Genomic DNA, 61,602 nt, shown 5'->3' with positions numbered 1-61,602 from the left:
GCTAATAATGCCTTATTCATTAGACGTAATTTAATGTATTTATTATGTAGAAAAAGCTTTCCTTGTTAGTCTAGGTTAAATTCCCTGGTTATTTTCTCCTACTATTCTACATTTCTCTTTCTGAGCAGTAACCACAATCCTGATGCTATGTGGTACATTTCATAAATTTTATTACTGACATAGATATGTCCACATAGTGTAAAATTAAAAGTTCTAAACATTCTACCTCTATTCTTTGCATCCCTGCTCTCTGGTTCTCTTCCTTAGAGGTAACAGTTGTAACCTGCTTAAATTCTTTAGCACCTCTTTTGAGACTTATTTTATTTCTTAGCATAACTGGCTCCTCTGTAACACCTGCTGTAGCCTTTAGCATATCAGAAGCCATTTTTGCCTCCAAGTGTCCATTTTGATTGAGTCTCTGATTTAAATTCTCAAACTTTGTATACTTTGTTAACTGGACACTCAATGAAGACCCCTAGCTGCGAAACCAATCAAATTATAAAGGTCAGTTAGAACTGCTTTGTCTAGCTAGTCAAAACGATGTAATGTTGTTTCCTACACCTGGTTCCATTTTTGTTACCTGGTTGTTAACTAGTTGCGGTTCGTTTCCTACACCTGGTTACAGTTTTGTTACCTAGTTGATACCTGGTTCCGGTTTTTTTGTATTAAACAAACAAATAAAAAAAAACCTGCCTTAGGAGCAGCCCAATGTCATAGTCTGGCTCCCGAGTCCAGATTATGGCCCTGATCGGTTCGTTTCCGTTTAGCGTTCAATAAACCATTGACTCGAGCCTAGTGTCTGAGTGGTCAGTGAGCGTCTGTTCCCGAACCCGTAACAGTAACCACTTTTAGTTTTCTGAACATTCTTCCAGGAAGGGTTTCCAAATAAAGAATTGTGTACATATTATTTTTGCTTTCTTTTTTATTAACATAGATACTATATACATTTTTGCACGTTGTAAATTATCTGTTAATAGTGTACCTTGGCAATTCTCTCATCACGTAAATAGTTGCTTTTTTTCATATGCCATATAATATGAGCTTCTTATAATTTATTTTATTACTACTGTTGGGTATTTAGGTTGTTTTTCGGCTTTGGTTTATTCCAAACAATGACACATTGGATTCCTTTATATGTAAAGCTATGTCTCATGTCTACACGTAGAGAATAAACTCCTATAATGAGACAATTGGGTTAAAGGTTATGTGTATTTTAAATTGTGTAGTTGTTGCTAAGCTGCTCTTATTGGAAGCTTGCCCAATTCCTTCCACTGGTGATGAAGAAGGAATGTTTTTCTCGCAAATATGTCAGTGAAAATTTCTGTTGTCAATGTACGAGGTAGACAAATCTCTTGGAAGCCTCAGTTTGCATTATTTTTCTTCCTGGCAGTTTTATTTTCGTATGTTTAGGAGTTACCGGTATTTCTTGAGTGGACTGTGTCTTCACACACTTGGCCTCGTTAGCTGATATCTAACCCTCACGCTACACTCTAAAATCGCCCCGCCCGATGCAGGATATCTACTCTCCCGCCGAGCGCTCCCTCGCCCACACCTTCCGAGCCCTGCCAGCTGCTGCCGAGACTCCCGGAACCCTCCGACTTCTCTGCCTTCCCCTGGGCAACCAATTCCTTCCTGGCTGAAGTTCCTCCTCCTGCCTTCCCTGGCTACGACTTCCGGGTCAGCCGGTCGTCCGGGAAACAGTCGGCTTCCGGTCGCGCAGCGGTGGGCGGAGCCAAGATGGCTGAGGAGAGACTTAGGATGGTAAGCGCCCAGGTTCTCAGCGGGGTCGCGGTCGGCTGGGGGGAGCGGCGGGGCCGGGCGGGGCGGCGGGGCCGTCCGCGGAGGCCCCGGGAGAGGCGGCGCGGCCGGGTCCCGCTACCCGCTTGCCCGGGCGTCCTGGGCGAGTGGGAACCTGTGCAGCGCTTCGTGTGTTTTGGGACTGCTCTTCCCGGCAGAAGAGAGCTTTCTTGGATAGAGCTGTTTTTTCCTATTCCGTAGAATTTTCTCTTGTGGGGAGGGAGGGGTTGGTGCTGCACCTTCGCTGGACAGGTTTTGATAACTCATGGATTAGAAATAGGATGAAGCCTGGGATCTTTCAGAGCCCCTGCCCTCTCACTGCGGCGTGTTTTTTCCAGTTGCGTTAGGTTTTGGAAAAGTGCTGCTTCGAGTTTAGCTGGCTTAAATTCAGCGCTTTTCGCCCACAGAACGGCCTCCGTGAACTCGGGCTGACCCAGTAGTGGTGGACCGTCTGCACATGCATCTCCCGTGCCCTTGCTGTTTGTGACGGCCTGCCGTGTACACAGTATTTGCTGGCTTCGGGTTTGCCACAGTCCTCGAGCCTTAATCTCCCGAATGCGGGGAATACAGGAGTGCCTCATCACTCCCAGCTAAAACTTTTAATTGGCTTATAATAATTGTGTGTGTATGAGGTACAGTGTACTGTGTATAATGGTCAAATCAGAGTAATTATAGTATTTTTTTTTGAGGTTTGAACCTTTAAGCTCCTCCTCCCTAGTTCTTTGTAGACTATAAATTCTTGCAAATAGCCTCGACATAAGCATTTTCTCATGTCTATTGTAACTTGGTTCCTTTTATTGAACCTCTCTCCCTCTTCCTCTTTTTCCTCTCCTAACTTTTAGTGGCCTCGTGTGTGTGTGTGTGTGTAACCCTGGTTGTCCTAGAAGTAGCTCTGTGGACTTAGTAGACCAGGCTGGTCTCCACCTCACAGAGATCTGCCTCAGGAGTACTGGGATTAAAGGCATGTGCCACCCCTGAGAGATCAGCTTTTGAGCATTCGCATACGAACAAGAATATTTCTTGGCTTTCTCTGCCAGGCATATCCTACTTAGCATATTTTTTTCCACATTGCTGCAGATTAGACTTCATTCTTTTTCATGACTAAATGAGATGTGCAAACTATAGTTTATTTACCCCCTCGTTTATCATGGGCACTTCCATTGACACTGTGAAGAGTGCTGCAATAGAAAAGCACAGCATGTCTTTGCTACAGTGATTGTGTTTTCCTTAGGTGTATTTAGTAGTAGCAAAGCTGGATCATAGGGTCTTTTCATATAGCCCAGGCTAGCATCAAACTTGCATCCTCTTGCCTCAGCACTAAGGTGCTGACTTTTGGGTATATGCCACTGGGCAAGGCCTGATTATTCTACTTTAGTTTTTGCACAGTAGTGGTTTTTTTTTGTTTGTTTGTTTGTTTGTTTTTGTTTTTGCTTTTTGAGACGGGGTTTCTGTCTGTAGCCTTGGCTGTTCTGGATTCACTTTGTAGACCAGCATGGCTCAAACTCACAGAGATCTACCTGCCTTTGACTCCCTGAGTGCTGGGATTATAGCCATGCACCACCACGCCCAGCTCAGTAGTTGTTTTTTGAGGACTATGTTCATAATTGAATCTAATTTATATATAAACCTTGTCCCTTATTTTACTGTTGTGTTTCAAACCCTGCCCTGCACTAATAGAGTGGTTTTGGTTTTTTTACATTGTCTTTTGAAAACCACCATGGAAAGCTTAGACAGTAAGCTAGTTGCCTCTGGCTGACAGTTTTATAATGCAGTGTTGTCTGTTGTAGGGCTCCCACTGCCAATTTATTTGCATAGTAACGACAGAAGTCTAATCAGAAAACTCAACACAGAGAAGAAAGCTCAAATCATAAGCTAAAAATTAAAATAGCATGATTGCTGCTTCTAGGTTTACGGTGTTGGCACCATTGTTTTGGGGTATCTACTAGAGAAGACTGCTTGGACACCCGTTTAAACCAATACAAAATCTTTTTATAAGCTGGGGGCAGTGGGCGACTACACTGAGTGTCAGGATCCCAGTGTCACCCTGAGCCTTTATCTGGATGAGCTTTTAAGCACAACAACTATTCTGGGTCGACATGCCAGAGGCAGAGAAGTCAAAAGCAAGGTTATTACCTTTAAAGGCTTTTCCAGAGCTGTGGGCTTTGGCAGATCATGCCTTTGTTTTCCTTTTGGCAGGTGGTGCTATGTGCTGGGTTTTATGGCTTGAATGGGACTTCCATCAAGTACATGTGTGTATAGAGTGCAGTGCACTTGTGCTGCTTGTGCTGCAGCATGCACATAGAGGTTTGATGACAACTTTCAGGAACCACTTCTTTTCCTCTACTGTGTGTTTCAGGGATTGACTCGGTGTCTTTTCTTACACGGCCGAGTTCTTTGGACTCGAGTTCTTTGGCCCTACAATGGACAGCTGAGCCTTAGTTGTGGGTCTTATGTCTAAAGTGTTTGCTATCGCCGATACAGCCTCTGTAAGATCTTGTCTCATAACACTACTTTCAGAGACTGCAATGTTTTCTCTAGTACATCAGCGGTCTGGAGACATCTGCATACACATATGTAGTCACCCTTTATCAAGGAAGCTGCCACCCCATTTTCTGAGTATTTTCCCCAAGGACACTTCAGTTTTAGATGGCAAGCCTTGATGGGATGTCATAGCACCCGCCGCAGAGCCACGCAACTGCCACTACAGTAAGGAGGCACACTAGGGAAAGACAGCCATGCAGGCCTAGTCCTCCTCCATCCTCAGATCAGCCTCTAACGTGCCTCGTCATCCACATATTAGAGATGCAGTGACTCATCCCTACTCATCGTTCTGTTGGTTCCCATTTAGGTACCAGTTACGTTGTCGACTTTTTGGGGGGAGGATTTGAACATTTGTTACCCTAGGTAAATAACAAGAGAAATTATTTCCCCGGACTCGTTTGGTGAATTGGTAAGTTTGTGTAGGGTTACTTGTGGGAGCATAGGTGACCTACGGCAGCTACATCACTGAAAAGCCTACCCTAGCATTGGTGATTGCTTCTCAACTCTGCATTCATGAACAGCTTTCAGGGAGTCCCACCATACTGTCTTCCCAGCAAGTATTTACTACTCTCATGACCTTGTGTCTGTGAATCGTGAAAGGTTTGAGCTTCACGAGAACAGTAAGTTTCTTGAGCTCCTTGAATCTTACTAGCCTCCCTCCTCCTTCCAGGAGGAAGTGGCCACATAGTGTAGCACTACTGTAAACTGTTTTATTTGGGGTTTCTTCAGCCTCTATCTCTTTTCCAGTCCCCTAATCCTAGGTAGGAGAGAAAGTTAGGAGGGAAAGGGGAGATAGGTCTCTTTAGACTTAGTTCTGGCTGGTTAGGGTCTTTAGGTCCTTTGGGGCAATATCAGTCTCAGTCGTCAGGATATCCAGCAGCAGCCTTCTTCCTTCTCTGACCATCTCCTCAAAGCCTCTCCTCCCCCGTCTCTCTGAGCATCCTTCAAAATGTTTCTCTCTCTTGGGCATCCTCTACAGAGCCTCTCTGGCATTTATACCTTCCTAGAGTCCTCAGAGTTTCACTAACTACAGCTGACCAAGACCATGGTACTCTCCAAGCCACATGGACAAACTAAGGCAGTCCCATATCCCACAGTTGGGATTAAAACAAAAACATAACATAACTGAGTTTTTAAAGAAACCACTACCTACACTACAACATAGCATATTCCTTTCATGAATACTGAAGACATTTTAGAGTGCAGACTTATTTCTGCATGCTGTAGGGGTCATCAGAATCTTTACTCCCCACTGACATCTGCCTGTTTATTGTTTTTAGTTTTGTACTTCTGTCTTGGCAATTCCACAAGCTACACTTTTTCTTTGTATACCAAGATGCTGAGAATACTTACCCACTTTTACCAATTCATTTGCTCATTTCCCTCCTTTCCTCCTTTTTTGTTTCCTAATGTAATTTTTTTTAGAGATTTATATGAACTGAAATCTGAGTCATCTGCACTTGCCTTTTGTTATTTTTATAACTCATTGTTTTGGTGCTGGGAATTAAACTCGGGTCTCATACACACTAGGCATATGCTGTGCCATTGCATCTCACCCCAGCCTTTAGACTTTCCTGTGCTAGGGCTGGGTCTCAGTAGGGATTATATTTTATAATTATAATTATAATATATATATATTATAGCTTGTTATTGCTGTTACATTACTCTTTTATTGTTGATATTGTTTCATTTTAATTTTTTTTACAAAAGTTTACGTGTATGGATGTTTTATCTTATTATGTGTAAGTATACCATTTGCATGCCTAATGCCCACAGAAGCCAAAAGAAGGCACCGAATCCACCGGAACTGGAACTACAGACTTGTGAGCCACCAAATGGGTGCTGGGAATTGACCCTCGGTCCTCTATAAGAATTATAGGTGCTCTTAACAGCTGAGTCGTGTTCAGGTCCCGCTGTTTTGCCTTTTGGTTAGCCTCAAACTGGAGATCATCCTTTCTCAGCTTCCTCAGAGATGGGATTATAGGCATGCATCACTGTGCTTAGCTTGGTACCCTTCCTTGTGATGTATCTGAGTGTGGAGTTTCTTTTGCCAGTTATGGAGGTGCATGCCTACTGGTAGTATATGTTGAAGAGGCAGAAGTTGGAGGATCATGAGTTTTAGGCTAGCCTGGGCTATACCTTTTAAACTTTTTTTTTTTTTATTTTTTGCACCTGGAGTGATAGCTCAGTGGTTAAGCTCATTTGTTGTTCTTAGAGAGGATCCAGGTGCCATTTTCAGCACCCACATGAGGGCTCACAACCATCTATGAGTAATTCCAAGGGGTCCAATGCCTCTTCTGACATCTGTAGGCACCAGACACACATTTAGGCGCACATACATGCAGGAAAAACATTCATACACATAGAATAATCAGTCTCTTAAAAAATTTCTTTTTATTCCAAAAACAACTGCAGCCAGTATTTTTCCCTTCATCAAGGCATATAAATCATTTTGCTGTTCTTACTTTTGTTTTGAGACAGAGTTTCATTGTATAACACTGTCCTATAAATGAGGCTAGTCTCCAACTCTGATAGCCTCCTTGCTCTGTCTTCCTGAGTGCTGAGATTAAAGGTGTGTGCTGCTGCAACTGGCCATATCATCTACCAGGAAATGGTATATGATGTATACAATGAGGGAGTGATAAAAGAAAAATCCATTTAAGGATTTTCTAATAAGTTACAGTGTAAGTTAGTACACTATTTTCGTGTCTAGCATCTTCCTCAATTACTCTCTAGCTTATTTATTTTATTTTTTATTTTTGGTTTTTGGTTTTTTGACACACTTTCTCTGTGTGACAGCTCTAACTGTCTAGCTGTAGATAAGTCTGGCATGGAGATCTACCTGCCTCTGCCATGCTCCTGGGATTAAAGGCATGAGCTACCATACCCAGCCTTTAAGACAGGGTCTCTCCCTGCACCTGGAGCTATCGATTTGGCTGGGTTGGTGGACGGGGAGCTCCAGGGTCCGCTTGTCTCTATTTCCCCAGTGCTTAGATTACACACATGCTGCTGTCCTCAGAAGCATGAGCGCCAGCAGAGGGCGCCAGATCTCAGTATAGATGGCTGTGAGCCACCGTGTGGCTGACGGGAATTGCTCTGAGGACCTCTGGAAGGGCAGCCAGTGCTCTTAACCTCTGAGCCATCTCTCCAGCCCCTGTACTTAGCTTTTGCTTGGTTACTGGCCATGGGAACTTGGGTCGTCTTGTTGTGCCAGAGGCATTTTACTGCCTGAGGTGTCTACCTTCATTTTGTCAAACAGAGGTCATGGCTGTTGATATGGCCTAGCAGATAAAAGGGTTTGCTACCAAGCCTGGCGAGAGTTGGGTCTTGGAAGCCACATCAGAGAAGGGAAGAAAAGACTCTTGAAGATGTCCCTCTACACATGCGCGCACACACAAACTCTCTCTCTCACAATGTAAAGAAAAAAATCAAACATTTTCTGGTTTGACTGCGGAGAAGTAGAGCATTTAATATACTTTATGAGGTATTTAACACTTTAGTGTATTAATATGAGTGTATGTTGTACATTGCAATGTTGGTACAGTATAAAGCATAATACATACATTTATGTTGCATGCATGTATATGCATGTAATATGTATTATCCACTGAGCAAGTTGTCTAGCTAAAGAACTGTGTGGTGTGTCAGTCATTCAGCGCACCTCTTTATATGTGTCTTTGTTTAATGAATTGAGTACATGACTGCTTCGTTACTGATCATTCTTGTATGTGAACGTGCTTTCAATTAACAGTACATGGGGCTGCTTTAACACAGGTGACCTCTTTCATTTCAGAAAACTCAGGTTCCTGCATCCATTGAGTCTCAAAAACCCAGGCCAAGAAAAGGTTTGTGCGCAATTTCAATTTCATTTATATATATGTTTCCTTGTCTCATACATACCGGAGCTTTGTAAAGTGTGTTAGGAAAAGCAATAATGGTGCTGTGGTATTTGTTACCGCATAATAACCAGGTGATTGGTAGGGTTAGTATATGCTGTGATTGTCATTCTAGTATTTTAGCCTTCCTGTAGAGTCATACTGTATGGATCAGTTGACTCCTGGTCTAGAAGAAGACTATATATCAACCAAGAATTCGTCCAAGGGCCAGCAAGATGCCTTAGTGGGCTAAGGCACTTGTTGCTGAGCCTGATGATCCAAATTCAATTCCTAGGACATGGTCAAAGGAGAGAACCAACTTCTCCAAGTTGTCCTATGACTTCTACGTGTGTGCTGTGGTACACATGGAAAGCCACAAAATAAATAAATACAATTGAGTAAACAAGATATTCACATAAATTTCCAAATTCCATAAAGAATTTAATGTGCTGTTGTAATTGCTTATGGTTGGCTTAGATATGAGGACAGATTGTGTTCTTTGTTTTGTTCAAATATGCTTTCTAGCTCCAGAGTTTCCGATTGTGGAAAAACAGAACTGGCTGATCCATCTTCACTATATTCGGAAGGATTATGAAGCGTGCAAGGTGAGAGAGACTGCAGCGATAGAGGGAAGGAGGGACAGACCGGGTAGACACTAGCAGTGTCTGTAGCACCGTGTGGCAGTTGATACCGTGAATTTGCACCCTCCACCTTCCTGCTTTAGACTTCATTAATCTAAATAATAGTTTATCTGTCAACCTTGGCTTTAATTTTGTTTCTTCAAAGTGTGTTTCTATATAGCAAATAGCACCATGTTTCTTCCCACTTATTTTCAGGATTTTTCTCACTACACTTAAACCCTTTAGTATGACATTCGGTCCTCATCTCTCCAACCCTCTTGTTTACCTCAGCATCTTCCACCCTTTGCCAACACACAGTTGGAAGCTTTTTACTTTGGGAAGCTTTCCTTAATTCTCTGATGTAGAACCAGATGCTGCCTTTTCAGTGAAAGTACCTACGCCCAGCCCATCACAGTATAGAGCCCGTGTGGTTTGCTCTAGGAGAACCCCTAGTGTCTGTAGTGGCGCTTGGAGATCTTCCCATGTTGTTCTGGCTTGTCTAGTTAGCTCTCAAACAGGAGCTGAGAACATTTTCTCTGCTGTGGACCAGACAGTAGTTTATTTTTTTGAGATAGGTTCTCACTCTTTATCTCTGGCTGGCCCAACTCTGAGACATCTAACTGCATCTAACTGTGTCCTCTCTGCCTGGCCAAGACAGTGGTTTAGACTTTAGGATCACTGTAGCCATTTTCTCATACTTGTCTTCAGTGTTCTGTTTTTGTTTGAACAGGGTTTCATGGAGCCCAGGTTAGCCCCAGACTCACTAGGTAGTAGGGAATGACGTTGGTTTTCTGATCTTCTTGTCTCTACCTCTTGAGTGCTGGAATTATAGGCTCATACCACAATGCATGGTTTGTTTTTTTAAATAATGAAAAATATAAAACTTACGCAGGGTGTGGTGACACACGCCTATAATCCCAGCACTTGGGTGGCAGAGGCAGGCGGATTTCTGTGAGTTCAAGACCAGTCTAGAAAGCGAGTCCAGGACAGCCCAGGCTATACAGAGAAACCTTGTCTCAAAAAATTAAAATTTATGAATATGGGTGTTTGCCTCCATGTATGTCTGTGCACCACATGCAAGCAGTGCTCTAGGAGGCCAGAAGAGGGCATCACATTCTCTTGGACTGGAGTTACAGAAAATTGTGAGCTGCCATGTGGGTGCTGATAACCAAACCCTTATCTTTTGGAAGAGCAGGTTGTTGTTGAGACAGGGTTTCTCTGTAATCCTGGCTGTCCTAGAACTAGCCCTGTAGACAGGCTGGCTTCGAACTCACAGAGATATGCCTGCCTTTGCCTTCTGAGTGCTGGGATTAAAGGCCTGTGCCACCATTCCCATTTAGTATTCTAAATGAGAGATGTACATACAGAAATACCCTGAGAGCCCTTAGAGCCCTTAGATTGCTAACCTCATTAGTAACAACTCATAAGTAATCTCAAGAGTTGAGATGAAAACAAAAATCTTAAAGAAACTACCGTATTAGTCACTATCAGTGTCCTAGGTATGCCCCTTGCCTGTTTCTGCTGTTTTCTTGGTAACACTTAACCAACACCTAACTTAGGCGTTCTCTTTTAGGCTGTGATAAAAGAACAGCTTCAGGAGACTCAGGGCTTATGTGAATATGCTATCTATGTCCAAGGTAAGATATATGGTTTCTTTCCCTACTGCAAAAATATGTTTAACCTAGATCTTGGAAAACCAACCAACCAAACAACTTAGGGAATACTTAAGTTTAAATAATGTCTCACAAAAATCTTGTTCACTGTCCTATGAAATTTGAACACAGCTCTGTTTGTGTGTTGCACACATACCTGGAGACCGGTGCTTGACATTGGGTGAACATATTTTTTAATATATTTTAAATTATTATTTAACATGTATGAGTGTTTTGCATGCATGTATGTCTGTGTACCGTGTGCCTGCCTGGTGCCTGTGGAGGCCAGTAGAGCAGTGCATACCCTGGAACTGGAGTATAGACAGTTGTGAGTTGATCTATGGATACTGAGAACTGAACCCCAGTCTCCTTGCAAGAGCAGCAAATGCCGTTAACAAATTGAGCTATTTCCAGCCCTTCAAATCATTATTATTATTATTATTGTTTCTCAAGACAGGGGTTCTCTGTTCTCTGTGTGTCCTTGGCTGTTGTGGACTCACTTTATAGACCCCGCTGGCTTCGAACTCACAGAGATCTACCTGCCTCTGCCTCCCCAAGTGTTGGGATTACAAGCATGCACTACCGCGCCCAGCAACAAAATATTATTCTTATGAAGAATTTCTGTGATCTGCAAACGACCAGTTATCTAGGTATAGATGCTAGGGCCATATAGGTAGGTCTAAGTTAGCTTATTACAGGTTTTCCCTTACTAACATTTTGCTTGCTACCCATTTGGTGGTGGTGACTGAATGGATTAAAGAGTTATCCAGAGGCTTTCTCTGATCTTATCTCCTCCGGTTTTTCTGATGCCATCCTCTACTTCCAAAAATATGGCTTATTTTTTTATTTTATTTTTTTTGTATTTTCTATTACTTGGCAGCACTGATTTTCCGCCTGGAAGGAAATATCCAAGAATCCCTAGAACTCTTTCAGACGTGTGCTGTTCTCAGCCCTCAGTGTGCTGATAATCTCAAGCAGGTGGCCAGATCTTTGTGAGTACTGGAGCATTTATAGAAGACCACATAAAATGCTTTCTCTTGAAGTGCATTTTGGGGAAAGCCTGTTGCTGGCAGCCAGATGTCTGATAAGTAGGACAGTGAGTAATAAGTGCAGTGGGCTTCATCTTGAAGAGCATGGATGAATCTGGAAGTCAGCTAGTGTTAAGGAACTCAGGACCTTCTAGTTGGATGAGAACACTGTTTATCACAGTGTACTATACTGTAACTCATCTATAATCATATGGGTAACTCATAGCCTATTGCTCTGTTAGTATTTGGAATATTTGACATACAATAAGCTTGTGGTATTTTGTGTGAATGGCCTGTGCATCCCTAAACGGAGACACTTCTAAAGTCTTCATAGACTTTTTCATAGTCTAGTGTTCTCCATGTTCTAGCGCCATCTCCATGTTCCTCCCTACATTGTAGCACTTTCATATAAAACCCAGTTCTCTCTCTCTCTCTCTCTCTCTCTATTTTTTTTCCTCTCTCTCTTCCTTTAAATTCATGATCAAGGAAAGAAACTTAGATTCAGGAGGAAAAAGAATATGCAGTTATTGGATGATGTTGATAAATGATGGCAGCTCATGCTTAATGGCTTATCACTTGAAAGAATGCCTTTAAAATTGGCATGTGACGAGACTGAGGCCGTAGAACAGCTGCTGACGCAAGCCCTGCTCAAGAACTCCTGCTTGGGGTGCACTGGTGTCCTTGCCTTTCCCACACAGCCAGCTCAACTTTTTAATAAAAAGCTTCTATAATTTGTTTTTTAAGAGACAGGGTTTCTCTGTGTAGCCTTGGCTGTCTTGGATTCACTTTATAGACCAGGCTGGCCTCGAACTCACAGAGATTCGCCTGCTTCTACCTCCCTGAGTGCTGGGATTGCAGGCATGCGCCACCACACCCGGCTTGGTTCTATAATTTTTAGCTCTGTGGAATCTGATACAATGTGAACTTGTAGAGTTCTTACAGAAGTGTAGGTTAGCTGGGTATGGCAGTGCACACCTGTAATCCTAGGACTTGGAGGTGAAGGCGTGAGGATTAGAAGTTCAAGGTCATCCTTTGTGACACAAAGGAGGCCAGCCTGAGTTACGTGAGAATCTGTCTCAAACACAAACCAAAAATGATGAAATTTGAAGTCATAATTGTAGAAAATGTATTTTCACAGATTTCTCCTGGGAAAACATAAAGCCGCCACTGAAGTATATAATGAAGCAGCTAAACTTAACCAGAAAGATTGGGTAAGTAAGAAAAGTACTTTCTTATCAAATGGCTTTTTTTTTTTTTTTTTTTTTTGACAAGGTATCATTATGTGTGTAGCCCCCTGGCTGGCCTCAGATTCATTAAGTAGAGCAGGCTGGCCTCAAACTCCGAGAGATCCACCTGCCTTTGCCTCCATAGTGCTGCGATTTTAAAGGTGTGCTCAAGCACTGCCAGCGCTTGGGCTAGAATTCTCAAACTTTTTGATTCTGTTTTGAGCATGGCATTTCTCCATAACTTTGCAAATCTTGTTGTGTAGTTTCCAGCTGTTACTGTTGCTTTTAGTTTTTCACTGGTCTGATTCTTTCTGTGATCATCCCATCACTGCCAAGAGCTTTAGGAGTTGGGTTGCTCCACCTTTGGAATTTGAAAGCATCCGCAGTACATGTTTCCAATGTACTTTGCGTGTTTTTCTCTAACTGCCTGACAGTCTGTCAGCTGTTTCTTTTGCCTTTCTTTGGGTCATGAAAACTTGAAGCAGCTTTTTGATTATTTTCCCTCTCTTCTTAATATATATTCATTGTATAAAACAATGAGTTTCACTGTGAAATTTTCATAGTTTGGTCATAGTCACTTTCCCTATCTCTCTATTTCTGTCATGTATTTATGTAAATTGGGGATTATATGATTATACAGAAGCAGACTAAATGTCATCACAAATTAAGGGTTGGGAGCTGGAGATATGGTTCAGCAGTTAAGAGCACTGGCTGCTCTTTCAGAGGACTAGGGTTCAATTCCCAGCACCCACATGGCAGCTCACAACTGTCTGTACCTCCAGTTCCAGAGGATCCGACACTCTCCCACAGACATACATGCAGGCAAAAGACCAGTGTACATAAAATAAATTAAGGGTTTTCCCCCCATGCAAACCTACATCACTGGTTTTGACTTGCATTTGGTGGTACTAGAATTTCAGGGCGGAGACTTACTCATGGTTAGTTTAATGGTGACTGCTACAGCTCAGAAATGTTTCATTCTTAGATATGGAACTCAAACAAAGCAGAGCAAGCCCCAACAGAGCCTGTGCTGTGTCTCCTCAGCCACAGCCTCTGAAAGGAAGGCTTGAAAGCACCATTGAAATCTGCAACTAAAGTAGAATGCTGTTATAAAGGGAAACAGGAATGGGCCTCTGGTGGATGAGCAGCTGTGTTTGCTACACTTGCTCTCAGACACAGCAGCTCTGTGGCTTTTTAACCTGCTTCTCATTTTCTATTATTTTATTTATATCCAAGGACATTTGCTCAGTCTTATTTCCCAGACCATTATTTTTGCTTTTAGCTATATATATTCTGGTGGCCTATTCATTCCCTTAATAGGAGTACCTGTATTCTGATTTCTAAGTACGTCTCTCTCTCCTCTTTATTAATTAATTAATTAATTTGTTGTTGGTGTTACTTAGTTGCTTGTTTGAGACAGGGTCTCCCTATGTAGCTCTGTCTGTCCTGGAACTCACTCTGTAGACCAGATTGGCCTCAAATCCAGAGATCCGCCTGCCTCTGCCTCCTGAGTGCTGGATTAAAGGCATGCACCAACATGCCTAGCTTTTTTTTCTTTTTCCCTTCTCTCGTAGTACCTTCTCTGTGTCTCAGTCTTGAAGTTTTGTATATTTCCACAATTACCTTCCTCTTCCTGCTCTCTCTCTCTCTCTCTCTTTTTATACATTGGCTGATTTTTGTAGAGACCTTCCTATGTCAGAGAGAAGTACATTTATTATAGTAGCAAGATAACATGACTTCCCTTAGAGTCCTTAGGGCAGTATTTCTTAAAAGTTTAATAACATTTTATTTGTTGTGGTTGATAGGGTGTGTAGGGTGGGGATGAGTTTCTTCTCTCCCTCCACCATGTGGTCTCAGGGACTGGACTCAGGTCATTGGACTTGGCCACAAGGAACTTGACCTGAGCTATCTTGCCAGCATTATCATTTTTAAAGTATAGTTTAGTCTCAGTTAGTTTTTTCCTTCTGGTGTGAAGGTTATTAACTTTAAAGTTTTTTTAAATCTTGTCTTCTTATTTTGTATCTGTGCTGTGTGTATTTGCATATATGTGAGGACACACATGTTTTGGTCAGGGTTTCTATTGCTATGAAGAGACACCATGATTACGGCAACTCTCCTAGAAAAAAAAAGCATTTAATTAGGGCGAGCTTACAGTTTCAGAGATTTAGTCCATTATCATCGTGGTAACAAGCATGGTGTCATACAAGCAGACACAGTGCTGGAGAAGGAGCGGAGAGTTCTACATCTTGATATGTAGGCAGCAGAAGGAGACTGTGCCACACTGGGCATAACTTGAGCATCTGAGACCTCAAAGCCCAGCCTTAGGGGCTGGAGAGCTGGCTCAGAGGTTAAGAGCACTGGCTGTTCTTCCAGAGATCCTGAGTTCAATTTCCAGCAACCACGCAACCACATGGTGGCTCTCAACCATCTATAATGCGATCTGGTGCCCTACTGTGGCACGTAGGCACATATACAGGCAAAGTACTGTATACACAATAAATAAATAAATATTTCAAAAAAAAAAAAAAAAAAGAAAAAAGGCCAGCCTCGCAGTGGCACACATCCTCCAGTAAGACCACACCTCCTGATAGTATCATTCTCTATAGGCCAAGCATTCAAACACAGGAGACTTTGCGGCCACCCCTATTTAAACCACTACATGCAGTGAGTGTACAGGTCAGAGGAGCTGGTGCTTTCCATCAGTAGGTCACGAGAGTTGCTGGCAAGCTCTTTACCCACTGAGGCCTCTTATTTTCATCATGCCCCTTGTCTTCCTAGACAGGGTCACATTTAGCCCAGACTGGCCTTGAATTAACTGTGTATTAGACGGTATCTCCTGAGAGCTGAGCTGAGGTAAGCTGAGACATTGGAGGCCAAGCTGAAACCACACATATAGTTAGGTTTGTTTTTTTTGTTTTTTGTCTTTCAGAAAAATTTGGACATGATAAGTTTAGGGTCTGGTGGTATATCTAAATATCTAAATTGAGATCTGTCCAGTGTATAGTTAGATATAAAATCATGATGTTTTGTGCTGTATATGAACATTTTGGAGTCAGAAACATAGAGTTAATAACTGAAACCATGAAACTGGTTGAGATGGTCAGCAGTGAGTTGAGGATGGAGCTCGGGAAGGGCAGAACAGACGCCTCCCCACCCCCCAAAAAATAAACAAAGGCGGAAGCTGAGTCAGGAGGGCTGGGCAAAGGAGAGCTGAGGTATGTCTGCTGTGCCATGTGTTGAAAGAGCTTGCTTGGTATCAGGACCCACTTAGGACGATGACCAGACAGGCACTGTCTTCTGTGATACCTGGTCAATGGCTCCCGCAAACTTCTTATCTCTCCTCTTTGTACTCATCATGGTATTCCACAATCTGGTTCTAACAAGGGGATAATGATCCTGTATGCCATTGTCTTGACTTCTGAAACAGCTGTTTCCACTAATGACAAATGAGAAATCTGACACTTTGGATGGAATGACATGCCAAAAGGCCACAGTGAGGAGGAACAGAAGTAGATTGCACCCTGCAGTCTAGGATGGCCCACTAAGCCGGAGCTCTTTCTGTGGTGTCTGCTGCCTGGGAGGATGTCTCTGGACACTCCTCGTAAGAGATAGGATTTAACCATACTTTGTTCTGTTGTCCTTAGCATACTTCCTGTGCTGTTAGTTGTTTAAGCCATGTTGATGCTGTGTTCTTAAACGTCACCTACAGCAGTGAGTCACGAGGTTGGGGTTAGTGTGCAGAGCATTAAAGCACAAGAAGGGTGCTGTTTCTCCCGGCTGTCCATGCACTTCTTACAGTGTGGGAAAGTGGAACACACACAGGTTTGGGGGACAGGCTTGAATTTGAATGCATTGTTCTTGGTAAGTCAGACATTATTTCAGTTGTGGCTTAAGAGAAAAAAAAATTAAATGTGAGACGTTTATAAAACAGATACTAGTTTTCTGTTTTTCAGGTAGGATAGTATTGTAAGTTTAAAACAATTTTTAAAAGATTTATTTTTATTTTGTGTATAGTGGTGCTTTGGCTACATGTATTTCTGTACGTCTGCATGTGTGAAGTGCTTGCGAGTCCATAAGAGGACATTGATTTCCTGGAAGTGAGGTTACATATGTTTGTAAGTTATCCTGTGGATGCTTTGCACTCAACCCAGGCCCTCTGGAAGAGCAGCCAGTGCCCTTACTGCTGAGCCATCTCTTCCCTGGTTTCCTTTCTAAAGCTGACAAAGTCGGATTTATTTCAAAGGAGATTTCACAACACTTAGGCCAGAATACAGATTATTCTGTACAGAATACAGACTAATACAGATTAGTCTTACAGTGACCTATAATTAGAAAGTTGTCGGCAGCCAAGTTAGTCACTGATTTTTGATTCATCTTTCTTTTCTGCAGGTCAGAGGTTGGTAAACTCTTTTTTTTTTTTGTAAAGGACTGTTTAGTATGTAATTACCAAATGTATTTACATAATATTGTAGCTTTTTACACTGTTATAGCTACTCAACTCTGTGGTTCTGATTATAGTGTAGAAGAGCCATAGGAAGTAACTGTACAAAGGAGAATGAATTTGACCTGTGACTTGTGCTGCAGAGTTCAGCAGATTAGCTCGAGATAGGTATTTATCGCAGTGGCTCCAGATGGCACCACTGGTTACCAAGTCACTTCTAGGAAGGCAGTATTGTAAGTGGCCAGAGCTCCTTCCCATCCAGATTCCTACAGAAAAGGCTCAGGGATCCAGAAGTGGAAAGACAGGCTCTCCTTAATAGTTGAGCAGAGAGCTGGCGGGGACACCTCGCCTCACCGCTGTGCTCTAAAGCTGTCTTTAGGCTGCTGTGCTCTAGTGCATACAGTAATCGATGCCTAACTGCTCTCCTTTGTTTTGTGTGTAGGAGATCTGCCATAACCTGGGAGTGTGTTACACTTACCTAAAGCAGTTTGACAAGGTAATCAGAGAAATGCGGGTGGCTGACTGGAGTTCACTGCGGTGCGTTGTCACAGAGCCCCTGTCCACTGTGTTCTGGCTCCACCCTCTGCAGAGCTTGGGGAGTAAAAATCGCCTTTCGTAGTTACTGCTGTGTTAGTACTTGTCAGTACTCATTGTTTTCCTACCTTTGATTTAAAATGGGGTGTGCGTTTAGTATAGAAACAAATGTCTGCTATGACACAGATCAAAAAGTGGACCTTCGCAGGTCATTATGGCACACACTCCTGAAATTTCTTCAGTCAAGAAGCTAAGGGCAGAAGAATCTGAGTTTGAGACCAGCCTGGGACTAGTGAGACACTGTTTCAAAGAAAAACAACAAAAACAAAACAACAACAAACAACCCCCCCCCCCCACACTGACAAAAACACTGGTTTTTCCTTTTTGTTTTGTTTTGTTTTGTTTATTTTGAGACAGAGTTTCTCTGTGTAGCCTTAGTTATCCTGGAACTCAATCTTTGAGTAGATCAGGCTGGCCTTGAACTCATAGATATACTTGCCTCTGCCTCCTAAGTGCTGGATTAAAGGGGTGAGCCACATGCCTGGCCTTTAGTTTTGCTTTTAAGGTCAGTGAAAATGAATTTAAATGGATTGAATTTTGTTTTATAATGAGAGTTTTTTTCTGAGGTGAATTTTCAGGGTGGAGTAAGTTCACTCTGAACTCTGTGCTCTAAGACTTTGATATCAGACAAAGCATGTTAAGCTTATCTTGGTGCTCAAATTAAGAAATAGATACCTAGTTTTGTTTTTTCTTTTGGGTGTGTGTGTGGGTGTTCGAAGCAGTGTTTCTCTGTGTAGCCTTGGCTGTCCTAGAATCTTCTCTATAAATCAGGCTGGCCTTGAACTCACAGAGATTTCCCTGCCTCTGCCTCCTGAGTGCTGGGATTACCCCACCGGGCTGTTTTTTTTTTGTTGTTGTTGTTGTTGTTGTTGTTATTGTTTGTTTTGGATTTTGGTTTTTTAATTAAAACTTTGACATTTTTTATTTTACTATGTGTGTGAGTGTTTTGCCTGCACATGTATCTGTGCACCATGTGTGTGCCTGGTCCCTTTGGAGGCCAGGGCATCAGTTCCTCTGGAATTGGAATTACAGATGACTGTGAGCCATCAACTGAGTTTTGGGAATTGAACCTGGGCCCTCTGTAAGGGAAGCCAGTGTTCCTAAATGCTGAGCCATCTCTCCCGTCCAAGATACATGTGTTAACTGAGGAACAGATGAATTTGAGAGTCCCTAAAGGTAGTGCTGGTGATTAGGGAGTTCCTTTAGACCCTAGTGACTGTGCATCTTTGTTCTCCTTTCTTTTGCCGCTACCAACAAGGTTAACGTTGTCATCTTTTCAAGATCATGGTATAACCTAACCAATCTCTCAGGGATATGAAAAAATATCTGCATATTAGCAATTGAAGTGTAAGAATTATTTTTTGTAAGACATAAATAAAACATTACACTTTTGTATTTAGTGGAACATGTAAGTTTTCTTGATGAATCTATTTTTGCATAGATGAGTAAATTTTTCTCTTCAGAGAATATTTTGACCAAGTACAAGGGAGAGGCAGGATTAGTCTTTGAACCTCTACTGAGGCGGACTGTTATATTTAAATTTATTATAAAACTCAACAGGCTGAACAAATACAAGACCTGGCATTTATAGAAGCTCTCATTGAGTCGATAAATGAACAAAAATCTTTTTGTTCATCTACTAAGATGTAGGTTCTTCCAGATCAAAAAGTTATTTACGTTTGCTCTTTGTTGTGTGGTGTTGGGGGCTGAACCCAGGGCCTCCACAAGGCAGGCATAGCCCTAACCTTATTTTCTTATTAACTGTAGTATACCAGGCATCTAGATCAGCAGGCACTCAGTGAGTACTTTTTGAATGAATAAATAAGAACAACTTTTGTGTTCATTTGTGTGCATTTTGTTGAGGAAAACAGGCCCAGCCTGGCAAAGGCCGTGCAGGTCGTCGGGAGTGTAGGTGGGTCAAGTTTGGTGTGGCATTCTACACTGTACTACCTGTACTGTGATGCCCCTTTGGAGTTAGGAAGTTTAACTCATAGGTGTAAATGTCAAACAAAACATTCAGAAGGTTGATCATGAACTCAGCAGGGCCATCTAGACTATGCTTGGTCTTCAGGTCGTGAAAGTTACTTTCTGAGACATGATGCTCCCGCATCAGTACATCAAAGCTGTGTCTTCACAGTCAACATAGAACTGGCACTGACTTGTTATTCTTACTCTATTAAACTTCACTTAGGCACGAGACCAATTGCACAGCGCCCTCCAGCTCAACAAGCATGACCTGACTTACATGATGCTGGGGAAGATCCACCTACTACAGGGAGACTTGGAGAAAGCCATCGAGACCTACAAGAAAGCAGTGGAGTAAGTGTCTCTTTCTCTTAGACCTTAACAGCCTGTCTACCTTTTAACATTGCAGCATGGAGTTACCCCTTACAAAGTTCATGTTTAAGAATTGCACAACTGAATAACAAAAGCTTGTACACACATAGAATCCCATACTGTTTTCTGTAAGACCGCCATTATATGTTGGGACACACTCACAGTTATGCTGGAATGCATACAGCAGGGGCCACACCCTGACACACCTGCCGGAAGCAAGGAAGAAAGCAACGAAAAAGAGACGCAACAAGTGGTTTCTCTCTTCAGTGTCTGTCCTAGGCTAGCTGCTTCACAGGTCAAACGCTGGCGAGTTAGGTTCCTTAGCTACTTTTCTTATGCCTGCATGATTAAAGCCGAGTAACCAGCCATAAAATGTGTTTCAAGCCATATTGAAGGATAATGATGGAAGCTTTATGGAAGCTAAATATGGAGTTAGCATCTCTTGTTTTAGTAACCCTAAAACTGTACACATACTGGCTTCTCATAGTCTATGGTTTGAAAGTGGGCAGGAGAACACAGCTGCAAGGGCAGTGGGCAAATGTGCACTCAGCAACAATCGGGCAGCGCGGTCTTCTAGTTCACTACTGTACAGCAAGCAGGTCCTCTGTTCCTGGAGGTCATGTTAGGAACAGAGATCTCCTAGCTCAGTAACAGACATCTGGTTTCATCATCTTTAGGGCCGTATACCCTGTGTTACTGTTATTTCATTTCTCATGATGGGGATAGAACCTTACCCATGCTTAACTGAGCTGCAATCCAGTCCCAAAATCTTGAGTTTTGTTGTTGCTCTTTGTTTAAAAGATATCATTAGGGTAGTGTAACCTGTTGATAATGGATGACTGAATTTCCCATGATACTGTTCCAAGTTTCCTTTCTAGGGATACATGGAATTTTTATGTGTGTGTAGTATCATGTTTCATTTACTTACTTATTTTGAGACAGGGTCTCAGTGTATATCCCTGCCTGCCTCAAACTCCCTACGTAGACCAGGTTGGCCAGGAACTTAAAGAGATCTACCTGCCTCAATACCTGGCTTGTTCGATTGATCATGGAGTAGAATATGAGTGACTCATGAACTAAGATTCTGAATGTGCTGGTCATTTAACTTCATCCTCAGGTGAATTTCCTGGCTATAGCATCACAGCACTGCTTTCTGCATTTTTAATCACATTTTGTGGCAGAAAAATCTCTTGGGTTTGGTAAGCTACAGCAACTTCTATCATCAAAAGGTCAGGTTTATATGGATAGGAAGGAAGGAGCCATGGGACAGCTTGTAATGCTGGAGAGTAGGCCTGTTCCTGACACTTGTCCTATACAAGGTGGCATTTGAGTTAGTGCACATGAACTCCAATGAGGGTGTGCTGACAGTGACCGCTCGGACTTTGAGTCACTCAGCTTTCCAAAGAAGAAGACAGGACACTGAGTGCTTGAGAAGGTGGGTTTGAGATCTGCAGCTTTGGAGAGCAATGTTGGCGGGGAATAGATGCTGATGAACACAGGGAGAGTGGGAAGCACAAATTCCCATTGTGGTTTGGGAAGAGACATTATCACAGTGGATACCTACTATAGAAAAGAGAGAGGCAAATTCTCAATTGCAATGACAAAGTTGTTTGCCAGCTCAGGCATAAGCTGGGCTTTGGCTCTGCAGGGTCTGGACTGCCTACAGGTAACAAGCATCCTCCTTCATTCCTTACAAGCAGGAGGCAGCTCCTTGTTCTTTGATGTGTTACTGGTGAAACTGATCCTGTGTTCAGATGGTCTTACCTATGTTGCTTTGGCTTTTGGACAAAGACAAGTATAAGCGAGAGACTGGGAAGGCAGCTAACATATAGGCCAGTGTTTATTCCCAAAACCCAGTATCTAAGTCTTTCCAAGGGCTGATATGTGCCTTCTTTCTTTTGTTTAGTTTGGAAATTTAGTATGGCACTTTAATTTGGAGCACATAGCATCAGGGCCCTGGGGTCCTCCATGACACAGGAAGTAGGCTGCCTACCTTTATAAGTACAGGGAAATTGGCAGTGAGTTCTCTGCACTGACTGACTGACTGTCCTGACTGACTTGGCTTAAGTTTTCGTTATTTGTAATGTGATGTACCATCCCACACAGTTCTTTTTTAAGTTTGCTGTTGGTTCAGTGAAAGGCTCTGAAAAAGGAGTCTGGATTTTAAGCCCCATTTCCTTCTACTGAGAAGATCTTTCCTGTTGCCAGGATTGAGATCATTCACTTTTGAAGGAAATTGTCAAACTTAGAATAGAAGTTCACATGGGAAAGAAAAAGGTTTAATAAAGGGCCCCAGGTGCTGGCAGTGGAGCAGATGGCTCTGGAGTCTGTGTCTCATAACCATGGTTTCCTTGCGAGCATCTCTGTGTTACAGGTTCTCACCAGAAAATACAGACCTTCTGACAACCTTAGGATTACTCTACTTACAGGTAATGACCACTGTTCACACACTGGTGTTAAGTGCTTTAGGTTCGTATCTGTGATGGTTCCCTTCATTTTTCTATGCCGCATTTTACTAACAGTCACAGTACGTACATGAACCTTGGTTTGTTTTATATATATATATATATATATATATATATATATATATATATATATATATATATATATGTAACTGCTGTCTGGTTTGGGGGCTGTTATCTTATTGTTGGGAGAAAGAAAAGACCCAGTACATTGTACCACTTTGTGGGCTTTGGAGCCAAGACTATTTCTGTGGTTCATCTTGCTAGCCAAGGTCCCTGTACAAGAGAGGAGCGAGGGGTATATTTTAGAGAGGAAACCTCCCCTTCCCTTCACATTGCTTAATGTGATTGAGACACCTACACTGGCCACTTCTGTTTGCCTGAGTACCTGCTCCAGATCTGAGCTGAGCTGCTCACCCTACAGTCTCCCTGCTCAGCTGATGTGCCTCTTATAACTATTGCTTTACGATAAGAAGAACCAAGAGTTTAACTCTGGGTCCTCTGGGCTTTGGCTTCTGAGCAGGCCCAAAGGGACATGAAGCTAATTACCACAGTCTCCTTGCCAGGAGGTATTAATATTGATCAGCATGGGTGTTTCTGAAATGGTTTTTTGGCAGAAGATACTTTAATCTTATCTAGAGAAGAAAGAACAAAATAAGAAAATCACAAACATGGCGATTTGTGTTTTATTTGGTATACCCACTTTATTTTTGTTATTATTATTACTATTTTTGGGCTGGGGTGGAGTGGGGTCAAAAGAAGTTACAAATGACTGCATGTTTCCATTCAGGGTACAGTTGGCCAAACTCCTGAACTGACATCTATCCCTGCTGAGGTAAATTCTTTGGTTTGCTTTCTTTCAAGCTTGGTGTTTACCAGAAGGCATTTGAACATCTTGGGAATGCACTGACTTATGACCCTGCCAACTACAAGGTATTTCAGGCTATGGAACTACAGAGCCTTCCTACAGATGGTCCCGTGACCCCTAGAGCTGACCCGACCCTAGAAATGGGATGGCTTTCTCATTTTAAATACCCAAGAAGTTAACTTTGTATCTATATGCTAGTGCTGGAGAACAAAACCAGAGCTTGTGTGTGTCAGGCAAGTAATCTTCCATGAGGTATACCCCGTGTCTGAGAAATCACCTTTTATTTATAATTCTTATTTTTAAAAGTTCTTATTGAAACTGTTGTAAAACGTTGATGCTCAGCTTCTTCACAAGGAGTATCTTTATGGTAACAGAACTGTGAATCTTTGCTGAAGGCAGTCAGGGTGCCATTAGAGTTTATGTGTTAGTTGAGAATTTAGCCCAGCTTCCACAACAGTTGTTTAAGGATTCTTGATCTTAGTGAACCTGAAATTATAATTTCTAGATATGACTCAGAGGTGGGAAAATCAAGTGAATGAATATTACTGAGGGAGGTACAACCAGATCGGGCTGTTTAGACACAAACTCAGTCATTTAGGAAGGCAGTAGCCTGGCTCTGCTGTCTCCCCACCTCGGTACCTTTCCCTAAAGAAATGATAGTGCTGGACTGATAAAAACGGCAGCCAACTCACTGCATCCTGAGCCCGAAAGAGATGGGTATTAGGTAGCCACAGTCAAGTATATGAGAGGTGTCAGTACAGCTAGCGTACAAAGCGGTGCAGACAAAAGGCAGCAGTTTCAGAACACTAAGTTCCTTAGCTACAAGTAGGAAATAAAAGGAGCTAGTGCATCTAGTGACATTTTTCTGTTTTTGTTTTTATGCTGTGTGACTTCAGAAACATTCCTTATGTAGTAAGGAATGTTGACCTTGACCTAGTAGTTTGGGTATATTAGTTACCTGGAAGAAGTTTCTCTGTCATGTCTGTGCCAATGGGCTAACTATGTGCATTCAGGAGACTGTTTCATAGCCATGGCTTCTTGGATGACTGAATTACTAACTTTACATGCATTATGTTTCAGGCCATCTTGGCAGCAGGCAGCATGATGCAGACCCACGGGGACTTTGATGTTGCCCTTACCAAATACAGAGTTGTAGCTTGTGCTATTCCAGAAAGTCCTCCACTTTGGAATAACATTGGAATGTGTTTCTTTGGGAAGAAGAAATACGTGGCAGTAAGTGTTCCTTACAGTCCTTGTTCACACTCATCCATATGGTTGGTTAATGGGTCTGCTGAGCTTGCCTTGCCCTGGGTTGAGTGCTCCTGTTTCTGCAGGCGATCAGCTGTCTAAAACGAGCCAATTATTTGGCACCCTTCGATTGGAAGATTCTGTACAATCTGGGCCTTGTCCATTTGACTATGCAGCAGTATGCATCAGCGTTCCATTTCCTCAGTGCAGCCATCAACTTCCAGCCAAAGATGGGGGAACTCTACATGCTCTTGGCTGGTAAGGGACATTTATATAGAAACCCTTTTTGTTTTTGTTTTCAAGACAGGGTTTCTCTATGTAGTCTTGGCTATCCCAAACTCACTTTTGTAGCCTAGGCTGGCCTCCAACTCAGAGATCAACCTGCCTCCCGAGTTCTGGGATTAAAGGCGTCCACCACACCTGGCTAGAAGTCCATTCTTGTAAGTTATAATGATGGAAAAGCCAGTTAGGATCATAGGTTAGTAGCTAAATGCCCTAAAGAGAGATTTGAACTGAGGAATTTTAACAGGTCAGATCAAGATCATTCATGTCCACAGTTCATTTTTATTTTTTTGGACACAGGGTCTCATTATTTGGTCCTTGCTGGCCTGGAACTTACTGGGCAAGTTCTTTGAACTCAGAAATCTGCCTGCCTCTGGAGTGCTGGGATTAAAGGTGTGCACCACCACACTTAGCTTTTTTTAATTTATTTTGAGTTATGTATATATGTATGTGTCTGTGTGTAGGTTTATGCACATGTGTGTCCAGAAAAGGGCACTGGTTTCTTTGAAACTAGAGATGCAGACAGTTGTGAGCTATCTGGTATGGATATTTTCAGCACCAAACTTATGTCTTCTGCAAGAGCAGCAAGTGCTCTTAATCTTAACCATTGCACCATCCCTCCAGCCCCACACAGTTCCCCTCTTAAGTTTTTTTTTTTCCCCGTTTTTTGGTGTGTGTGTGTATGTGTGTGTTTCTGCTGGATATTGACCCCTGGGCCCTGCATGTAGCTAGGCAAGTTCTCTCCCACTGAGCTGCACTAACAGCCCCCATATTTACTGCACCTGGTTGATCTGAGCGCGATAGCATAATTAAGAACCTGGGCATAACATGCAGTTCTGCCCCCTCTACTGATTGTATGTCCTCGTGGCTGATGTGAGGATTACGAGTAAACACAGTGAACATGAAACCTTTGGGTTTTGTTACCACAGTGCACATATGGAGGTCAGAGGACAACGTAAGGGAGAAGTTTCTCTCTTTCCATTATGTGGTTCCAGGGATCCAGCTCAGGCCATCAAACATCCTTACTCATTGAGCCATCCCACTGACCCATTTTTATTTTTGTTAATGTAACTGGCCTTTGGTTAGAATATCATTCTATTCCCAAATTCCATTTATGCTATAAAAAATAAAATTAAGCAGGGAAGAGGTGGATCATGTCTATAATCCTGCTTTTGAAGTAGAGGTAGGAAGGTTGAGGCCAGCCTGAGCTACATTAGTAAGACTGACACTATTTAAAAAGAAAAACACAACAAGCTAGCTGTTCCTTCTAGGGAATACTTTCTCCACAAAACAGACTTAGAGCTGTCTGTCTTCATTGGTCTCCTGGTGTGTCTCTACGTCTTCATTGGTTGTGGTCTTCTGGTGTGTCTCTATGTCTTCATTGGTCTTCTGGTGTGTCTTTTGGTCATTACTGTGGTATTTTCAATTTATGAGAGAAAGGTCAAAAGCAACTAAATGGTGGTTATTTGGAGAGCACCAGAATGCAAAGCTAGCTCAAGTTTCTGGAGAAGCTTAGAGCCTTCCTGTAAGGTAAGAGTGCCTCACTGCTTATGTTAGGGCAGACGCATCAGTTCTCATCTGACAAAGCAGAGCCAGGCCTGCATACGGTCCTGAAGGACAAACTAGACGTCAGTGGCAATGTAAGTGTGTGACTGTGGAATGGCACAGAGTCCTTCTGTATTCCTAGTTCTCATAGTTGCCTGTTTGGCTGCAGGAAGTGGAGTTACCATGACTTTCAGAGTAGCTATTTTTGGGTTTTATATATTAGGCTTTCAAGAAATCCCAATTTTGAAAAAAGGAGGGGATGTTCTGTGGCTTGCTAAAAGTTGTAGAGGCCATGGTTATAGACGATGAGGGACAAGTGAGCATTTTTGGGTAGGACAGTGATGTGTCAGCTTGTACGTCCTGTTAGCAGCGTGAGATGGGGGCAGGTGGTGACAGTGTCACCAGAGAAAGTGTAAAACTTGGTTTGGGCTTGAACAAGGGAAAATAGCAGAAAGGCAGTGGAAAAGCAGGACACACGACACTCTGCAGCCAATTTATGCGGTGAGGCATCGAAGCTGAAGGATGAAAGAGACTTCATTTTGAGAGTGGTCTAAGATATATATTTTTTTTTCTATCTAAAATGAGCTCTCCTGACTTTCTCTGGCAGTGGCTCTGACCAACCTGGAAGATATAGAAAATGCCAAAAGAGCTTATGCCGAAGCTGTTCGTCTGGATAAGTATGCATTCTGTTCTGTGGGAAAGGGTCAGGGGGTGTTATTACCAAAGTGTGCCTTAGGATCAATCATCTAGGCTACTGTGTCATGCAAATGTGGCTCCTAAGCAAGCAGAGCTTGACAAGAATTAAAAGCCTGAGAAACACTTCCACTTCTGAGCTTAGTAATCAAGAAAGTCAAGAGCTGGCAACACTCTGGCTTGAGTTGCTCATAAGCTGTAGCTGACTAGATTAGCGGGGTTCAGCTTCATCAAAGGTAAATATATATTCCTGGGGTGTGGGGGGGAGGTTATTTCACCAGTATTGGGATTTCTTGCTCAGCCCTTCTCATGTGGCTTTGTTGGTGCCTTACCTTTATCCTGCTTTGCTGCTTAGACAGCTCCTTGACTCTGCTCCGTGGGTCACATTTTGTTGTATGATGGGAACAACCAACACTTAGTCATTTTTGTTTGGATTTCATATGAGAAAGATCTTCAAATGACTAATTATTACAGAGCCCCAGTGCCACGGAGTCCCTGTCTCTCTGCCACAGGTGTAACCCTTTAGTAAACCTAAACTATGCTGTGCTGCTGTATAACCAGGGTGAGAAGAAGGGTGCCCTGGCCCAGTACCAGGAGATGGAGAAGAAGGTCAGCTTTCTCAAGGACAACAGTCCTTTGGAATTTGACTCTGAGGTATGTCTTAAATTAGCTTCTGTACATTAATAAGCAAGTTGTTAACAGATGAAAGGTACTATAAGCTCATGTTTCTCTGTGCTTCATGCTGATTGTGGCATGAGCTCACCAGTTACTTATAGTCTGAGACAAATTTTGCTAGACAAAATAATTCAGACTTGCTGTGTTATGTTTTCACTAATACAGCTTATCAGCAACAGATAGTTTGGCTAGTGATGCATCAAATTTAAATTATTGCATTTTAGAGATCTTGTAAGTTCCGCCCTTGGTGTCCAGTAGGCAACCTGTACTCTCACTGGAGAATGATTCCCTTAGCCGGGCATGAGAACACTTGAATGATTTCCTTGTTTAAGCACTTCCTCCGTCAACTGCTGTTACAACATCAGGCGATGGCTCAGTCAGTGCCCTTTGGTGAAAGGCCCAAGAAGGCTGGCTTGGCTCTTCTGGTCTTGTCAACAGCTTTTTTTCTTCCCATGTGGGCACAAGATGGTAGAGATGGCTCAGAAGTTGGGAGCTGCCCTCCAGGTTGGGGAGGCACTGGTCTGGACCAAGCCAGTCAAAGATCCCAAGTCAAAGCAACGGACCAATTCAGCGAGCAAATCTGCTGCTCCCCTACAGCCTCTGGGCTCCAATCAAGCTCTAGGACAGGCGATGTCTTCAGCAGCTGCCTACAGGAAGCTCCCTTCAGGTAGGAGAGTAGATAAAGCTCTGTAAAGAGCTAGTGGGGATAAGCTGCCTTTGCCAGCAGAGACCGCAGCTCTGAGAGAGGCTCTACAGATGCACGAGTGCGCTGTGCACTCACAGCCAGTTTAGTACTAGACAGGGTTCCCCAGAGTGACCAACCTGCCGTTCGTTTCCGAAGGGCAAGCTGAGGCAGATGACTGATAGAGACTGTAGCCACTTTCCAGGTTTAGAAATGCAGGCCTAAGTACATGCTGTTGTACATTCTTGCTTTAATTTTCACAAGCTTAACGTTTTATTCCTTCAGTTACGGGTGTCCCTCCTAGGTACAGAACGCACGATAGTCTTGACAGTCTCAGACCGTCAAGGTCCCTGTTAAATGGCTTTTTATGAAATGGAGTAACTGAGAATTCAAGTTTTGTTTCCTTGCAAGGTGCTGTAGGAGCCCAGCTCACAAAGCCACCATCATTGCCATTGGAGCCAGAGCCCGAGCCCACTGTGGAAGCAAGTCCAAAAGAAGCATCAGAACAAAAGAAAGAAAAATAGCAACATACATGAAAAAAACAGGATGACCCTGGAGTAGGGGGTCTCTTAGGTGAGACCATATAGAAGGTGGTCATATGACCAGGCAGATGGAAGCCAACACTCTTCGTCCTGGGTTGGCACTGCAGAATTAAAAAACAGAGCCCAGGATGTGTTGAATCAGGAGGAGTCTAAGGCTCATGCAACCCTTTGCTGGCCCCATCATCCAGGAACGAGAGAGAAGACATGCTAGGTAGACGTGAGGTCTTGCTGTATAGCTCCAACAGTCAGCAAGGCCATCAAAGACCATCACTCAATGAGGGACTTTTATCTTGATAAAGGGAAAGGGTCCTTTACTTAATAGCCTGTGGTAATGAAACCCTATTCTAACTGAACTGTGGGAACATTATTCTAACTGAACTGTGGGAACACATCAGTCCCCACTGTAAACACAAACCTTGGATTAAGAACCTAGTTAAGCCAGGCACAGTGGTGAATGCCTGTAATCCCAGCTGGGAGGCAGAAGCAGGCAGATCTCTGTGAGTTTGAGGCCAGCCTGATCTACAAAGTGAGTCCAGGACAGCCAGGGCTACACAGAGAAATGCTGTCTCGAAAAAAAAAACAAAACAAAACAAAAACCCACAAAAAACAAACAAAAAAAGGACCTAGTTAAATAGGGTCGTCCCCCCACCTCCAACACTTCTTTTAGATTAAGTTGAGACCCAGACAGGAATGTGTCCAAAGAGAATCTAAAACAAGTCCTCATCTCCAGACGTCAGAGTCTAGAGTCAGATCATGTCAGAATAAGTGGTAGGAGTCAAGGGCTGGTCTGAAATCTGCACCAAGGATTTAAGAAGGTGTGGGTAGAATGACTGAGGACATACCTCAGTGTTAGAGCGCTTGCTTAGCATGCACAAGGCCCTGGGTTCAATCCCCAGTACTGTTGAAAAAGAATAGAGCTTTTAGCAAAGGAATTTTAACCAAGATAATCAATGACGAATGCTAACAGATGCTCTCATGGCCCATTAGCAGCCTTTGTAAAGATTATGGATCACTAAAAGGTCACATTAAAAGATTTAAAAAAAAAAAAAAAGTATCACTGTCTGTCTATCTTTACCTATTTCCAAGCCTCATTTGAAACTAAACGCCTCAGAGCCACGTGGTTCTTAGCTGTAGTGTGGCCTCAGCAGTGTAGAAGGTCAGCCCCCTCTGAGCCAGTTTTAGTTTTCGCCTAAACTGGCAGCTAGACGCCTGACATACTATCAAACCAGTGTGGAGTTTTGATACTATGGCTAGGCCTGACTGGGCAGACTGCGCAGAGATCCTCCTCTGTCCTCTTAACCACTCAAGGCAAGCACAGTACCAGATGTAGCAGATCTGCTTTGCAGCAATGGAAAAAACAGCTCTACATAGCATAGAGGGTGGTAAAGACTAAATTAATTGGTCTCTAAGGTCTTGGTGAGAAATAATAAGGGCGTAAGCGTATGAGAGGAGAGAGAGAATGTGAAAGAACCCAGGAGCTAAGTCAGCAGAAAGGAGGTCTACTTGTAGGTGGCAAAATGAGAAGAGACTGTAGAGGGGAGGCAGATGCTCGTTCTGGTCCAAAGTCCAGAAGATGGGTGACTAGGACCAAGGACGTTCAAATCTGTTTTTAGGCATGTCTGTCTTTGAGATAACCCAATGATATCCTACTAGATACCTAAATAACCTGAATTAAGGAGCAAAGTCTATTTGGAGGTTCTGCTAGAGCACTGGCTCTCAACCTGTGGGTCAAGGTACCTTTTTTTGGGGGGGGTGTCACATATCAGATATCCCACATATGAGATGCTTACATTATGATTCATAACAGTAGCAATATTGCAGTTATGAAATAGCAACAGAAATACTTTTATCGTTACGAGTCCCCACACCATGAAGACCTATATTAAAGGCTTGCAGCATTAGGAAAGGTGAGAGCCACAGTGCTAGAAGAATCTGGATTTTCTGATAGCTGGAGAGCGCAGGCTGAGGAAGTTTCTTAGAGTTAGGATGAAGGTAGAGACTGAGGGAAACAGGTATTTCAGGAGAAAACCAGTGTGGTGTTATGGAAGGTAATAGGAGAGTGAGTTCGAGAAGGGAGGTCAGCCTTGGGAGTTTGTCTACCACAGAATTACTGTCAGAAAGAGCGAGTCTGTTGGGGAGGAATCCACAGCAATGGAGAAACCCCATTTCAGAAGGTATATGCCAGGCTACACTAGATTTGAACCTGGGAGTGGACACAACCCCTGACTGTACATCACCAAGCAGGAATGCCCCCTGGAGCAGAGGTGGCAGCAGAAGCCCGTGCAGAGATGAACCCTTTTTGTAAAGCTGAGGACAGAGGTCTCTGAAGGTGGAACTGAAGACCACACTCTGAGATGACTTTAAATATTTGTTTTTGAGACAGGTCTCATGTACCCAGGCTAGCCTCACACTATGTAGCTGAGAGACTAGCCTTCTCTCCTACCTTCCTACCTCTGCCTCTGAACGCTGTAGTTAACAGGTATGTACCACCACGACTGGCTAAAGTCTTAGTATCTGAGGATACACAAGTGCAAAGGTGCTCTTCAGGTGAAAGTGTGGCAAAAACTGAGAGGCCTGCTCAGTTTTTCTGTTCCCCAGGGGTGGTATGGTACCTTTCTTCTGGGAGTAATTACAAAGCAATGCTTTCCACAGTACTTGGACTTAGGTTTTCTTAGATAACAGGCCACATTTGTCCAGTCTTCTGGGCATCTGCATTGGCAGTTTCCCATTCATTGTGAAAAGAATAAAAGGTTATTCTATGAAGGCAAGTCACAGCATTTTCTTTTTTTTAAATTTTAGGAAAAGGGCTGGAGAGATGCCTCAATGGTTAAGTACACTGCATGCTCTTAACCCAGAGGACCTGGGTTCATTTCCTAGTGTCCACATGGCATCTCACAACTGCCTGTTACTCTAAGATATGACACCGTCACCCAGACGTGTGAAGCAGGCAAAACACCAATGCATATAAATAAAAAGAAATTATTTAGGAAAATGAGACCTAATTGATAATCATAGATCCAGGTATGGTTTTGACCCATCAGAAAGACTGAAACCCAGAGCATTGACAATACTAAGTATTAGTGCGGCTGCAGCATAGGTGCTTTGGAAATAAACTTCGCTCATTCTTAAAAAAAGTAAATACACTTTCACATGATCCAAGAGTCACGGTAAAGTATTTGCCAAAATAAATTGGAAATAATCAATCACACCTTCCCCTATATAGATGCCCAAACTTGGAAGCAATCAAAAGATACCTTTTCACTGTCTCTGACATGAACTGACTGGCCTGCTCTTTGATCACCTCCCCCTGAGCGGGGAGCAGCCTTACCAGGCCACAGAGGAAGACAATGCAGCCACTCCTGATGAGACCTAATTGACTAGGATCAGAAGGAAGGAGAGGAAGACCTCCCCTATCAGTGGACTTGGGGAGGGGCATGGGTGGAGAAGGGGGAGGGAGCTACAGGGGGAATACAAAGTGAATAAAGTGTAATTAATAAAAAAATAAATAAAATGTGGAAGATACCCTTTCACAAATAAGTAGATGTGTTGTTAAAAAGCAAGAAAATCAGCTAGGCAGTGGTGGTACACACCTTTAATCCCAGCACTCTGGACGCAGAGGCAGGCAAATCTCTGAGTCCCAGGACAGCCAGGGCTACAAAGAGAAACTCTGTCTCAAAAAATCTAAGTAGGAAAGAAAATCCCAGTCATTCTATTTTACCAATGAAGCCAGATGCTGGGTGAAAGCCTGTTAGCTCAGAGAAGCAGAAGAAGCACCCGGCTGACCTTCCTCCTCATCCGACGTCTTAGATGGAAAAAGCCCTTTTTCCTCCTCGATGTCTTAAACACCCTTCACTCACTGTCCCTCCTTCCTATGTTTTCTTAAGTCACCTGGCTGCTTGCTCCACCTCTTGACCATGATTGGCTTTATTTAGTTCTTGCTCACAAAAAGCTCTTGGTTTAAAGGTGTGTGCTAAGGCTGAGCCATACCACAATAAGAAGCAGAGTTTTCCAGTTCACAATCTTGGGGTTCACAATGTGATCAAAAATATTGCAACATGGCTAAACAGACTTCAGTAGAGCCAGACAAAAGGAAAAGTGCAAAAAAGCTATCAAGCTGAGAAAGTATATGCATAGTAGTAAGCGAAAAAGAGCCAGTTTGAAATGCCCACACACTGCATGACCTTGATGATGTCTTCTGGAAATCTAGCCGTTCTACAATGTGCATATTTCAAAACTATGTTATGTTGCTGTTTTTTCCAAGACAGGTTTTTTCTGTGTGTGTAGCCCTGGTTGTCCTGGAAATCGCTATGTAAACCAGGCTGGCCTTAAACTCACAGAGATCCATCTTCCTTTGCCTCCCAAGTGCTGGTATTAAAGTATAGTATATATGCTATAGTATACATATATGTAGATATAGTATATATGTATGTATGTATATGAAATGAGGACAGATTTAAATCTGTCCTCCGGTTAACACTACGCATAGGAATTAAACTGCATTACAGACCTAACTGTAAACGCTGAGGCTATAAAGCTCCAAAAAAACCTGAGGCTGCATGGGTGATGTGTATCAGGGTATACAACTGTTAGGACCTTAGTGTGAGCATCAAGCTACAGCTTGTAGCAACAGACCTGGCAAAGACCTTATCATATCTGAAATCATGAAAAACTCTTATAGCTTAATAATAAGGAAAACAAACGTCAGGCCAAACCAAACACCCAACTAGGACAACTTTACAAAGAAAGTATAATAGTGGTCAATGAGCGCTGAAAAGGTAAGGTACTTAACGTTTGTCACAGTGGAAACAACAGTCAGTATTCACTAAAATGGCTCAGAACACTGAGAACTCCCGCTATTGGCAAGAACAAGATAGAATCAGAACAGTCCAAAACTGTCATTAGGAGCATAAAGCGGTCTAGCCATTTCCAGAAGGGTCTTTGGCTGGTTATTCTGGTCTTACAGGTTTTCATCTGAGAAGAACCTGTTCAAGCTCTTGTTGGTGAGAGCTTATTTACCTGAAAGTAGCCTGTATGTACTCAGCAGCCATGAAATATAGAGCTCTGTGAGACATGGATGACTCTAGAGCAGGCTCAGTGTGCAGCTTTATGGAGGACCAGGCAGCGGAGTTTCATGATAAACCCCAGAACAGGCAAAGCTACTTGTTATAGAGAAAGAAAAAAAAAAAAAAGTTGACTCAGGGTCAAGGTTAGGGATGATATGGGGGAGGCAAGGAGGATTTACCTGGTGATGGAAACACATCTGCTAAGGCTTACCGAGTGATACACATACGTTGACCTAAAATACAACAAAAGAGAAAGCTGGATTACAACAGCTTCCAAATGGCTTCAAATGCTGTAGAGACTACAATGCAGACTAAATGGTAAGGGTTACCTGCTTTTAGTGGCGTCGTCCCTCCTCCTCGTGGTGGTGCAGTTTTTCAAGTGACTGCAATAGGGAATGTACAGTTTCCAAGACACCTGTAACTGGCTGGGGGATTTTTCAAAGCCTTTGTCTCCTCATTAGCCCTGTGTGAACTCTTCGTCAGAAGTGGGCACAGCCTCCAGTGGAGGCCACAGTCACCCCTGCTGAGGCCCATCCACGCTCGCCCAGCTTCTTTCAGAAAGGCATCATTCTCCAAACAGGTCTGCGTGCACTCATTCTCTGCAATGCGGTTTTTACCTGTTCTGTTGTGTTTTTTGTTTTGTTTTGCTTTGTTTTTCGAGACAGGGTTTCTTTGTGTAACAGTCCTGGCTGTCCTGGAACTTGCTCTGTAGACCAGGCTGGCCTCGAGATCCCCCGCCTCCGCCTCCCAGGCACTGGGATTAAAGGCTTGTGCCACTACCACCTGGCCCAGTTACTATCTTCCAACATACAACCTGGTACATTTTGCTCATTACAAAATTGACCAACTTTTCTTTTTAAATTTAACTTGTGTGTTTGACAACATAGGTGCATGGGGTCCTTATGACTGTGCAGTGCGTGCTCTCCAGCCTCCTGAATCGAATCCAGCATCGGTTGAGTCCAAGGCCCATCTGTTGACAAACACTTGACTTGCTGCCACAGCTTGCCCTGCAAATAATTCTCAAGGGAAAGCAAGCGTGAAGTCACTGGCCAAGGCAGGCGCTCACCTCCCTTCTCCTCGTAGTCTTCACTAGCGTCACCAGCAACACCAGGACAGTATTTGAGCCTATACTCAGGGAGGAGCTGAACAAATAATGTAAAGTAAAAGAACACAGTTTACAAACCTTGGCTTTAAGAAAGTTCTCTCTTCTCACTCTGGCTTTCCTAATAGGCTGAAACCCTGGCGTGCACACCTGTAACCTCAGCACCGAGGTCAGCCCACCTGAAAAGGAAAAGTGTAGGAACATTTTTTGAGACAGAGTCTCACTGTGTAGTCCTGAATGGCCTGGAATTCATTCTGTAGACCAACCAGGCTGGCCTCAAACTCTGAGGTTTGCCTGTTTCTGCCACCCAGAAAACTAATTTTAACTGAGCCTGCTTAGAGGCAGCCAACATTATCCTTAATATTCGTTTTCAATTTCAAGAGGCATAATTGTGTAGGCTTCAGTTTTCTCTGAAAAAGAGTTAAGATTTTCCTTCTTACCCAAATCAGAGGCAAGATCTGCCATTCCAGGAGGAGCTGGTGTGAGTGGTCCTTGTCCTTGGGCAGACATCTTGCACTTTGGACTAGAGAGATTTTAGTTCTTTGAAGTGGCTGTGTGCCACCTTCAAGGAAGCCCCATAGCAGTAGCTTCTGAGACTGTAAGGCCTGACAGGCCTACTTCTGGGGCTCAGCTTGAGGGAAGCCTAACCCGATGGCAAGGAACAAAGAACAAATGCTTCAGCAACCAAGTGCTATGCAAATCACAAGCTCTGTCCAGAGTGAGGTGAGAACAGAATCAATTAGACTTAGGATCCCAGAAAGGTAAATTGTTTTAATATTTTTAAAAGCACACAGAAATCTTGATTTATTAAAAAAATAAATATACAACATGACACATTCATGATCCTGGGGCTCTTATGAGGACGCGTCAAAGCAAACACAAAACTCATGATGCGCTCTAAACAGAAGCACATTCCAGCTGTAAAGCACATCTCTTCCAGGCTCAGAAGGAACGAGTGCCAGTCTTCTGCTACAGAAAGCACTTCCGGGGCTGAGCAGCGAGGCTGAGCCCAGGCCACGGGGCCTTTCCCAGTCAGCCCCATGTACAGACAGAGCTGGGGGCAGGAAGGCATGGTTCTTCCAAGCAGAGTGATCAGGTGGCCCAAGGATCCCCAAGCATGTCCAGCCTGAGACCATAAAGCACAGGACTTGTTCTGTCCTTTCTGGTGCCTCTGACCAGTGTCTTGAGAGCAGGAGGCTGGGAAGATACACGTATCAAACAACTGTCACTGTTAACAGTGAATGAAAAAACTTGATTCTGCCAGAAGCGTAAGCCTCCTTATGACTGCCTCCTCCAGATTTTCTGAGTGGTCAGGCTTGTGGGGAGAGACTCCCCTTCTCTAGTGGGCCAGGAAAGAAGTGCTTTCTGTGGCTGGACGAGCTCCCCAGGGTCAAGTGTGTCACACCATACCTTATGGAACATCTACTGGGGATTCAGGAATGGAGGTTTGAGCCTTTGTAACAACATAAGAACAAAAATCCAGTCATTAGTAGATAGCGAAGTTTCAATTAAACCTGAAGTGTTTTTATGTAATTGCCAACAGGCTGGAATGTATCTGTACAGTTTAATCTGCTATGATTTCTTTGGCTGTCTTCCAATTAGACCTAGGAACTGTCTGACACCCACAAGCCTATTTCCCAAACTATGTTCTTCCTGGAATTCTTAAGATGGTGGTTTTCATTCCTCATACAACCATCTAAAGCCCTCCTAATCAGGGTGTACTTCTGAGTAGAAGAGGCCTTCAGCTGAAATGGCGTCACCAAGGCCCACAGTTCGAACGGGGTCTTTACATACCAATACAGGTGTGAAGTGGAAGGTTATTCCCTCCCTGTACCACTCCACCACGGGCTTATTTGGGTTTAATACAATCTTGGAGCCGGACTCCGAATGAGATGTCATAAACTCCTGAGGTGCCCTTAGAGATACTCGGCTGGCATCTATGGTTTCAGTGGCACAGGCTTGCGTCCCAGCCACTCGAGCTCCCGCAGCTACAGCTGCAAGCTGGTTGGCCCAGTGTCCGTCCACAGTTGCCAGGATGTGGTAGACCAGCGTGTGAAAATGGATCCTGGTGAGATCTGAGGATCTGCTTTTACTTCTCCCATGTTCTTTCAAGATCCAGAAGAGGATGTCACTGACCATGCCCACGTCAGGAACACCATCCCAGGAGGAGAGAGAAGCATGGGGTCCAGATGCCGACTGGCTGAGAAACAGCAGCTCCTGTTCATTCAGCCCAAGGGAAGTCACTGCGGGAAAGACCTGCTAACAAAAATAACGACAGGTCTCTTTGATGGGCACAACCTAGCTCCCTGAGCATTAGGACATAGCCAGTGACTAAAGGTCCTCCTTATCAGGCCCCTGTCTTTGAAGTCAATCTCAGGTGTTAAACCTCTTCTGTCTCCAGCTCCGTGGCCACCTGGGAAGTTGCAGCTGCTCAGTGCCCTACAGGCCCAGTCTTGTTATGTGTCATTAAAGGCAGAGGGCGACCCTGGAGGCTCTTCCCTGTGCCTTTGGCCTCTGCAGACAGAGGGCTCATGGGGGGCAGCACACACGCTTCCTGCTCCACTCCATGTTTTCCTATCCACGCACAAAATAACACTGGAACTACACGTGAAGCTGACGAGATTTCTGAGGGCAGGTGCGGGGAGGGAGCAGAAGAGCTGGACAAAGGAGCTCTTAGCCTGTATCTTCACACTCTCCAGGTATAGGTTCATGTATTACCAAAGCTTATTAAGCTAATGAGTAGCCAGCTGACATGCCAGCCCAGGTGTGAAAAGCCTGTGTTCAGGTCTGGCTCACTGGGACTTACCCACATCATCCCTGCTGTCTAAAGGGAGGTGATCTCAGATACCTAGCACTGGGGAGTCATGGTCACCCAAAGTTTGTGTCTAATTGAAAGCTGAGTTGGGCTTTCAGGTTTTGTCCTGAAATTTGCAAAAACAAAAACACAACAACAAAAAGCCCACCCTTCACTTCAACATCCTCACTCCAAATGAAGAAATGTGGTCAGGCCTATCGGTTACACTGCCACAGTCCTAACCCAGTGGAAACATTATCCTGAACATTCCTAGATCTGTCCGGCTCCCCTGTACTCAGATCTGAGGGATGCAATGCCCACATGTCAGTCAGTAAACCTGCCCAAGCACCTTGTCTTCTGGGAGAGAGGGATTTCTTTTAGAGGCCCCCAGGGCCAGAGGTGGCCTGGGAACAGCCGTGTGGTTACCTGCTGCACAATGCTGCTCATGAGCTCCCTGTTGGTCATACTGGCCAGCTCTAGGTGGATTGGAATACCCGTGGGAATGTCAGAAATGGAGGTGACAACCTACGGAGAGGAAGCAGTGTCATTAGGATGGAAGTCAGGCAGCAGGGAAGGCAAGATTAGGTTCTGAGCAGCTCAGACGTACTCAAAACACCCTTTGCACCCTCATGAATTTACAAGCAGTGCACGTCCCACCTCCTCTGTGGCTAACAGCTGCTTTTCCCGGTAGAAAACCTCTACTCTGTAGGGAGCCACCAGGGCTACACACTCAGAGGACGCAGAACTGCTCCTGTCTGTTTATGTTGTCTCCTAGTCCTGATATCTACATTGAGCAGTTGGCCCCACTGTATACAGACCTGCAGGAAGCACGGCATAGCTGATGTGAAGTGAGATGGAACAGAAAACACAGGACATAGCTACAAAGCCTACAGCTTGCAGCCACACTCAGTTAAACATAGGATGTAAAGGCTCAGGCAAGATCTCCTCAATTGCCCTACTGCTGCTACCTTGACTGAGCAGAGCCTAAGGCAAGGCAGCATCAGCTTGAGGCTCGGTGGCAGGAGCCTGAAGGAGAACACCAGCTGAGACCTGTGGATCTGTAGCAGAGCTATTACCTCCAAGAGCCTCTTCCTCTGGAACTCCTTGCTTTGTCCCTCCATCATGTGCAATCCAGAGAGGACCACCAGGTCAGGCTGGAACTCCTCCAGGCTAGACACAAACACCTCCAGCATATTCATGGCCCCGTTGGAGAGGTCGTGAGAGAAGATGAACCGGTTGGCATGGGGAGCTTTAAACGGGCCCCACTCCTCCCCTAGAGAAACCCAGTCAACACAATGGGAAGAAAAGGAAGAAGCTTTCAGTCTTCCAGCTGCAAGGCACTTGAAGGTACCTCACAGGAGCCCTGGCTTTGAGCAGTCCGGCCTGTGGCCACGCAGACCCCTACACAGGTGTAAAGTCAGCAAGGGTGCTACATCCACGGTGGGACCACAGTAGCTAAAAAACAAATCAAAAGCTAAACCCATTCAATGCAGAAACAGACACGTAGGGTGAGTCCTGTGCCTTTGAAAGGTCCTCCGCTTCCCAGAAGCTCTGCTGCTTGCTGAACTCAAGCGTGCAGAGCACATGACTGGCCCATACCAGCACACAAGGACCTATCAGCATACACAGCATACCAGCACATCCAGCAGAAAGGCCAGGCTGCCCTCCCATGGGCTGCACCCTGAGCAGTTTTCACCTAGCTGGAAGCCAAACGGGCCAAAGACCCGAGCCTCGCTGCCTCACCTCTTCTGGCTGTCCCCTGGAGGCTCTGAGCTTATGGTCTAAGACTTATTTAGCTGTTCTGAGCATTTCCTTGCAGAACTGCTTAGGATTGGTGACTGTTCAGTGGTAAACTAAAGTGCTCTTCTTCCCTAAATTTGTCCTGCTGCTCCACCCATATGAAGGTGCCCTTACTTCCTTGGCAGAACCATTAACGTGCCCTATTGGGACCTGGCATGGTTCTGCACTGACCTGCTAGGTATCCATCTACAGCCACTGAGCTGAGGGCAGGCAAGTCTGTGCCTCCCTCATCACATCCCACTGCCTCACAGCACACTTGCCACAGCCACAAGAATGAATTAGCAAAGAACAAGAGAACAAGAAAGTAGACAGATGACCTAAATTTAGACCACAAGGACAAAAAAATCCAACACTTGTGCAATCAAGACTGCACAATGGTAGAAATGCCATACTTTCTGACAGTGCTAGAAGAACCACAAAGCTTAGCCTAGGGGAAAAGAACCACACAGGTTAAAAGCAACTCAACTGAGTTCTTCAAGGAACGATGAGGCAAAAGTAAACAAGCTTCTGCAAGGCAAGAGGAAAGAGAATGCACAGAACTATTTCCACAAGACACAGGACTGATGGAGTAGCCTGAGATGATGGAGCTCAGCCAGTAATAGCAGCTAGCGCTCCTTTCATCACAAAACTCTGTATTAATTTCTGTAAGCAATTTCTTCTCTCAATTATCAACTAAGTGAAACCTCTGCAGTGACTCACTTGATTCCCAGACCAAAGCTAAAAGTGAGGTTTTCTGGGGTGCTCTGGTAAGAGAGAGAAGAGGAGAAACAAAAAAAGTTGACAAAATGCGCTTGGAATTTACCAATCTAGGCTACAGAAGAGCCTCTGTTGAAGCTGCCCTAAGGGCTGCTGTCATCTGACTGTTTCTTCCTGGAGCCCGTGGCAGTGCAGCTTCAAGTGAGGGTAACAAAAGGCCACTGCTTTGACTAAGGGAAAAAAACAAAACAAAACAAAAAACCCAACAAAACAAGGCATCCAAAAGAACAGAAATGTGAGGCTTATCAAGCGAAGGACAGAGACTCTCCTTTTGAGACAGCCAGTCCTGTCTCCACTCCCAATTCACCACGAGAAATTAATTGTAAAGTGCCCACGCAGGCATGGGTGCCTACAGAAGGCGCAGGAGCAGGCCCCAGACAAACACCTCAGCTATCTAGAACATTCCAGGCAGTGGTCCCAAAGCAGGCCACAAGCTCTAAACCGGCTCCCAAGTTCCTCCCCGACACCATGTTTAGTGATAAAAGTGTCACTCCCACTTCCCATTTGGGGAAACGGAATCAGCAACTCAAAGTTTGTGTATTATGAAAGGTCGATTTCCTAGTAAAACAATCTGCTTCTAATTTTAGATCTGCCCTCCATAAGCCCCCAACTGTTTCTAGTATGTACCAGAGAGAACTTGAAAACAACCAATCCCTTTTGTGTTCTTGCGGAAAGGGGTACTTTTCAAGAAGCATCTACTGTACCTCACGTGACCATTACTTACTCTAGGTGTGGGTCCCTGTCACTGAAGTGACTCACTGAAGAGCACTAAGTACTGCTGTAAGGGTGCCCACTACTGTGTGGATGCCCAGTCCTTTAACGTGAATGATGGGTTGACTCAGAAACTAAAGAGTTCTTGAGCACAGGAGAAGACATAGCAAGAAACACACAAAATCCCTTGTGCCCAGGTACTGAGTCAGCCTGCCTTTCTTGTAACATAAAATCCTCTGGGATTGTTATTTTGTATTCGTAAGTACTGGAATATTATGTAACAGGAAGAAATATAAATAATGCTACATTCCACCTCCAGGAAAAAAATGAAGTGCTCCCATGAAAGCTCACCAGACCAATTGCCTGGCACCAATCGCAAGCAACCTGGAAGGGCTGTGTCTGAAAAGTCTCAGGCAGAATCCGGGAGAGCTGAGCAAGCGTTTACTGCCTTCTTAGCTCTTGGTAATAAAGGGAAAACTGCATTATAAGCATAGGCAGAATACATTTTCACTTTAACCAAGAGAGAGCCTCTTCCCGCAGATCCATCCCCGTGGGAGCACACTGCCTTCATTGCTATTGTACTCTGGCACCCTACATGGAGACAATGGCCACTACCAGCTCCTTAGGCCAGTGGGCTGGAAAATCTCTGGTCCAGGAGCCCAAACAGGGGACTGCTATTGACAGAGACTTTTGGCACAGTCCCACCCTGCACGACTGACCTGAGCACCATCCCACCAGTACTCAGGAACTCCCCCCACCCACACCCCACCTTCCTTACCTGCCAGGTACTCTAAAATAAGGTGGAACTCATCCACTTCCTGCAGTGACTCTGGTGGAACAAACACATTGTCGTCAAGAAGTTCATGCAGCTTTGGACCAATTGGACCACAAAGAAGAACCTAGATAATAAGATAAGTAACATCAAGTCACTCTCCCGGGAGATCAGTTCCTATCATGCAGCCTCCAACAGTAACCAGCAAGATAGCAGACTCCAACTGACCCTCAAAACCTCTTGTTTTGGAAGTTTGTGATACTGGGGCTCTTCATTACCAGGGCTTAGGCCTCTAAGGTATGACCTCACTGTACCTAGTTTTGCAGAATGACGAAGTCCTAGTTGTTCAGTATCTATGCAACTTCTGTGGCCCACACTCAGGTACAAAATCAGTGTGTCTCCCTCAAGTCCAGATACTAAAGGCCTAAAACCCTAGTGTGATGCTGCTGGAGCTACAGCCTTTATGAAGAGATGACTAAAATATGGCCTTAGTCAAGTGGACCTAGGAGAGAAAGACCTGTACACCTACAAAAACGCAAACTGAACACAGTTGGCCACCCATAAGTCAGCAAAAAGCCCTTACACCTCCATGAAACCTTCATCTTAGACCTTCAAACCTCCAAAACTGAGAAAGCAAATTTTTGTTTTAATAGTTTATTTTGTTACATGGTAGCCAAGGAGACATGCGTGCGTGCACACATACACATACAAACACACTCTGTTATCAGGAGTGGGGTGGGTATGTTTCTTTTCCTGAGATGGTAGGCCAGCTAAGTAGTCTAGGCTGGCCTCACGCTCACCCTCTGCCTGCCTTAGCCTCCTGGGTGGCTGGGATGGCAAGAACGCATACTGCGTGAGGCTCCTACACAGCATTTAAAAACTACCTTGTATTCTGTGTAAGCAAAAAGACATGGAGTGTTTGCTCAAAGCTGCCAGATAAAAATACTTCCTTGGAATTTTTACACAGAAGGGGGAAAAAGGGCGACTGCTTTGCACCAGACTTCAATGGCCAACGACTTAATCTGAGATCGCACTCTCCCACTATGCTTAACTGTTGCCTGACCACATACCCTTCACGTTTAGGGGCCAAGCTCTGCAGCTTTTCTACACCCTTTGTCTTCAACCTGAAACTGCCCATTCTCCTGCCTTCCGCCCCCTCCCCAGCCACCTGCTGTTAGCTCTGGAAGCCCCTTCCTATCCTGGCTGGACCACAGTCCAGTGCAATTTCTGTCACACCCCTCAAGGCCAGGCTAATAGACTCAAAACATGAAGAAAGATTTTGAAAAAAGTCTCTAGAAAGCATTAACTTTGGTTCGTATTGAGACATCTTACTCAGACACTTCAAAGCCATCTTCATTGGCAAATGAACTCCTTACCTTGTACTTGTTTTGCACAAAGAGACTCTTTGGCTTCCAAGTAAAAATGTACTCCCTCCCTGCTTTCCATATGAAATGAGCCTCTTGGTATTTCTGAAAATTCGGAGTCCTGCCACTTTCTTTCCTTCCCCTAATTCTTGCCTAGACTTTTAATTCTGAGATAGTAAGAGACACATGCCTAAAACAACAAAACATAGGTCAAATACAGGAAGTGACGGTTTCAAAGCACTTGGACATTAGGCAGAGTATAGTGATTCATACAACGTCCAAATGAACCTATTGAGCCCTACAAATACATCCTTGCACAAAAGGGCTTCAAAAGACCTTCAAAATCTGGAAAGATTTATGACTCACTAGCAGATCTGCATCAAAGGAATGTTGTTAATAAAAGGAAGTCCTTCAGGCGGAACAGCAACAAGAGGAGGTGGAAATGTGGATCAAGAACAGAAACGAGGAGCAACGGAAGTGCTAACTCTAGAGACACAGCCACTTACAAGATAAAGATAAAGGGAGACACAAACAGCACAGTGGAGGGCCCTAACCCTGAGTAAAACAGGTGTAGCAGTAACAGTACACCCCGAGATGGCTCAGGGCGCAGAGGCACTTGCCACCGAGCCTGATGACCGGGGTCCAATCCCTGGGGTATGGCAGAAGAGAAATGACTTCCTCCAATTGCCCTCTGACTTCTGTAAATACCCACGTGCATGCTGTGGCACAGGCACACCCACACACAGACACGAAGTGAATGTATAAACAATATATAAACTGGGCGTGGCGATACATGCCTTTAATCCCAACATTCCAGAGGCAGGGGCAGGTGAGTCTCTGAGTTCAAAGCCAACCTGGTTTACATAATGAGTTCCAGGCCACTCAGGGCTAGAGTGAAACCCTAACTCCAAACAAAGAAAATATATCTACATATATAAATAAGCAAAATGTAAAAAAACTATTTTAAAAGGAAGTAATTACTAAAATCTAGTATATTACAAAATATAGCATGGGGGGGTAAGTTTGAAGTCCTTATAGGAAGTATGCTAGAGCATGGACGTGTGCTTGTGAGGTATGGTCATCCGAAAGAACAGAGAACTCACAGGCTCCTGCTGAGACTGACGGAATACTCCTGTCTCAGCAGCAAAGCCAGCCCAGACACTGCTCCTGCAATTACTAGAAAAGTTACAGTTTTACCCAGTTTCTGGCTTCTATATAGACTAAGTCACACTTCCCAAAAAAGCTGTCAGTCAGAAATCCCATTTCTGAGAGACCTGCAAGCTCTCTCGGCACCCCTCGCCCCATCATGACCCACAAGGCAGCTCTCCCCACGCAGGTGCTCACTGCTTCTACCCCCTCCTATAACGGCCTTCGCGAAGGTGCTCATGTGTCAGCTCCTTCCCAGGAACCTGTCATTCTGCTTTTTTCCTAACGTTTCTAACACATGGTTGTAACAAATTGTGAAATGCTGTTTTCCAGGAATGACGCTGTCATTGTTCTTTTGAACTTTAAGCAGCTGTGTCACCTGTATAGATACTGTGCCCATTAAAGACCTTCACTGGGGAAGAAGATTCATTAGGCCCCAAACTCACACGGTCTGCTCTGCCCCTCCCCCGTGCTCTCCACTCTTAAAAGCAGCACTAATTAAGCTCATTGGTTTTGCAGGCTAGACCTGAGTGTATTCCTCACTTTGGTCTGCTGGTGGTTGCCCTCTCTGCACAACAGACATTTGTTTGTCTCCCAGGGAAAGATTCACACAACTGTGATAAAGAAATATAGGGCCAGAGAGACGGCATGATGGTTAGGAGCACTGGCTGCTCTCCCAGAGGACCTGGGCCCAATTCCCAGCACCCACATGGCAGCTATCAGCCATCTGCAACTCCAGTTTCAGGAGAAATGATGCCCCCTTCTGGCTTCCATGGTCACTGGACATATGTGTAATACACACTGCACATATGTGATGTACAGATATACATGAAAGCAAAACACCCACACACATTACAAAAACTTCAATATAAACCTCAAAGCAACTGCTGAAATAGTAAAGCCAAAAATTATAGCTAACAAGTCACAAAAGATAAAAGTTAAATGTAACAGAATATAAAAGAATAAAAAACAGTAAAAGAAGAAGATTAAAAGATAGGACAACTGGCCATCAGGCTCAGCATCTGCTTTGATAGTCTGCAGGGCAGAGGCTTTCAGAGGCCCTCTGTGGTAGGTTCCTAGTTTGTTTCCTGTTTTCTTTTTCAGGCTTTCAGAGGCCCTCTGTAGCAGGTTTCTAGGTTGTTTCCTGTTTTCTTCTTCTTCTGATGTAACCTCCTCTATTAGTGGACTTGGGGAGGGGCATGCATGCAGAAACGGGAGGGAGGATGGGAGCAGGAGGGGAGGAGAGAGGGGCTTATGGGGGGATACAAAATGAATAAAGTGTAATTAATAAAAAAAAAAAAAAAAAGATAGGACAAGCTGAAGAGATGGCTCAGGCTCTTCCCGAGGTCCTGAGTTCAATTCCCAGCAACCACATGGTGGCTCACACCCACCTATAATGAGATCTGGCGCCCTCTTCTGGCATGCAGGTGAACATCAGGCAGAACATCGTTTACATAATAAAATTAATAAATCTTAAAAAAAAAAGAAAGGAAAAAAGAAAATTACCCCTAATTTTAAAAAAAAAAATAGGACCAACACCAACAAATGGCAAGATGTCCTATTTAAATTTAACCCAATTTGTCAACAGCAACATTAAATGTAGATGATCTACATACCTCACTGTCTTAGGTACTGATCTATTGTTGCAAGGAGACACCATGACCAAAGCAGCTCCTATAAAGGAAGAGTATTTCACTGGGGGCTTGCCTACAGTCTTAGAGATAGCTCATCGTCGGCATGGTGGAAAGCAGCAGGCATGGTGCTAGAGCAGTAGCTGAGGGCTCCACATGCTGATCCACAGGAGGCAGACAGACTGGGCCTTTGACACCTCCTCAAGGCCTCAATTATTTCAACAAGGCCACACCTCCTAATTCTTCCCAAACACTTCCATTCCCTGGTGACTCAGTATTGGCATATGTGAGCCAATAGGGGCCATTGTATTCAAACTACCACACCCACCTTAATGGAGAGATTATGAAACTGGAAAAAAAGCAAGTCCCACTATATACTAGCTACAAGAAACTCATTAAATATGAATTGGAAATAGGCTATAAACACAAGGCTATAAAAAGATATATAACACACCAACACACTAACTGAGCAAAGGCCGGAGTACAGACAGTGGTAACTTTGACTTTGTGCAGCTTTGAGAATTGAGCATCTATACCAGAGTTAACAGTAGATGTTCACAGCTTGGCTGGAGAGGAACTAGAACAAGACAGGAAGTGACACAGGATACAGATTTATCAACTTGTTCCTAAGTTCTTAGACAAAGACAGAACAGCCCAGAAAATCATAGCCCTTTGCATTCTTTCAATGGCCACTCAACAAAGGACCATGTGTGTAAAAAGAAGAAGAAAGAAAGAAAAAAATCGGGCTCACCCAATAGTAGCAATAAGTAGCATGATAAAGAGATTTCTCCTGCTGGGTTAGTCACCAGGAAGGCAACAGAATACAATAAAAGTAGAAATTAGTAGGAGAAGGACATGTAGAAAACTCTCAAGTATGTAGGAACCAACCAGCATACCTCTGGTCCATCAATGGGCTAGTAAAGGGCACGTCTTAAGAAATCAGAGATAATAGAAAGTTTTTACCCAATAATAGTAACCTTTCTAACTGAAAACACGAGGTCCAGGGCATAGTGAATTCTACAAACATTTAGGAGGGTATAATAAATATCAAAATTCATATAAATTCTTTTCACAAACTTGATGTGAGGCAGGCAAAATGGCTCAGCAGTTAAGATACTTGTTGCAGCCTAATTCGATCCCCAGAACCCACATGGTGGAGGGAGACACCCAATTCTGAGGACCATTTTTCTGACCACCAGAAGTGAATTGTGGCATGAGGTACATGTGCAAACACCACCCCCCCCACCCTCAAAGAACAACAACAGAAAACCCTAAAGGAGGAGGAAATATATCTCAACTAATTCTACTATATAATGGCATTATTACACTCAGAGACAGACAGACATGCGCAGTACTGAACCACTGAGCTAGATCCCCAATCCTCACAAATGCCTTTTTAAGGGCACTGCTCTCTCCCGCCACCTGACCTCACTTTTACTGTTGCACTAACTTGCCTTTATTAGATTCCCAAGTCAACTTCTAAGAAACAGGGTACAGTTCTACAGCTAGACTTGCTGCAGCTCTAATCAGGTCTGCTTAACAGTAGGCAGTGTCACCTTGAGCACCTCACTGTCCTACGTCCAAGGGGGATAATAAAAGAACTTCCCTTAAAGGCCCTGTGAGGATTAAATGAGTGAGTGAGTGTGTGTGTGTGTGTGTGTCTGTGTATCAAACAATGCCTGGCTATAGTAAGAACTATGCATGCGTTAGCTCCTGTCTCTACCCTAGAAAATCTAGTTCTTAATTTCTGGTAGTTCTAGGGAATACTAGGATGCAGCTGGGCAAGTTAAACTCAGTTACCAAGAGAGCAGTGTAGGAAGGTAGTGTTTGAATTGTAGCTCTGCCATTTTCTAGCTTAGGTGACAGTGGAAACCCCATTTAGCCTCTCTGGACTTAATTACAAAAATCAAAAAATCATTAGACTGTTGTCAGGACAGAGCAAGAAACATGTCTTTTCTCCTCTCAAAGCCAGGTTTGTTTATTATCATATCTTCCAATCAGACTGATCCTAAACCTCTCCAAAGACAAAACAAATGCTGCCCCCAGGAGAGGCCATATGAATGGTTAAAAAAAGTAGCACCTGAATGAGTAGTTTTCTTTTGCAAAGAGTAGAGGGGGCGGGCAGTTGGAGGTTATTGGTATTACACTGAAATCAGCTTTGGTAAATCTGTTTCCCCTCTTTTGGAAGCTCTAGTTTAAGCTTTGTTTTACAGTACAATAGCAACCCTGCCACAATGGCTCCCCCCTGCATCTATCCCTCTACCTACCCACATTTTACTTTACACATATCACATACAAATAATTAATGTTCATTCACTTGGGAGGTTTGTTTGAATCAGAGTTTTGCTATGTACTCCAACCTGGCCCAGAACCTGTGACTTTCCTGCCTCTTAGGATTACAGATGCGCGCCACCACACCTGGCTATAGAGATCGAGTTCAGGACAGCCAAGGCTACACAGAGAAACCCTGTCTCAAAAAAATAAAAATAAAAAGGGGACATCTCCTTAAATCAAAGGTTTAAGACTTGAAGAAATACTTCTACACACTTGCCTCTGTCTCTGGGGTCACTACACCTGACAGCTTCCATGTTTTAGCACTTTACATCCAGGCTCACCAACACAGGCAACTCCATTTTCTCTTATCACTCATAGTAATCTCCTATCTCAGCCTGACTCCAGAGTTCGTGTGCTTTTAGCCATTACACATTCACCATACCATGGGCTCTCAAGTCAGGCTGTCCACATGGAATACAAGCTTCTGTCTGTATTAGTGTGAACATCTCTGGGCCTCTCACTTCCCATCCATAGCAGAATGAACTAGCCTTACAGCACTGCTGAAGAATCAGCCTGCACATGGTACATACTCAAACAGCCTAGTTCCTGCTTTATCCACTGATACAACACAGCTTTCTAACCAGATACCCAGGGACCCACAGACTGGATTAAGGACCCAAGACCCACTTTTGCTCTTGACATTAAGGAAATAATAGTTGAAAGACACATTTTAATTTGGAAATGTGCCCTACCTTTAAGTCTGCGCTGGCGGCAAACCTCTGTCCAATTAATGCTGCATTTCCTCCTACATAGTGCTGTAAGACAGTTAAGGTTAGAAATCGAACAAGTGCACACCCAAGCTTAATCATTTCTAAGGTTAAACATACAGCCCATTTCTACTGCCAAATTCTCTACTTTTCTTTGAGATTTGTTTTTATTTTATGTTTACAGGTGTTTTGCCTATATGTCTGTACACCACATGTTTGCAGTACTGGAGGAGGCCAGAAGAGGGCACTGAAACCTCGAGCCTTCATGTGGTACTGAGACCTGATCCCTAGTTTTCTGAAAGAGGTGTCAGTGCTCTTACTGAGCACCTAACGTCCCCACAGCATATCTTCTTTTTCTTCCTGGATTTTTGAGACATAGTTTCACGTAGCTCAGACTAGTCTCAAATGTATCTGAGGCTGGCCCTGAACGTCTTCCCTTGGCAGGGATCACGGGCATCCACCACCAGGCTAGCTCCACCAACATGCTTTGAGGTGACTTGACAACAAAGGGCACAAATCAAGTTAATAAAAACAAAGCCAGGCGTGGCAGTTCATGCCTTTAGTCCAAGCACTTGGGAGGCAGAAGCAGGCTTATCTATGTGAATTCTAGGCCAGCCTAGTCTACAAAGCTCTTACTGTACAGCCAGAGTTACATAAAGAGACCCTGTCTCAAGCAAAACAAAAACAGACAAGGAATAATAAGGAGGGATGAAGAGAAAAAAATATGAAAATTAGTATGGTTGTTTGAATTAGATAAAATTTAGCCTGAGCTTCCAGGCAGCTAAAACAGACAATAGAAAACATGAAAGATATGACTGGACCTTTTCCCAAACACTATGATTCCTTAAAGGAACATATATCTATTTCATTCTCCTAAACGTTGTTCAGTACATAAACATATTCTTTTCTCAATGTTAGGGACAAAAGATTTAAACCTCAGAAGTCATCAAAGTCAAAGTGGTCACCAAGGTTTGCCTGTGATTGGTACCCATTAAAAATGCATTAACAACCTCCCTAGCTACAACTATAGGCCCTAAATTACCCCAAGACCTTTGTTTTGTATAAGAGGAAGGTCCTTTTATACATAAGGAAGGAATTATGTGGGGCCTAGAGGTGCTGGAATGAGAGAAATCAGAGCCAAAATTTTATTTTACCCCCGCCCCCATTCCAACACATGCTCCAGCCTGAGAACTACCAATCTAGGCCAGCAGATTCCAAACAGTGATTTTGCCTTTCTCCCTTTACTACAGGAAGTACAGGAGAGTGTCTGAGATATTTTGGCCATCACGAGTGGGGAATAGAGCCTTGTACTCAGTGGGCCAATCGAGAGGCTGCTAACAGTTTATAAACACAGGACAGCCCTTCTCACGGAGCATGAGCCACTCTGCAAACACCCTAAGGTGGTGGTGCCTTTAATCCCAGCACTCAGGAGACAGAGACAGGAGGATCTCTGTGAGTTCAAGGCCAGCCTTGTTTACCACTGTGTTCCAGGACAGCCAGGGGCGTAACACAGAGAAACTCAGTCTCTAAAAACCAAAGCCAATTGCGAACTATACATTAAAAAAAAAAAAAAAAAAAAAAAAAAAATTATAACCTAACCAGGAGTAGACATTTTTCCAACTGTTAAGCCTAGTAAAAAAAAAATGGGGGGGGGGGGGGTGAGTAAGAGGGGTAGTAGATAATGAGTGACCCAGAACACAAATCTGAGTAAAAACAGTAAAAGATGTGACCAACACAAAATTTTACAAAAAGGGCAAACCCCACAGAATTGGATCACCATCTCATCATACAGTGGAAAAGAAAGCTGCTTCTAAGACCCCTGTAAAATGGCTCTCTCCCACCCGCATACCCACTCTGTACTCTTAACATAGCTTGTAGCACTGGGGAGTGGGACAGACCTGGGCTTCTGGGAACTCAGATGCAGCCTGGGCGATGTCATGGAAGGTCTTCTTATCACTGAAGAAGCGCTCAGCAGCGGCTCCCTTCTCCATGAAGTGGACGAAGGCTTCTTCCAGATCACTTTTCGAGTGTAGAACAGCATGATCTCTTCCAATCCCAGGACTGAGGCCAAGTGCCTGCAGGAGCTTCACGCCAGAGATCACCACATCCACACAGGCATTAACTCTGGAAGGACAGAGAAGAGGAAAGGAAGCTGAAATGGGGAGTGGGGTGGAGGGGTCTGAATTTAGCTATAGAGACCAGCTCTGGAGAACAGCATTCACACAGCAATTAGGTAGTATAGGTTTGACACCAGAGCAATAAAACAAAACTCATATAGCTAAAGAATGATTTTTATCTGGACATATACACTAGAACTCTTTTCAAGAGCCCGCCAAACTTTTATTGCCAATTACAAACTGAGAAGACAGGTATTCAGCACTCAGAACAGTATCATGGTAACCAAAATGCATTCATGAAAAGATGCTGGTATAGCTATGCTGTCTGGATGCAAGTCACTTTAATTTCTGAATCTCAGTTTCCTTGTTTATAAAATGGCAACAGTACAAGTTAACTTACAGTAAAGATTTAGTAAATCAATGTATGTTTTAAGGTGTAAAATAAAGTTCTCGTCAAAAGGGAGCTTCCCTTTTCCCTCTAAAGACATCTTTGAGGACATTGATCATAACGAACTAACTATGGAATACTCTGAGCTGAAGCTGCATCTTCGAACTGAGTGTGGCTTTGAAGACTTGTGCATGCCTGTGGCCTTGTAGCAGCTCAGTCCTTGACAGTGTTCACAGAACACAGAACACAGCACACAGCTTCAAAGGGCTGAGAAACCAGTGCAGCACCACCTGATTAGCTGTATGAAATTAGAGAGCCTCATAACAAGACCTTGTTTCAGAATAATAATAATAATAAATAATAAAAATCACCAGGTGTGTTTGGCTCATGCCTGTAATTCCAAGACTGAGACTGAGACAGGCCAGCCTAGATAGACTACAGTGTGAAACCATCATCGAAACCACACACACACACAAAAAAAAAGTTAGTGACCATCTACTTATGGGCAGACACCAAGCTAATTATTGTGTCCTTGTCACATCTTTTCACCAGTGAAAGACTTTCCCTCTGGCTTTAACAGCCTCGCTCAACATCAACAAGCTCATTGCCTAAGCTTTGCTGCGCAGGGGAAATGGAAAAAACAAAGTAGAGCACAAATTACGCTCACTCCCTTAACAGGAGAGCAAATTTCAAAACGCATAAATGGTTGTGTAACATGGAGAAAACACACATGAACAATTACGGAACAAACAAGTCAAAGATACCAAATGTGTCCCTAAGGTTTGGGTCAGGGAAGGCACCTAGCTTTCTGGCCTGTCAGCAGAGGCTCGGGGATGGGGCTCTTCCGCCTGAGCTGAAGTACCTCAGAGGCAGGATAGCGCTTATCACTTCCCTGCACTGCAGCCTCTGTAAAAGGTTTCCTAAGCTTCCTTCTGGCTTTAACATTCTCTTCCTCACTTATCACAACAACTAATTATAACCACAAGCTATTCAGCTGAAGAGAGTCAATGGCTGGGGAGGCTGGGCCCTGGCAGGTGCCTCTTTTCTGAGGCACAAAAGTCGGGACAGGCATATTCAGATAAGGAACAGTTCCTAACCTTAACCCCGAGTTAGAAAATAGTTTGAGATCAGTAATTAGTCATTAGTCATCACAGCTCCAGCTGAGAAAAGCTACTCAGAGATTAATATTCTAAACACCACAGACTGGAGCAGCTTAATTCAACCCTAGATTCATCTAGAGAAAATTCCTAGCAAGGGGGCACAGCAAGTAGAGCTGTGGGGAAACGACTAACCTTGTCTTTTTTTTTTTTTTTAATTCACTTTACATCCTTGTTGTAGGCCCATTCCTCTTCCCACCCAAGTCTTACCTTCCCTCCCTCCTCCCTCCTCCCTCCCCTTTTCCTTGACTAACCTTGTCTTAGGACACAACAAGAGTGCTAAGCTAGAGCGGAGAGTTCAGAGAAAGGGAGCAAAGCTCAGGGCAGATTTGGGATGAATGTGAAGATGAGGGCTTCATTTTTATCCTGTAAACAATGGGTACCAATTCAGGAGCAGGGGAGGACTCACATTCCTAGAAAGTCAAGGTGTGCTCCACTTAAGCACTGACATCTCAAAAGCATGCAGCCTGGCCCCAACTCCAGCCTCATTCTCAGAAGCCGCTTCATCTGAAATCCTACAAGAACATGCAGTCCAGTTCTCTGGAGCCCAGCTTACCTTCCTGTACCAGCTGCTCCTCTGTCCCTTACTATGGTAACTCTGAGGGCTGAACATGAAAGCAGAAGTAGGACCAGTCTTATATGGTACTTCCAACACGAATGGCTGTGTGACCATGGGGAGGGAACCATTATCTTTAAGACAGCTTATCATCTGTGATGACGGTAATACTTAGAACTAACTGCTTCATAAAGTTGTTTCACCTGCCAGCAATGGTTTGGGTTCTTGATTCCCTTCACCAGAGCACCACAATGTCCTCTTTACCGGGGCCAAGGCGTCCAGATATACCCTTCTTACCAATCACACGAAATTTTGTGTTTTGAGTGAGAAATGAATCAATGTGTCAAACTATAACAGATGCCTCCGTAGGTGGAAAACCTCGGTGGAAGTTCTTGCCTTGATCAATCTTAAGGCTAAATCTAGTTCCAGCCACCATCCTACTATAACTGTGCACAACTCTAACCTAGAACTGCTTAGCTGAACCCAATCATATCTTAGACTAACGAAGATCATGAAATATGGTTGTTTTAAGTTACTAAGTTTTGAGGTGACTTATTACTACATAGCAATAGAAAACAGAACATCATCTTCTCAGAACTTTTTCTACTATCCCATCCTGGGAAGAATTGGCAATTTTCTGGAAGAGCTGGACTGCCTTGCTCTTATCAGTAGCTGAACATAGCACTTTCCACACTGTTATGAACAATGGTATCCCCTACCTCACCTCAAATTCCTATGTGGAAACCTTGTGGTGGTTTGAATGAGAATGTGTGGTCCCCAGTTTGTGGAATTGTTTGTGAAGGATTAGGTGGTGTGTCTTTGTTGGAAGAGGTGCATCATAGGGGGGTGGGCTTTGAGGTGTCAAAAGTCCATGCCCTTCTCAGCTACCTCTCTGCCTGTTTTTTTTTGTTCATTTTGTTGTTGTTTTTACAGAGACAGGGTTTCTCTGTGTTGCCTTGGCTGTCCTGGAACTCGCTTTGTAGATCAGGCTGGCCTCAAACTCACAGAAATCTGACTGCCTCTGCCTCCCAAGTGTTGGGATGAAAAGCATTTGCCACCACCCCCAGCTAGTCTGCCTTCCACTCTTGAATAAACTCTGAGCTACTGCTGCAGTATCATGCCTGCCGCCATATTCCCTGTCATAGGCTCATCCTCTGTAAGCCCCCAACAAACTCTTTCCTCTCTAAGTTGCTTTAGTTGTGTTTTTTTGTTATGGCAAAAGAAAAGTAACTAAAGCTGGTGCGGTAGCATTCGGCTGTAATCCCAGCACCCAGGGAGGCAGAGGCAGAGTTCGAGGCCAGCCTGGTCTACAAAGCAAGTCCAGGGCAGCAGAGGGCTACACAGAGAAACCTTGTCTCCAAAAACAAACAAACAAACAAAAAACAACAAAAAAGAAAAGTAACTAAGACAAACCGCAAACTCCAATGTGACTGTATTTGGACTTAGGGCCTTTAATGGATGGATGTTAAATGGATGAAGAGTTGGCCCCTAATCCAACATGGCTTCCATGTAGGAGGAAGTGACATCACTCTGAGCACTATACAGTAAATATCAGGTGAGAACACGAGAAGGTGGCTAGCTGCAAGGTAGGAAGAAAAGATTCCCAGGTATCAGCTTCCCTAGACACCACTCTGGCACCTTGATTTGGGACTATCAGTCTCTAGAGCCACCAGAAACTTTGTGTTGTTTTAAGCAAATAGTCTGAGTTACTCTGTTCTGGCAGCCCAACACAATTAGTACATTAACAAATCTGCTTCCAACAAATGCAACAGAAACCTGGCTTCCTCCGTATGTACACCCTCTGAACCCAGCATACACTTGACACAGCTCAAAGAAAGATGACTAAGAATCTGGTAAGAGCCTGGGGCTGGTAGAGCACACCTTCAATCCCAGCACTTAGGAGGCAGAGGCAGGCGGATCTCTGCGAGTTCGAGGCCAGCCTGGTCTATGTGAATTCTAGGATAGCCAGGGCTATGGGGAGACCCTGTCTCCAAAACAAAAGAATCTGATAAGGCCAGGCATGATAGTCCATGCCTTCAATCCCAGAACTTGGGAGGTAGAAGCAGGTAGATCTTTGAGTTTGAGGCTAGCCTAGTCTACACAGGGAGTTCCAGGAGAGCCTGGGCTACACAGAGAAACCCTGTCTTGAAGAAAAATAAATAAAAATAATTTAAAAAACTAAACTAAACTAAAAAAAAAAAAAAAAAGTCAAACACAACAAATTCAGATAAGAAGGGCTGGAGATGGCTCAGCAGTTAAGAACATGGGCTGTTCCTCCAGAGGACAGAGTTCATTCCCTAGCACCAGTTTTGGTAACTCACAACCACACATAACTCAACACCCTTTTCTGGCCTCCAAGAGGACCTGCACTCACATGTACACACCTACCACCAACACAAGTAAATTTAAAAGTTTTAAATCTTTAAATAAGACTAATAAAGGCTGGAGAAATGGTTCAGTGTTTAGGAGCACCTGCAGACGACCCAGGTTTGAATCCCAGCACCACCATGACAGCACCAAACTGTCCATAATTCCAGTCCCAGGGGATTGGAGGCCCTCAGCAGGCACTGGATGGACAGACACGATGGCAAAACACTCATACACAGAAAGAGAGAGAGAGAGAGAGAGAAAAAAAAGAACTTTGAAAGAGGTAGGAACTACACAGTAAAAACCTGTGTTTGGATATAAAACTAACTAACACGTGAGTAGTCTCTAAAGCTAACACAATATTGGGTAAATAACATGATTATTTCATTGATTTAGGTCAATTTTGCTTTACTTTACTCCACGTATCCACAACATACGAACAAAAATAGGAGGGTACCTGACAGGCTTATTTTTGCACAGGGCTTTTGCAGCACAGGAGGCAGGAGCAGGCAGATCTAAGTCTGAGGCCTCGCGGGTCTACTTACGTTCCAAACCAGCCAAGGAGGCCCTAATTTAAAAAGAAACAAACAAACTCAACAAATCCAACCTAAAGAAAAACATGTCAAAAACTTGCCCTTGACGTCATGACAAGAAAATTAAGTCAAATTGGGAGAGGGACTAAGGTTAGTGTAAAAAAATAATTACATTTCTGTGAGTTTTACAAAGAAAGGAGGCACTGTGGTTTGAGAGAACCTTAAAAATACGGGCTGTCACTTGGTATGGGGAAGAAAAGTAGTTTCGAGAAGGGAGTGCTAAACGGGAAAGGCGCAGAGCTGATAATGAAACCTTAAAAAATGCTGAGTTTGAAAACGAGCAGTTTTAGGAAAGTGGTCTTCAGACTAGATGACGTAAAGAAATAATGTCAACAGCTACAGACAGCTTCAAGTTCATTTGGAAGAGTGCTAGAAAGATAGTAAAGCTCAAGCACGACCGCCAGAGAATAGCTGGTCGAGAAGGGCTGAAGTCGGGATGATGAAGGAACCTAAAAAATGCAGGTGACAGGCGGAGCTGGAGTTCTGAGAGGCTGCAGGAGCCGGCTTTGCGCGGACAGAAGAGCAGGGCCAGCCTAGAGGAAATCCTGAGCAGAGCGCCCCTGCAGCGATGACGAGCAAGGCTCGTCTCACACGTCCGACACTGTCGCCAGGAGGGCAACGCGGACCCCGCCGAGTCCCGGGCGGACCCCGCCGAGTGCCGGGCGGACCCCGGAGCCGCAGGCCCCGCAGGCACTCACCCCACGGCCACGCGGCGCCAGCGCCGGGCAGGCTGCACGATGAGGGCGTCCCAGGCAGCCACCAGCCGGCCCTCGGGGGACACGGGTCCCGGGAAGACGGGCGCGGGCCCCAGCCGCAGCGAGCTCCAGAACGAGCGCAGCGCAGAGCCCGGCAGCTCCGGCTCCAGCAGGAACACGCAGCCCACGGCCAGCGCCAGGAAGCCGGCGCACGCAGAGCCGCGCCACATCGCCATGCGGACACACCGCCGCGCTAGTGGCAGCAAGCTTTCTCGGCTCGCGCCTCCTCCCAGCTGGGCGCGTGCTGACGTAACGCGCGTTGGCGTCACACCCGCGCGCCGCAGGCCCCGCCCCCAGACGGCGGCGCTACGGCTCCACCCAGCTGTGGGCGGGCTGTGGGCGGGGCGAACGGCGCTGGCGTCGGGTATTCGCTCTGTTCACAGCCTGGCGCCGGGCGGCGCTCCTGAGCAGTCCCGACCCTGGATGAACAAAAGCAGTGGTGTGGCCCCAGCTTGCACATCTTCCCGAAATTCACCTGTACCCCGAGTGGGAGTGGGGGAAGACGTTGACTTTCCTAGTAGGATGAGGCCGGCTGGGAAGGAAGAAGCAGCAAACCTCGCCATCACGTGAGAGTCAGTCGGTCTTCCAGGGATACCAGCCTCCCGGTTCTCTCTTAATTCCTCCCTCCGCCAGAGCCTGCCCTCCACGGTTTACCACGTCCTTTCTGGTTCTGCTACAGTGTGTGTGTGTGTGTGTCTCGGAGGGGAGAGCAATCAGCTCAGGCCCAGTACTGTCAGGGCGATTCCGCCTCTTGAGATTCTTAGCTACCCTGGGGCTTCGGATGAGAATGAAGAAATCCCTTGGAGATCGTGTTCAGTCCAGATCAGATTCAACTCTCAGACCCCTTAGACAACCCTCTAGTGCTATTCTTTTTAACAACTTCAGAATAACCTACAAAGGCATGAGATCCTGTGTACAATATGGAGGGACTATAGACTCGAGTTAAGAAATCCGGGTTTAGTTGTTGTGGGTGATATTACGGAAATCCAGCCAGCCCTGTCTTTCTTAGTGTGACCCTTCTATGTGAGAGGGTAGGCGTGTTGTCCAGCTCATTCTCAGCCTCATCTTATACTCTGGCTTGTCTTCTTTAAATTATTACTATTTATTAATACAATATTCTGCCTACACGTATGCCTGAAGGCTAGAAGAGGGCACCAGATCTCGCTGGGAATTGAACTCAGGACCTCTTGGAAGTACAGCCAGTGCTCTTAACCTCTGAGCCATCTCTCCAGCCCCTGGCTTGTTTTTTTGTTTTTTTTTTTTTGTTGTTGTTTGTTTGTTGTTGTTGTTGTTGTTTTTTGGCTTGTTTTTCATGTACTAGTTCTGCTAACTCCTGACCAATTTTCTACTCTATGACCTTTGGACTTGTTAAGGGAAATTAATTTCCTTAGCTTTATTTTATTTTATTTTATTTTTATTTTTTGGCTCTGAGTGTCCATGCCAAGTTGTTTCAGAGAAACTGTTCCCGTCATGGCCCTCACCTATTTAGTTTCCCTGCCACCAGAGCTGACTGCACCATCATTTGTTTCCAAAAAACGTAGATCCACTGACTGGCCAGAGGCTGTTTACTGGTTTGTTTGTTTCTTCGCTTACATATTTATTAAATAGGGCCTCGGGTAGCCCAGACTGGCCTCAAAGTCACTACGTAGTCAAGGATGACTTTGAACTTCTGATCCTCCTGCCTCTACCTCCTCAGTTCTGGCGTTACAGGTGTGTATCACCGTGCTTGGTGCTCAAGAAGGAACCCAATGGTCTTATTCCTGCTAGACAACTGAAAGGCGTTTTTAGCCTTTGTTTCACTGAAACCGATATCGGGCATTTGTGGCTTTTGGGTGGTGGGCTGGCAGAGTCACACGTGGTTGAAGGTAGGACGAGCCCATTAAACAAGTTCCCAAGGTCAGCTCTGGGCGGGGTGGAGGAAGCCGAACGGTGAAGCAGGCGGGGAGGGTGAGGGAAGCCCGTCCAGGTGGCACCCCTCTGAATGCCGCTGAGCGTCCAGCACTTTGCACCAGATGCTTCTGCTTCTTTCCAGGCTTGCAAAAACTTTTGTTGTTTAGTCTCAGAGGCTAACCAGCAAGAGCTGGAGCAAAAATCAAAGTTTATGTCTCACATGAAGCCCAGCTGTGGTGCGGGTGAAGCTGTGGGCCGTGCCAGCAAGCTGGATCTCATCTGATGGTTTTGGGGCTCATCCGGGCCTCTTCCTGATTGGGTCAGTTGGTGTGGGTTTGTACTGGGGAAGACAAGGAGAGGAGAGTTGACCTCATTCCAACTACAAATTAAGAAGTTCGGGTTGCTGAAAGGTGAAGGACGGATAGCAGCAACAGTTCATGGAGCCCGGTTGTGACTTCTGGCCACATAGAAAATCACAGCAACTTTGATTCCCTCGCCCACTTTACGGGGGTTCAGGGAGCTACAGTTCCTCTTGCAATATTTCCTTAATGAACAAAATTTCAGATTATCTCTTTGGCATCTGAAATGCTTGGCTAACCAGTTGTTTTTCTAGGGGACAATTATACAAAACAGTCCTGAGTGGGCAGACTGTTGCCTGAGCTGAGAGAGCCTCGTGACTACTCCTCCCCCAACCCAAATTACTTCCAGACATGGCCTTTGCTATTGGTTCTCTCTCCTAGGACCTTAAAATGAGAGGGGGCAAAAAGCAATTTAATTCCAGAAAATTCAGAGAACAGCACAGGCTCCAGGTGTTCCACCCAAGATCCTGACCTGGCAGGCCATGGAACACATCTAGGATTTAAACAGGAAATAGCAGAGCCTATCAGGACACCAGTGCTCATCACCTCCCCCCCCCCCCCATGATCTGAAAGGTTTCAAGGGGCAAATTTGCTCCCATCTTGGAGCAAAAGCCCCCTGGGCTAGCTGGACTAACCACTTTTTTTATAGCTCAGGGTCTCTGGGGCTTCATCCAAGCTGCTCTTTGGAAACTACCTTCCATCAGGTATTTGTTGATGCTAGGAACACTGCCAGCCATAGTTCAGAACAGAACAAAACTTTAAAGATTATTTAAAAAAAAAAAAGCTTCAAAGAGAAAAGATGGGGGGAAAAAGGATCTCAAGACCCCAGGAAAAAAAGATCTGTATCCTGGGCAATGGCTGCCCCCTCCCTGTCTGGCCCTAGAAGGGCTCAGGAGATGGGCTGAGGGAGCAACGTGGCCAGAGTGTCAGAGCCATGAGAAGGGCGCCAGTGTGCCTTGCCAGTAACAGGGTTCCACACACTGACTGGGAGTGCCGTGGTCTCACCTTTGCAGGTGTGTGAGGAGCACTGCCCAGTGCTTCCGCTTTGGGATGGACGACATTGGATGGGAAAGGGCAGGAGGCTGGAGCTGTTGAGATATCTCCTAAGACCAACGAAGCATGGACTTCCACACAGTGCTCTCTTGACCTCTCTATGGCCAGACTGCCAGCCAAAGTCCTAGCTCACAGACTCTGTCCTCCGTAGGTGTGGAAACCGGCCCTGCTGGCATCCAGACCACAGATGTTGCAGGGATGCGGTTTGCTTTTCTGTAATACGGTGGTTTGGAAAGAAACGGACAGTTAGCTATTGCCTTTTTTCCCCTTTCAGCATGCAATCTTTTAGTTCTTGGCATCCATGTTTTGTGGCTTAAAACTGCCTGTAAATCTACCTTCCAGGGGATCCACTCCTCTGGCCTCCTAGAGTACCTACACTCATATGCCCACACCCCTCCACTCCCATGTATATACACATAATTTTTTTTTTTTTTTAAGATGCCAGGCGTGGTGGCACACAGCTTTAATCCCAGCACTTGGAGGACAAAGTGGGTTCAAGGCCAGCCTGGTCTACAGAGTGAGTTCCAGAACAGCCAGGGCTACCTGTCTTGAAAAACACAAGATAAAAAGAAAGGAAGAAGAAAAGAAATGAAGGAAGGAAGGAAGGAAGGAAGGAAGGAAGGAAGGAAGGAAGGAAGGAAGGAAGGAAGAGAGAGAAAGAAAGAAAGAAGAAAGGGTATTTGAGGATTTGAGGTGTCTGGAGAGTATGGTCAGCTGGGTTGAGAAGCATTCACAGCAACCCTGAAACCTAACAGTTCTGTACAAACAAATGCAAAAACACCCTGCAACACACATGCAAGAGTGGAACCAAAGTGATAGAGAACAAGAAAAAGATCACTTCTTCAGTTAACTGCTGGTGCAGCTGTGCCGAGTTGGACTGTGAAATCCTCAGCTGGTTTAGCTCTGGTAGTGGTGGTGCTGGGTAGGTGGTCTCCGAGGGTCCCCTGATTTCTGGTGATTCTCACGGCCTCGTGCAGACTGCCCTGTAGCTGAAGTGCTTTCTACCCTAGCTGAAGTTTTGCTGATTGGAAGGGCTTCCAGCTGGGCTCTGATGCTTCATTTTCCTGCCTGTTTCACTG

General features: G+C 44.4%; 2 protein-coding genes across 6 annotated transcripts; one reads left to right on the top strand and one right to left on the bottom strand.

Moving 5' to 3' along the window:
- Positions 1-1,642: 1,642 nt before the first annotated feature.
- Positions 1,643-30,159, top strand: Bbs4 (Bardet-Biedl syndrome 4). Of its 4 annotated transcripts, none has more exons than XM_060375155.1 (16): positions 1,646-1,761; positions 8,132-8,183; positions 8,739-8,818; positions 10,407-10,470; positions 11,366-11,477; positions 12,652-12,724; positions 17,623-17,676; positions 19,966-20,093; positions 22,486-22,540; positions 23,438-23,506; positions 24,522-24,674; positions 24,776-24,947; positions 27,124-27,193; positions 27,722-27,863; positions 28,323-28,551; positions 28,978-30,159. In XM_060375155.1, exons 1-16 carry the CDS (start codon positions 1,738-1,740, stop codon positions 29,088-29,090), a joined length of 1,590 nt encoding a protein of 529 aa, XP_060231138.1. In that variant the 5' UTR covers positions 1,646-1,737; the 3' UTR covers positions 29,091-30,159. The 4 variants fall into 4 exon arrangements, with proteins under 4 accessions (XP_021494481.1, XP_060231138.1, XP_021494480.1 ...); XM_021638805.2 differs by having other exon boundaries at positions 1,649-1,761; positions 28,350-28,551; XM_060375176.1 differs by lacking the exon at positions 1,646-1,761 and adding an exon at positions 2,359-2,429 and having other exon boundaries at positions 28,350-28,551.
- Positions 30,160-36,024: 5,865 nt separating this feature from the next.
- Positions 36,025-57,478, bottom strand: Adpgk (ADP dependent glucokinase). Of its 2 annotated transcripts, none has more exons than XM_021638816.2 (7): positions 57,165-57,478; positions 51,187-51,412; positions 49,274-49,336; positions 42,113-42,233; positions 39,144-39,340; positions 38,494-38,592; positions 36,025-37,532 (listed from the first exon to the last, which is right to left on the bottom strand). In XM_021638816.2, exons 1-7 carry the CDS (start codon positions 57,395-57,397, stop codon positions 36,981-36,983), a joined length of 1,491 nt encoding a protein of 496 aa, XP_021494491.1. In that variant the 5' UTR covers positions 57,398-57,478; the 3' UTR covers positions 36,025-36,980. The 2 variants fall into 2 exon arrangements, with proteins under 2 accessions (XP_021494491.1, XP_021494492.1); XM_021638817.2 differs by having other exon boundaries at positions 36,025-37,529.
- Between the last annotated feature and the right edge of the window lie 4,124 nt (positions 57,479-61,602).

This window comes from Meriones unguiculatus, chromosome 1 (assembly GCF_030254825.1).
Source record: "Meriones unguiculatus strain TT.TT164.6M chromosome 1, Bangor_MerUng_6.1, whole genome shotgun sequence".
NCBI classification, from domain to species: Eukaryota; Metazoa; Chordata; class Mammalia; order Rodentia; family Muridae; genus Meriones; species Meriones unguiculatus.
Note: the sequence above shows the minus strand (reverse complement) of the source record. Positions and strands in the feature narration are given on the sequence as shown.

Excerpts from the sequence above, each read along its gene's own strand:
- Bbs4 (XM_060375155.1), top strand. The coding sequence starts at position 1,738 with ATGGCTGAGGAGAGACTTAGGATG. Across the intron at positions 8,819-10,406 it reads AGGATTATGAAGCGTGCAAG|GCTGTGATAAAAGAACAGCT; the intron begins GTGAGAGAGACT and ends GTTCTCTTTTAG. Across the intron at positions 27,864-28,322 it reads CTTTGGAATTTGACTCTGAG|CTTTTTTTCTTCCCATGTGG; the intron begins GTATGTCTTAAA and ends TCTTGTCAACAG.
- Adpgk (XM_021638816.2), bottom strand. The coding sequence starts at position 57,397 with ATGGCGATGTGGCGCGGCTCTGCGTGCGCCGGCTTCCTGGCGCTGGCC. Across the intron at positions 39,341-42,112 it reads TATTTTAGAGTACCTGGCAG|GGGAGGAGTGGGGCCCGTTT; the intron begins GTAAGGAAGGTG and ends GGGTTTCTCTAG. Across the intron at positions 37,533-38,493 it reads TGAGCAGCATTGTGCAGCAG|CAGGTCTTTCCCGCAGTGAC; the intron begins GTAACCACACGG and ends TATTTTTGTTAG.